The sequence below is a fragment of the Malus domestica genome, chromosome 05 (assembly GCF_042453785.1).
Source record: "Malus domestica chromosome 05, GDT2T_hap1".
NCBI lineage: Eukaryota > Viridiplantae > Streptophyta > Magnoliopsida > Rosales > Rosaceae > Malus > Malus domestica.
Genome location: NC_091665.1, coordinates 20,577,812 through 20,633,415, shown reverse-complemented (window position 1 = coordinate 20,633,415; position 55,604 = coordinate 20,577,812). Strand labels below are relative to the sequence as shown.

At 40.3% G+C, this 55,604-nt stretch overlaps 2 protein-coding genes and 3 long non-coding RNA genes across 6 annotated transcripts in view; 1 reads left to right on the top strand and 4 right to left on the bottom strand.

Moving 5' to 3' along the window:
- Positions 1–26,942: 26,942 nt before the first annotated feature.
- Positions 26,943–27,733, bottom strand: LOC139196001 (uncharacterized). The gene is made up of 3 exons (XR_011581094.1): positions 27,673–27,733; positions 27,534–27,581; positions 26,943–27,418 (listed from the first exon to the last, which is right to left on the bottom strand). It is a non-coding gene; the product is annotated as an uncharacterized lncRNA (long non-coding RNA).
- Positions 27,734–28,553: 820 nt separating this feature from the next.
- LOC103422601 (uncharacterized) lies at positions 28,554–28,908 on the bottom strand. The gene is made up of 3 exons (XR_003773875.1): positions 28,887–28,908; positions 28,718–28,789; positions 28,554–28,629 (listed from the first exon to the last, which is right to left on the bottom strand). It is a non-coding gene; the product is annotated as an uncharacterized lncRNA (long non-coding RNA).
- A 143-nt stretch (positions 28,909–29,051) lies between these two features.
- LOC139195951 (uncharacterized) lies at positions 29,052–29,323 on the bottom strand. Its single transcript, XR_011581033.1, has 2 exons — positions 29,207–29,323; positions 29,052–29,123 (listed from the first exon to the last, which is right to left on the bottom strand). It is a non-coding gene; the product is annotated as an uncharacterized lncRNA (long non-coding RNA).
- A 15,079-nt stretch (positions 29,324–44,402) lies between these two features.
- On the top strand, positions 44,403–44,819 carry LOC139196120 (secreted RxLR effector protein 161-like). The gene has a single exon (XM_070821780.1). The coding sequence runs from the start codon at positions 44,403–44,405 to the stop codon at positions 44,817–44,819; it is 417 nt and encodes a 138-aa protein (XP_070677881.1).
- A 7,898-nt stretch (positions 44,820–52,717) lies between these two features.
- The window catches only part of LOC103447122 (disease resistance protein RPV1-like), a 4,778-nt gene continuing 1,891 nt past the window's right edge, over positions 52,718–55,604 (bottom strand). The window contains exons 2-8 of one of the 2 annotated variants that reach the window (XM_070822349.1): positions 55,184–55,604; positions 55,022–55,067; positions 54,382–54,500; positions 54,090–54,300; positions 53,776–54,007; positions 53,527–53,677; positions 52,718–53,442 (exon numbers count right to left, since the gene is read on the bottom strand). The exon at positions 55,184–55,604 is cut by the window's right edge and continues 684 nt beyond it. In XM_070822349.1, the coding sequence (XP_070678450.1) occupies positions 53,038–53,442; positions 53,527–53,677; positions 53,776–54,007; positions 54,090–54,300; positions 54,382–54,500; positions 55,022–55,067; positions 55,184–55,604 (1,585 nt within the window). In that variant the 3' untranslated portion in view covers positions 52,718–53,037. The remainder of the gene's footprint in view (positions 53,443–53,526; positions 53,678–53,775; positions 54,008–54,089; positions 54,301–54,381; positions 54,501–55,021; positions 55,068–55,183) is intronic. The other variant, XM_008386297.4, reaches the window with a different exon arrangement.

The window sequence follows — 55,604 nt, the reverse complement described above, 5'->3', positions numbered from 1 at the left end:
CATTCCTAGTGTCTAGTTTAAGTTTATTTATTTGTTTTAAGCTGTTTTGAGTATTTTAAGTTTGCTTTGAGTCTTGTAAGTCTTGTTAAGTATTTTTTTTAGTTTAGTTTTATGTTTTTGAGTCAGTTTAGAGGTTTTTAGCAAGCCTTCCTAATCCCCGGTCCAGAACGATCCCTACTTATACTTGTACTACAATTGTCAAAAGAGGGTTAAATTTGTGTGTTAAGATAATTTTCGCATCACCAGGCACCTTCATCGCTTGCACGGGCCATCGAACTAGCTCGGATCTACGAGCATAAACAGGGGTGTCGAACCATGGTACGCTCCGGGTTTTCCCGTGTCCCCACCTATACCCCCAAACCTATTTCTTCCTCTCCCACCAACCCATTCCCCACCACTATTCCTTCCCGACCCTCTCCCATCCTATCCCATTCCACACCTCAACCCACAACACCTAAGCCGATCCTTCGGCTCACCCAAGCTGAAATGCTCACCCAACCTAATATTGTCTGGGTCATCGTTGCCGACAATCACATATCCTACTTCTCCTGGCGGAAGACGACGCCACAGATCGTGTCCCAGAACCAGATGATACTGTTCCCCCACCCCCGACCGTGGTTGAACACCCTGAACATCTGATTGTCCTCAATGCCATATCCGTCGCTAAGCATGCCCGTGGTCGAGCTATGCGTTTGAATGGTTTCATTCACAAAACACCACTCCAGGTGTTTATCGATTCTATGGCGGACCAAAGCTTTCTTAACCCACACGTGGTGGCTCGTTTGGGGTTGCACGTGGATCCCTCTCGCACAGAAGCCGTAATGGTGGCAACGGGCCGCTGCTTTCGTACAAAGGGCGTGGCGCACCAGGTGCCTGTGTGCCTTTAGGGGTATACTTTACTAATGACTTCCATCTCCTCGCCGTTGCGGGCTGTGACATGGTCTTAGGAATCGACTGGTTGGAGACTTTGGGCTTTATTGGGTGGAATTTTCTCCTCCGGATCATGGAATTCTCGATGCATGGGATAAACTATCGTTTGGTGGGCTCTTCCACCTCACCCACAGTCGGTTTTCCTGTGTCCGGGACTGTCGTCCATTCCCCTCAAGACTTTTTCCGAGTGGTTGCACAACTCTCCAGTCTCACCTCATCTTCTCCTCAAATATCATGCCCTATTTCTACCACCAACAACTTTGCCTCCAAACTGTGCCATTGACCATAAGATTCCCCTTCTTCCCGGCACGGGTCCGATTAATGTCCGGCCATATCGTTATGGGCATGCCCAGAAGGCTGAACTCGAGCGCCAAGTTGACGAGATGCTTGCCACGGGCATCATTCGCCTTAGCCTGAGCCCCTTTTCTTCACATGCATTGTTGGTGGCCAAGAGAGACTCCTCATGGCGTTTTTGTTTGGACTACAGCGAAGTCAATTCTGTAACCATCAATGATTGGTTTCTAGTGCTCATTATTGATGAACTATTGGCTGAATTGCAGAGGGCCATGTTTTTTTCGAAGCTGGACCTTCGCTCCGGCTACCACCAAATCCGCATGCATGAAGCGGACATACACAAGACGGCGTTCCACACTCATGAGGGTCATTATGAATTCACGATCATGCCATTTGGCCTGACCAATGCCCCAACAACGTTTCAAGCTCTGATGAATTCCCTCTGGAAACCACTGCTCCGGAAATTCGTCCTGGTGTTTTTTGACGACATTCTGGTTTTCAGTGCTTCATTGGATCAACATGTTACCTATTTGGCTGCGGTCTTTGACATCCTATAGGCGCATCACCTTCATTTGAAGTCTCCTGAATGCCTATTTGGTCAGGACTCCATTGCTTACTTGGGTCATATCATTTCAACCGCAGGCGTCACGGTCGATCCTTCCAAAATTGTTGCCATTGTGGACTAGCCGACACCCACTAGTGTCCTGGCCCTTTGCGGTTTTTTGCGTCTCGCTGGATATTACCGTCGATTTGTTCGACATTTTGGTCTTATTGCCAAACCACTCACCGACTTACTAAAAAAGACAGATTTCTTTGGTCCCAGGACGCAGACACCGCTTGCTCTGCTCTCAAAGGTGCACTGTCTACCACCCCAGTCTTGGCACTGCCCGACTTTTCCAAGTCTTTCACTATTGAGTGTGACGCCTCCAATGTTGGTATTGGCATTGTGTTATCCCAAGACAACCACCCGATCGAGTTCCTCAGTAAGCCCCTCGCTCCCAAACACCAATCTCTCTCGGTGTATGATAAGGAAATGCTTGCGGTCTAAAAGTGGCGTCCATACTTGATTGGCCATCATTTCAAAATCCTCATGGATCATCAGACATTAAAATATTTCTTGGACCAGCACATTAAAGGAAAAATTTTGTCCTAGCTAAGAACAAGTATGAACATTTGAATACACATGCAAGCTATTAACACTTTAAAGTAGGCATGCATCCAAAAACAATTCATAAAACCCATGACTTTCAAAGCCTAGTATATGGTGAACCAAAATAAACTCTTTAACAACATTAAAGAGAAAGAAGAATTTAGTGATTCTTTACCCTTGAAGCTCATCCTTGATTACACAAGGGATTCACCCAAGTGGAGGGCCTTCAAGTCACCTCCAAGCTCTTTGAATCCTCCTTGTGTTTTCCTCCCTTTAGTGCTCCTTTGATGATTTGAGGAAAAAGGATTTGTTCTCCAAAACACCAAAAGCTTGATGTCTCTAAGTCTCTTCACCAAGGTTGTATCTTGTGAAGATGAAATGGATAACTAAGGGAAGAAGAGATTGCTAGATGTCCCTCCCCTTAGTGGCCGGCATCCTTAGAAGAAAATGGAGAAAATGTTTCACCCAATTTCAACAAGAAAAACCCTAATGAGAAAATAGTTATAAAGTTGCTTTTATAACCTTTTCTTTGATGAGTGGCAAACTTGTAAGTAAGCAAACTTTGCCCATCCACCCTAATGGCCGGCCATCCTTTGTTATTGGGCTAATTTCCCCATTTTGTTTTAGTTGTCATACAACTTAAACATAATGGGCCTTGTGGACCAAAACGCTTTTGGGCCCCGAAACCCAAAACCAACATATAAGCCCAATACGAACCTTTCGTATAATTAATTAACTAATTAATTAATCTTGACCATTCTTCAATTAAACCATTTAATTGCTTATCGATTTCTTCAATTACATCCTTACTCGGTGTACGATCCATTAGGTTCCAATTAGCGAGGCAGTGGGTGATGTTACTCTTAACGATCGATTGTGAATTGAAACCACATTTCAATTCTCCCTTTTTGTTGATTAGTGTTTGCTAACCATTAGGGCTTCCACAAACCATGAGTGAAGCCTAGCCGCATATCATGGTTACCCAAGCTAAGTAGAATTGGTTGGAGAACCTATCCAGTTACAACTACAATGCAATACGGTCCTTTTCTAATACAATACTCTTAATCACATTGTTTAAGTGATAGTTTGTTTCATGTCTACTATCCAATGTGATACTTTCCTATATGATTCCCTTGAATATGATTTGGAACAAACTTCCTAAGTCATATTCATTTGCTTTGGCCAAAGACTTTAGAATCATATCTTAGAGTATTCTCCATCCACCATGGAAGGTTAGAGATCCCTTGTTGTGCATTCATATGCCTACATGACTAGATAGCTTGACCCCAACAATGCTTTGGACAATCCGAGGGAATGCCGTTGACATGATCAAAGATCAAGGACCTAACCATTAGACATCTATGATGCCTCAGGTCAAATGACTACTTTGCATATTGCAACTTTAGAGTTCATACATGACATGTATGTTCGAACTCTCTTTTGATCGTAGTTCAGTGTACTCGATTACTCTTTCGAGCACCTATGTGTTTGTCTTAGTGTCCAACACCAAATGACTTGAGACTAGTTCATACTCACGTTTGAGTCAACATAACACATACTAACCTTAGCGGATTGTCAATGCCCAATTGGCAATCCTATGGCTAGGAACGTTTTAGGAATGAACATAAGAGAAAGGTCTCGTTAATCTAACTTACTTAGATTACTTATCTCTTAGATCAAATACATTCCTTGGATTCTCTTATTGCTTAAACACATGATACAATAAATAGTGATTAACAATAAGCTTTGCCTTTCCATTAAACATATAAAAGTTCAATACAATAAGTATTCCAAAAGCTATTACATCAAATGAGTGGCTTTGTGGGCATACTTCCAACAATCTCCCACTTGCACTCAAAGCCATCCTCCCATGTATCTAATACCCATCTTATCCATATGACGATCAAGCTGGATTTGAGACATTGGCTTTGTCAGTGGATCTGCTACGTTATTGGCTGAAGCAACTTTGAGGATGTTGACTTTCCCCTCGGCAGCATATCTTCTTATGATACTAAAGCGCCTGTCAAAATGCTTGTTCTTTTGATGTGCCCTGGGTTCCTTGGCTTGAGCCTATCGCCCCACTATTATCACAGTACAAAGTTACTGGTGATGTAATGGTTGGAACCACTCCAAGTTCAGTGATGAACTTCTTCATCCAGAACGCTTTTTTGCCGGTTCAGTTGCAGCGACATATTCAGCCTCTGTTGTGGAATCAGCAATTACACTTTGTTTCTTGCTCTTCCAACTGACAGCCCCACCATTCAGAGTGAATACATATCCAGAGTTGGAACTTCTATCATCGACGTCAGATTGGAAATCTGCGTCTGTATAGCCTTCCATTCGCAACTCTGATGCTCCTCCATACACGAGGAACATGTCCTTAGTTCTTCTTAAGTACTTAAGGACCATCTTGACAGCTGCCCAGTGTTCTGATCCTGGGTTAGATTGATATCGACTAGTAATGCTCATAGCATATGCAATATCTGGCCTTGTGCATATCATGGCATACATGAGACTTCCTATGGCAGAAGCATAAGGAATATAACTCATTTGCCGTATCTCTTCAGGAGTTTTAGGTTCCATGGCTTAGAAAGGTGAATTCCATGTCTAACAGGAAGAAAACCTTTCTTAGATTGTTCCATCTGGAACCTACTTAGCACCTTATCAATGTACATAGATTGGGATAATCCAATTAATTTTCTGGATCTATCACGATAGAGCTTTATCCCAAGTACATAAGATGCATCTTCTAAATCTTTCATGTGGAAGGTTTTAGACAACCACACTTTTACAGAAGAAAGTATTGCAGTGTCATTCCCGAATAGTAATATGTCATCTACATATAACACTAGGAATACAACTGCTTCCCCAACGACCTTTTGATAAACACAATTGTCGTCTTCGTTTTGAGTAAAACCAAACGTTTTGATTTCAGTGTCGAAACGAATGTTCCAGCTCCTGGAGGCTTGCTTAAGTCCATAAATGGACCTTTGAAGCTTGCATACCTTAGTCTTTTCAGACTTGGACACGAAACCTTCGGGTTGAGTCATATAGAGCTCTTTCTCTAGGTAGCCGTTCAGAAAGGCCGTCTTCACGTCCATTTGTCAGATTTCATAATCATGGTACGCAGCTATAGCAAGCAAAATCCGAATGGACTTAATCATGGCTACAGGAGAGAAAGTTTCTTCATAGTCAATCCCTTCTCTTTGCCTGTAACCCTTGGCTACTAATCTAGCCTTATAAGTCTCCACGTTCCCATCAACGCCTATCTTCCTCTTGAAGACCCATTTGTTTCCAACAGGTATAATACCTTCTAGAGGGTCTACAAGAGTCCAGACCTGATTTTGATACATGGAATCCATCTCGGATTTCATGGCCTCTTGCCATCTCTTTGAATCAATGTCGGACATTGCTTCAGTGTAGTCTCTAGGGTCCTCATTTGTTTCATTGTCACCTAGAAGGTACAATTCATCAAAGTCATTGTCTAAGCCATACCTCTTAGGTGGCTTACTAACCCGTTCAGATCTACGTGGAGCTAGGGGTTCAGGAACAGGGTTGTCAACTTGTCGAGTGCTTGTTTGTGGTTTATCATTAATCTCATTAATTTCTTTCAATTCTATCTTGCTAGTTCCTTTAAGAACGAATTCATCTTCCATGAATATAGCAGTTCTGGCGACAAAGACTTTCTGGTCGTCAGGGTGATAGAATTCGTATCCATAAGTCCGTTTAGGATACCCCACAAAATAGCATTTAACGGATCTCGCTTCAAGCTTTCCAGCATCTTGTTTCTTAACATATGCTGGACAACCCCAAATCTTAAGATGTTTAAGACTTGGCTTCTTCCCATACCATATCTCATATGGTGTTTGTGGAACAGATTTAGAGGGCACTGCATTTAGCAAATAAGCTGCTGTGTGTAGTGCATATCCCCAGAATGATATTGGTAGATCAGCGGAACTCATCATAGAACGAACCATGTTCATCAAGGTTCAGTTTCTCCTCTCAGAAACTCCGTTATGTTGAGGAGTTCCTGGTGGAGTCCACTGTGATACAATTCCACACTCTTTGAGATAATCTAGGAACTCGTTACTCAGATATTCACCGCCTCGATCCGATCTTAGGGTCTTTATCTGTTTCCCAGTTTGCTTCTTAACTTCATTCTTGAATTCTTTGAACCTTTCAAAGGATTCTGACTTGTACTTCATAAGATACACATAGCCAAACCGAGAGTGATCGTCGATGAATGTGATATAGTAGGAGAAGCCTCATCTCGACGTAGTAGACATAGGTCCACATACGTCAGTGTGGATTAACCCTAGAATTTCAGTGGCACGCTCTCCTTTTCCAGTAAATGGAGATTTGGTCATCTTCCCTTTCAAGCAACATTCACAAGTACCCAACCGGTCATTACCTAATGGGCGGATATATCCGTCTTTCGACATCTTGCGAATCTTATCAAGGTTCATATGTCCAAGTTTAAGATGCCACATCTTTTCTTGGTTAACCTCTTCTCTAGCCCTTTTGGGTTTTGAGGTATTCCCGCTTTCAATACAGTGAGTCCCACTATTCGTCTCTAGGTGAAAAAGTCCCTCTATCATATTACCATAAGAGATAATACGACCGTTCAAGTATAAAGTGAAACTCATTTTGTCAAACAATACTGAGTGCCCATCTCGTAAAAGCTTAGAGATAGAAATCAAAGTCTTTATACATGAAGGAAAATATAAACAATTTTTAAGTTCCAAGACTTCCCCAAAGGGTAGGTTAAGCATGTAGGTGCCTATTGCTTTTGCAGAGATTTTAGTGCCGTTCCCAACTCGCACAACCATCTCCCCATTGCGCAGTGACCTGCTCCCTGCTAGTCCCTGCAACGTATTGCAAATATGTTGACTAGCGCCTGAATCAAATATCCAGGAATTGGAGCTCACTGTAAAAGCACTCTCTATGACAGAAATAGTCTCTTCAAAAGTTCGTGTCATAAGGCTCGCAATGTGCACTCTGTATTTCTTCTTCCAACGTTCATCCTTTCCACAATGAAAGCATGTTCCTTTGGATTTCTTTGCCTTCTTCTTATGCAACCTTTTCCTTGTGTTTGTATTCTCACTCCCACTGTCCCTTTTGAAACCTTTTTCAAATTTACAGCACATGTCAATCATCTCTTTCATAGAATGATCGAATCTATTCACTTTATAGTTTACAATAAACTTAGTGAAATCATTCGAGAGAGATGCAAGGAAAAAGTCTTGGGCCATTTTCCCATCGATGGAAGTTCCTAAACTTTTAAGATCTTTAAATATCTTTTCCATCTTTTGTCCATGTTTATGGACCGATGCCCCCTTTGCCATCTTGGCATTCATTAGACTACAAACATTCGAGAATCATACATTACTAGTCTCAATGTCATGCATCTTATGCAAACTTTCAACCATGGCACAAGAAGTGTTCATGTGCTTATGTAGCTTCATAAGCTCCTCACTAAGTGAAGTGAGGATTAAGCATTTGGCTTGTAAGTCATCCTCATAGTGTCTAACATAATTTTGACGCTCCTCCTTTGAAGCTAGTTTTGTAGGAGGTACATGAGGAGGGGATTGCTTAAGCACATACAATATGTCTTTCACCTTTGAGACATTCTCAATATGGCGATACCAAGCAAGGAAACGTTGGCCCTTAAGGCCCCTTTTGTCAAGTATAATGGTGGGTATAATTTTAGGCATGTCGTTCACTACATAACATAACAGAAATCGTATTAGATTGTTTGTTTAAAACTATTTGATTGGGTCTTTGAATCAAATAGTACCACCCACTATTTTTGGCAAATTCCACATCCCTCAATAGAATTCGAGAGTTATATTGAACTCTTAGCGGGTTATGGGAGACTCACCATTACCAAGCCCACCTCAGAATTATATCATGTTGGTTAGCAAAAATAATGATGAGAGAATAACGCATTATTCATTTACAACTCTTGTAATTACCCATCTTGTTTGGCCTCTAGAGAATGATTACCTTAGAATTATATCATGTTGGCACCATTGCACTTAGTTAAGTCATTCCCACCATGCTTAGTTTATGTAGAGGTTCAAGCACAACCTCAGAATTATATCATGTTGGTCATACTCGTTGTCTACACTCACCTCATCATATGTTTATGGGTTCCTCCTGGATGTAAGCACATACTTTGAACTTCCCCATTATAGGGTGAAGCCGGTGCATGAGTCACAAACGATTGGATCCCACCACGGTGGAAGGCCTACGAAGAGATGTTCAAAGCATCTCTCGCTTATCAACTTAATATTCGTTTTGAGGGAGTAGTTTTGGGCTACATCAAAACATTTTAATCACATTAAAAGAACTTGGGCCTATCACAACTATTGGTCCAAGTCAATATGAATTAGTAGCATATAATACTCCCACTGTTTCGTTGAAACAAGCGAGACTATATGGAACTACTAACGAATGCATTGCATCCTCATATGGACTATATAGTCATATTAGGTTTTAGGATGATTATGAACCGTTCGATTTGATCCAACACGAGCCTTGTGTTGGACCTTGGGTTTAAGGTAGATAGTTGTTGATTTTAGTTATGCGTTTAATCTAATTAAACCGTTATTTCCTATTGGGCGTTGGACCCAACTATTCCATTTGCATACAATTAAACAAAAGGAATACATGAAATAATAATAATAAGTGCTTATGCCCTTTTACAACACAAATCAAATGATGGACTTATGTCCATTTACAACAAATTGAATTAATCAAATTACATTCAAATCTACACTACCAAACCCAAACATTCATAATGTAAAGCGGCCAATCACATAGCTCAATTATCGTGGCCTTTGGTTCATAATCACCCTTTTCTTAATCAATCACATTAACTAAGAAATCAACTTTAAACAATTGGTTTTTGGATCCATAGAATTGATTTAAATGGAACTAAATAGAATGAAAATCCAATTCTCATTAAAGAGACAAAACAATTTTGTTCTCATTTTATTTGGGCCAAAAGGAAACTATGACCACAACAATTGGGCCATAATGCAAATACAAAAACTTTTGGGGTCACTTTGAAAAACCACAAAAGTCCACAACTTCATGTAATTTCAACTAGGACCCAAAATTTTATTAATGTAAAAACATCATTAAAGGATCAAAACAATTTGTCCTTTAGAGTTTTTAAGCCTAAACGTAAAAACGTAAACTTTTGGGCCAAAATGCAAAAACACAAAATTATCACAACTTTATGTAATTGCACAAAAGGCCCCAAAAGTACCCCACTTGTTGGGGTGGCCGGCCAAGGAGGTGTGAATGAGTGTGAAAGGGTTTTAGTGCATGCATGTGCAATATGCAAGTTGATTTTGGTGGGTGAGGTAAATGTGAAGTTGATGGTTTGTAAGAAAATGTTTTGTAAAACATTAATGAGTTTAGACAAACATTAAAGCCAATTTTAATGATTCACCAATATCCATCACCCATCAAAATTAAACCAAAACTTTATGAAAAACATAAAACTTTTGAATCAAAACTTCAAACCTTTTTGTTCTTGGCAAGAACTTCAAGAACATTTGAAGAACACCATGAAAACTCATAATAGCTCCATGGATGTTTTCATTCACCAAAACTCAATTTTTCACCACTCAAAAGAGGGCTAATATCCTAGGGTACTTAGGGGTTCCAAAAGTCACCTTAAAACCATTTTAACAAGACAAACATGAACCCAAAAAATCACCCTAAGGATTTGGCCGAATTTCCCAAAATACATGGCACCAAATTTTAGTTCCAATATTCATGCTTGAATGAAATACATCTACAACATTTGAGATGCTAAATTTTCTAGCAAAATTTATATATTCAAAAGCAAGAACAAAGCTTGTAACATTTACAACATTTAAATCACATATTATGAAAATCACAAAACCCAAAAGGATTCACCATAAACTAGGCCTAGGCTCTGATACCACTTGAAGGAAAAATTTTGTCCTAGCTAAGAACAAGTATGAACATTTGAATACACATGCAAGCTATTAACACTTTAAAGTAGGCATGCATCCAAAAACAATTCATAAAACCCATGACTTTCAAAGCCTAGTATATGGTGAACCAAAATAAACTCTTTAACAACATTAAAGAGAAAGAAGAATTTAGTGATTCTTTACCCTTGAAGCTCATCCTTGATTACACAAGGGATTCACCCAAGTGGAAGGCCTTCAAGTAACCTCCAAGCTCCTTGAATCCTCCTTGTGTTTTCCTCCCTTTAGTGCTCCTTTGATGATTTGAGGAAAAAGGATTTGTTCTCCAAAACACCAAAAGCTTGATGTCTCTAAGTCTCTTCACCAAGGTTGTATCTTGTGAAGATGAAATGGATGACTAAGGGAAGAAGAGATTGCTAGATGTCCCTCCCCTTAGTGGCCGGCCTCCTTAGAAGAAAATGGAGAAAATGTTTCACCCAATTTCAACAAGAAAAACCCTAATGAGAAAATAGCTATAAAGTTGCTTTTATAACCTTTTCTTTGGTGAGTGGCAAACTTGTAATTAAGCAAACTTTGCCCATCCACCCTAATGGCCGGCCATCCTTTGTTATTGGGCTAATTTCCCCATTTTGTTTTAGTTGTCATACAACTTAAACATAATGGGCCTTGTGGACCAAAACGCTTTTGGGCCCCGAAACCCAAAACCAACATATAAGCCCAATACGAACCTTTCGTATAATTAATTAACTAATTAATTAATCTTGACCATTCTTCAATTAAACCATTTAATTGCTTATCCATTTCATTTGATTTCTTCACATACATCCTTACTCAGTGTACGATCCATTAGGTTCCAATTAGCGAGGCAGTGGGTGATGTTACTCTTAACGATCGATTGTGAATTGAAACCACATTTCAATTCTCCCTTTTTGTTGATTAGTGTTTGCTAACCATTAGGGCTTCTACAAACCATGAGTGACGCCTAGCCGCATATCATGGTTACCCAAGCTAAGTAGAATTGGTTGGAGAACCTATCCAGTTACAACTACAATGCAATACGGTCCTTTTCTAATACAATACTCTTAATCACATTGTTTAAGTGATAGTTTGTTTCATGTCTACTATCCAATGTGATACTTTCCTATATGATTCCCTTGAATATGATTTGGAACAAACTTCCTAAGTCATATTCATTTGCTTTGGCCAAAGACTTTAGAATCATATCTTAGAGTATTCTCCCTCCACCATGGAAGGTTAGAGATCCCTTGTTGTGCATTCATATGCCTACATGACTAGATAGCTTGACCCCAACAATGCCTTGGACAATCCGAGGGAATGCCGTTGACATGATCAAAGATCAAGGACCTAACCATTAGACATCTATGATGCCTCAGGTCAAAGGACTACTTTGCATATTGCAACTTTAGAGTTCATACATGACATGTATGTTCGAACTCTCTTTTGATCGTAGTTCAGTGTACTCGATTGCTCTTTCGAGCACCTATGTGTTTGTCTTAGTGTCCAACACCAAATGACTTGAGACTAGTTCATACTCACGTTTGAGTCAACATAACACATACTAACCTTAGCGGATTGTCAATGCCCAATTGGCAATCCTATGGCTAGGAACGTTTTAGGAATGAACATAAGAGAAAGGTCTCGTTAATCTAACTTACTTAGATTACTTATCTCTTAAATCAAATACATTCCTTGGATTCTCTTATTGCTTAAACACATGATACAATAAATAGTGATTAACAATAAGCTTTGCCCTTCCATTAAACATATAAAAGTTCAATACAATAAGTATTCCAAAAGCTATTACATCAAATGAGTGGCTTTGTGGGCATACTTCCAACACGCATTACTACTCTAGCACAACAGAAGTGGTTACTGAAGCTTCTCGGGTACAACTATACTTTGGAGTACCGTTCCAGGGCTTCCAATGCCGCTGCCGACGCCTTGTCCCGTCTTCCGGAATTACTCTCCTTAATCGGTCTCTCTCAGCCAATGTTTAATTATGTGACCGAGATATAAGTAGCCTGTGCCACGGACCCTCAAGCCTCGGCCATTCTCACAACATTGCATAAGGACTCAACCAGTCATCGCTTATTTTAGCTCCAAGGCGATCTTCTATATTACAAAGTAGGAATTTTTGTCCCTTCCACGTCTCCATGGCGTTCCCACTATCTTAAGGAGTTCCACGCCTCCTCGTCTTTGGGTCACTCTGGTTTTTTGCGCACTTACAAGCGCCTCACCCACAACTTCAACTGGCCGGGCCTAAAAAAGGATGTCAAGCAATTCGTGGTAGCTTGTGATGTGTGCCAACGCACCCATTATGAGACAATCAAAGCCCCGAGACCATTATAGCCCCTCTCCATTCCCACCCAAGTGTGGACAGATATTGCCATGGACTTTGTCGAAGCTCTACCCGTAGCCCACAGCTGGAATGCTATCTTGGTCGTAGTGGATCATCTATCCAAATATGGCCACTTTATACCTAAAAGCACCCGTATATAGCCCCCCAAATTGCCGATATCTTCATCTAGGAAGTCTTTCGGTTGCACGAGATGCCAGCGTCCATTGTGAGTGACCGGGATCCAATTTTCATAAGTGAGTTTTTGACTGCCTTCTTCAAACATCAACAAACAGTGCTTTGTAAAAATTCAGCCTATCATCCACAATCGGATGGTCAAACAGAGGTTCTCAACCGCACATTGAAACACTATCTCAGAAGCTTTGTCATGGACAAGCCGAGTACTTGGATACGCTGGCTTCCATGGGCCGAATGGTGGTATAATACTACTTTTCAGTCCTCCATCAAGATGTCATATTTCCAGGCAGTTTACGGTTACTCTCCATCCTCTGTGACGTCTTACCTTCCCGGCTCTTCGGCTGTTCACTTGGTTGATCTCACCCTTATTGACCGTGACACTTTACTCAAGCAACTTCCAGAGAATATGCTGATAGCGCAGCAGAGGATGCGTCAACAGGCTGATAAGCATCAGTCGGAGTGTACCTTTCAGATAGGTGATTGGGTCTTCCTCAAACTCCATCCCTACCGGCAGACATCCGTTTCCAAAACTCATTGCCCAATACTAGCTCCTCACTACTACGGTCCCTTCCAAGTGGTCGCCAGAGTTGGACTAGTCGCTTACACCTTGGCGCTTCCCCCTCAGTCACGCATTCATCCCACCTTTCACGTCTTTCTGCTGAAGCCCAAGGTTGGCGCTCACACGATTACCTCCGCAACTCTCCCACAGGTCTCTTCTGATGGCTCTTTTCTGTGGTTTCCGGAACACATCCTACAACGTGGCATGATCAAACGTGCCAACACAACGGTCACTCGCTGGCTTATTAAGTGGGCAGGCCTGCCGGAGCATGACGCCACATGGGAGGACGCTGACTCTATCTTGAGCTGTTTTCCAGATTTTGAAGCCTGATGACAAGCTTGTTCTCTAGGGGGTGCCATGTTAGGACCCTGCACTCATTTAACTCATGCATTGGTTAATTTACCTGCCTCGTAGTGGAATATAAGAATGTGGTGACTCAGCCTTTGGGTTACCTAAGTCTTTTGTTTGTAGTGGATGATGTGGGGATATATTAGTCCGTTGTAACCTCATTTGAGTTATGAAATAGAACTTATCTTTCTCTGCAATTTTCCTTTTCTCTGCAACTTTTCTTTTTCCTGAAACTTGTTCCCCTTGGAGCGACTGGAACTTACCACGAATGGACGGTGGCATTGGTGAAGAGGCCAAAGTATTGGCTGGTGAAGGCGTTGGGAGGCGAGGTGGAGTTGGAGAGGACGAAGCAGAGGCCGAATCTCGGGATCGATGTAATTTTCGAGAGGACGGAGAAGACGAATGAGGTGGTGAGGCGACGGAGGTGAAGTTGGAGGTGGGTTTTATGGGAAGTTTTGTTGGGTAGAAGACGCAACTGACAGCGAACTGGTTGGTGTTATTTGTGAGGCAAATGGCGGCGTAAAGTCAGGCGTCATTGATGAGAGTGAGGTCGGTGGCATTGGTGATGTTGGAGAAGGAGTTGAAGAGGAAGTCAAGAGCAGAGGTGGGGAGAGGAAGAGGTGGTTGAGGAGAAGAACGATGAGGACAACTAAGAAGGATAGATGGGTGGACGGTTCAGGTCTTTGGGAATGCAGTTGGTAATGGGGGGATGAGAAGGTAGTGGAGCAGACTTGGGGAATTGGAAAATGTTTGATGAAGAGATTATTATTATTATTATTATTAAGAGTAACGCTATTCATACTTTGTTTTTGTACCACATTTTCATATCATTTTAGGTGGTATTTGATGTGGATAGTTACATCATTTGAAAATCTGATTAATTCAAATGATGTAGCTGTCAATATCAGATGTCCTCTAAGGTGGTATAGAAATGTGGTATAAAAACATGATATGAATAGAACTACTCTTTTTTTAATTCATTTTAATTGTTAAATTCATTTTATTTAATTAATTTTTTATTTTAGCTAGGGAATGAGTGGGCCCCACTTCTGCCACGTCATTATTTAACAATCAAATTGACACAAACTTTAACGGAAGTCTGACATTGCAACGAATCCATAAGTTGAGGTATGAAATTGCAATGTTCAAAACATGAGGTCTGACATTGTGGTTCGACCCATAATTGAGGTAGTTTTGTGTAATTTACCACCATACTGTTTTTAGTTATTATTTTTATGTTTTTCTTTTTAATATCTTGATCTCAATTGAAAATATAAGAGGAATATAGAAAAGTGGAAGAATGATTGTGGAAAACGTAAAAGGTACAAAAAATGAAAACAAAAAAGCAAAAACTATTTTAAATTATTTTTACTTTTAAGATTTTATTCTCATTCATTCTTTGTTCTCCTCCCTCCAATCATCCTTCTTCAACTCTCCTTTCTCGTATTTGAAGCAAAAAACGTGAAAATTAAAACTTAAAAATGAAATGTTTATCAAGCAAGCAGTAATACACCTCTCATCCTACACATAATCATATAATAAGGGTCCTTGTGTATCGATTAAATAACAGCATTCATCTCTACACTTGTAGTCAGTGATCAATTTTTTTTTATATATATAGTATCAATTGTATTTAAAAAGTTAAATAAACTTTTTAGGTTAAGATTAAGGTCTCTAAACCCTTGACTAGGGGTGGGCGGGCACTTGGAACCGAAAACCGAAACCGAAACACGAATCGAATCAAACCGCACCAAACGGTTTGGTTTTGCGGTTTTGAAACGGTTTCGGTTTCAAAACCGAACCGCGGCACACAAAACGGTTTGGTTTCGGTTTTGAGTTTTCAAAACCACACCGAAACCGAAACCGCACCATATAATAAATAAATGTTATATAACTTATATTTTAAACTTTTCAACTAGGTTATAACTTATAGGTTTGTATTATGGCAAACTTAACCTTTCAATTGGGTTGTAAAGTATTGTGAATGGTGATCAAGTTCAATTTTAGTAGATGTGATGCATAAGGATTTAAAGTTTAAACCCTTTGATGCATTGGATGTTGTCTCAATTTTAGTAGTTGTCATTTGTTGCAGTTTTGGTACAAGTTTGGTACAAGTTAGTTGCACTTTTGGTGCAGATTTTTGTTTCTGTTTTGTGCAGTTTTTTGGTGCTGTTTTGATGCTGTTTTTTTATGCAGTTTTACTGCATTATTTTTTGGTGCAATTTTGTGCAGTTTTGTGTAGTTTTTGGTGCAGTTTTGTGCAGTTTTTATGCAGTTTTGCTGTATTTTTTTGGTGCAGTTTTGTGCAGTTTTGATGCAGTTTTTAGTACTGTTTTGGTGCTGTTTTTATGCAGTTTTGCTGCTTTTTTTTTTTTTTTTTTGCAGTTTTGACTCTTTTTTGCTGCAATTTTACTGCATATTCATTAATTAATATACGAAGAAAATAAGACCGTCTTATGCATAAATATGTGTATATTTTAAATTGTACATTTTTTTTTCTCAAAAACCAAACCGAAACCGTTTAAAACCGCACCGCACCGAACCGAACGGTTTGGTTTCATTTCGGTTTTGGCTTCAAAACCGCACCGCAAAATGTTTCGGTTTCGGTTGTGGTTTCACTCGAAACCGCACCAAACCGCACCGCGCCCACCCCTTGACAACAAGTCTGAACCACCTCGTAAATGTTGAAGAATTTAAAATTACACGTCGGAAATAGGACTTACTAAATTGCAATAACTAACTTAGTACTAACTGTTTCTACTACTGAGTACAAAATCTTTTGCAATAAAACCACACATATTGGGGTATCCAAGTGTTTAAGATGAAGGCAACATAAGCACTCCATGCCATGAGCTCACACCAAATTATCAAAATCATTAGCACCAAATATCTAAGTCATGGGGAATGGATAGAGGTTATTGTCAAAATACTCCTTATAGATTACCTCTGCAAATACTCTAGGATATAAAGCCACTTAATATGGACCAATTGAATGAACGGTAAAATGTGCAAATAAGGATCTAACAACCAAGAATTTCGATACTATGATCCAGTTCATACTAAACAAATAACTTTTCTCTGAATTGGACTATGATTAGTTTTCTCGCTCTCAAAAATGAGTGTTGAAGCAAAAAATAAAAATAAAAAATAAATGAATCTAGGCTTAGCGCAATTAACTAGTAAAGAGACAATAAGCAGAATTACCACAACCAAATTACATATGCATTGCCAAGTGCGAGTGGCAACGTCGGGTTACTTTCTTTACTGATAACATATATATACAAGTTATCTCTAGCTCTTATACGCATGTAAACAATCCCTAGGCCTAGCGCCCCACATCGGATATAAAACTTTAAATAAAATTTCGGAGATGGGGGGACAGGGGGGGTTGTTCTACCGGGGAAGTTAGCTTTTTCTAATCGCTCTGAACGAGATGAAGTAGTTTACTTTTGTAGTTGATAGCTAAATTCTGGATCTTGGTTCTTTTTGACTGCTCTGTGCGTGTTAGAAAGTAAGAACTCGTTTGGCACGCTGTATAAGGGATCAGATAGGACTAATAGTACGGACCCAGCCGTTTGGTATCCTTTCGTACTAAATAGTCGCCGGATTAATTTAAGTAGTTAGACAGGATAGTCGGGTATACACCTTCTTAATAAACCCTTCCAAATGGAGGGGATTATTAGTCTGGTTCCCTTTCTTCTCTCTCGCACTTCGTTATCCACGACACCTCCTCTCGCCGTTGTCCCTCTCGTCATTGTCGTTCTCCCGGTCATCTCCTATAGCCGTCACCTCATCTTGCCGACATTGATATGCAATGAAGTGCAGAGAAGAAGAGATGCTAAGGTGCAGAGAAGAAGGGGGAGGTCTGTGATAGTGAGCATTGCAACTTTAGGGAGGGGGAGGTTTGTGACACTGAGCATCTTCTTCTTCATTTCCCCTTCCTCTGTTCTTCCCCCTTATTCCCACAAATCCCAAAACCCAATTCCTCTGCCGGCCACCAACCACCACTACCATCAGGTTTCATCCAACCATCCAGAACAAGACTCTTCTCTCCCTGCATCTTCTTCTGGCTACCGGATCTCCTTCCCTCTTCTCTACCGCTGCCGTTCACTGCTTCCGCCGCCGATTGCAGCTGCGAGACGCTGCTGGTGATGTGGAAGGAGAGGAGACTGGGACATAGCAGGTGGGGAAGAAGGGGCTCTTTGGTAGGTTTGATGCCAACATGTTGCTCTTTTTGACTGGATATGGAAATGTGAGGGGTCCCCTCACACGGCGGCGGTGCGGGGAGAGAAAGAGAGAGGAGAGAGAGGGGGTGGCTGATGGCTTAGAATATTCAAGGTTAAGAAAGAGATGGTGGCTGGTGGGTGAGAGTATTCATGTTAAGATTATACAGTTCAGTACCAAACACAGTATAAATAATACGGTCATTAGTTTGATACTGCACCAAACGTCAGACTAATTTAGTCAGTATTGTCTAGTGGCTATTTATCCTATCTAACATAAATAGTCAATACAGTTCGAGCTGTCAAACGAGGCCTAAGGCTACTTTTGTAATTCAATAACCAATCCTTAAGAGTAGTTTAACTCGCCTAATCCTTCATCATCCTCATTGAATAAAAAAAAAGTATATAAAAAATAACATATATAGGCTTACATTTGGTCTTCTGACAGTCGAGCCTAATAATGTAGGTTTGTAATTAAGCAAGACAATAAAATGAATAATTGTATGAAAAGGTTGAGACTTGAGTCTAACTCTAAGCCTAATAGGGCACATCCTGCCTTTTACGGAAAGGTTGCAAATAACAAATAATACAGGTAGGTAGCAAATAAGAAATAATTTTAAAATATATTATAATGGTACCTGAGATGCGAAGGCCTTAACGGTTACAAGTCTTGTGCTTGGCTTATCTCTCCTCATTAGTGCCTGCATTTCATAATCAACTTTTACTAATCCGTAATTAGATTGAGATGAATTGAATTGAGGAGAAGTTGAATTGACGAAAAATTAAAATCAGATTCTTATGAAAGTTGTTTACTAAACTGTCTGGAATCAGAGTAGGAATAATGCTGATTCTAAATAGTTGTTTACCAAATATCTCTGAATTGCAATTAAAACTAGTATAATTACTAAACTGCCAATGTTTTGAATAAGTTAATTTATGTGCTAGATAATAACTTTAAGGGTAAATTACATTCTACCCCTTCAGATTTGGGGTCGATTTCAATTCCTTACAACATCTTTAAAACATTTTACTTTCATACCTCAAGTACTATTTTATTTCAATTTCATACATCTGTTACATTTTTCATCCATTAGTCCGTTAAGAGATGATGTGGCAAAAAAATAATTTTTTAATTTAAAAAAAAAACCTGAATCTTCTCAAAAAAAAAAAAAAAAAAAAAAAAAACCTGAAAACTTAGAACCCACCCCCACCCCCACCTCCTCCGTAACCCCTCCCCACCCCTCTTCTCCCTCCTGAGCCTCCCAACCACCTCCCTCTCCCCCACTATCTTCACCTCCCCCCCCATCCAAAAACCCACCTCATCCCACCCCACCCCACCCACACCTTCCCCGATCCCTTTCTCCTCTTCACCCCCACCCCCTTTCTCCCTTCTCTCATCTGCAACCCCACCCACCCTTTTCTCCTCTGTAACTCGCACCCACCTTCTTCCTCTCATCTGCAACTCGCACTTACCTTTCTCCCCCATCCAAACCCTGCTCCCAACGCATCGCCGAGTGGGCTCGTCGACTAGTCGGTTGGTTTTTGTCCCTCAAATTTTGAATTTTTTCGGTGCTTGAAACCAACTAAAAAAACCATTTGATTGAAACTAACTCAAAAAACTATTTGATTGAAACCAAATAAAAAACCCCCTTCGCACTCACTTGTATACAAATCAAACAACCCCAAATCAAAACCCTATTTGATTGAAACCTAACCAAAAAAAAAAAATATTGAAAAATACAATCCAGATCAAGAACAATGGTGAAAATGATCAGTAGGTTTTATGGTTATGAAAATATGAAATAGTACCATGACCATCTATACGTCCCTGAGCTCTTCCCTGGAGCTTAGACTGGTCGCTTTGGTAGAAAGAGCCGACTTTAATTTGCTTGATAACATCTTCAAAATACAGAAAAGAAACAAGCACATCAAAATAAAATAAAAAATACTGAAATGGAAATTATCAGAAGAAGAAGGAAGACGAAAAGATGAAGAGAAGGTGTTCGATGAAAGGGAGTAAGGGATGAAGGTGGCCGGAAAAAAAAAAACCAAAATTCCCAATCTTCATCCTCCCCACTCGGGCCCACCCCCTTCTTCCATCTCCCATCACCCACTCTCTTCCCCCATTAATTTTGCACCTCCTTCTCTAACCCAAAATTCCAAATTCCTCGCGACGGTTCTCGTGGACGCCCTTGTCGACAACAATGCTTAAGAAATTTCATGGATTTCGAAACCCAGGTTCGAGCGAGGATGATCATGACGTCGACGGAGAACCGGCCGATTGGGCCACAAACGGCAAACCCAGGTCGCCAAAAGGAGAAAGGGCTTGGGGGTGAAGAGGAGAAACGGCTCGGGGAAGGAAGATGTTTTTTTTTTTTTTTTTTTTTTTGAGAAGATTCAAGTTTTTTTTAATTAATTAATTTTTTTTACCATGTGGCACATATTTGGTAGTCACGTGGCACAAATGTGGCAGCCACGTCAGCTCTTAACGGATCAATGGATAGAAAAAGTAACAGATGTATTATATTGAAATAAAATAGTACTTGAGGTATGAAATTAAAATGTTTTAAAGATGTTGTAAGAAATTGAAACCGACCCCAAACTTGAGGTGGTAAAGTGTAATTTACCCTAACTTTAATTTCCATTGCAACATATACTTATAAATTAATGAAACTTTCTAACTCTTTATAATATAATCCATAATTTTTCCCCTTTTCCACCTCTTTAAAATCTGGTTTTTTTTTTCTTTTCCTTCAAACAAGACCTATTTCATTGCAATCTCATTCTGCAATTAAGCGTTTCTCCAAACTACTAGAAATACACTATAGGCAGACTTTAATTTCTTTAACTGTTTTTGTTTAGGCCATCATCTCCAAACTGCTACATATGCACCCTAGGCAAACTTGGCATTTAAAAAAAATGTGGGGGTATGAATAGTGGTGAAGCTACATAGGAGCAAGGAGTGGTGGCTGCCCCTCCCTTCGCTGGAAATCAAGCCCAGGAGCGGTGGTTTCACCCCTCTGATCCCGTCGGAAGTGGTTGCTGATGTGGTGGTTTTGTCTATGTTCATTTGGGTTGTTGCTGCTACTGCGTTTGGTTTTGTTTTTTTGTTTTTTTCAAAAAGCCATGCCAAAACGACCTCATTTTGGTCCTGGATAATTTTTTTTTTAATTTTTCTTTAGTGAAATGTCATCATTTCCGGTATACGATTAAAAGAAAAACAATAATTAAAGGGGGACCGGCCCTCGATTGCCTTCAATTTCATCTCTTAACCCCGTTACCTACACTCTTAAAACCAATCAGAGAGCAGTAGCTCGTTGCCTTGCCCCCTAAATCCCTACAAGCAAAACAGATCCCGTTGTGATACAACCATAACTCTGCATCTCACTCAATGTACCGTAACAAAGTATTTCTTATTACAATCAAAAAATCAATCACAACCCTTCTTTTACAATCCTTCCTAATATAGCACTAGGTAGCTTAACCTTTAAGCCACCAACTCGTAACTGCCTAACAGCTTAACAATATTGCTGACTCAACAATACTATTCGAACAATACTGCCACATCATCAATTCAACATGTTGAGTCATCACCAAGCCCCCAATACCCTATCAATACCCCCCTCAAAACAAGGCTTGCATCACAAGACTTCTAAAAAAGAAAAAACACAAAAAGTACACAACCAATTCATAAGCAACAGTACAACACAGCAGAACATGATTATAGATGAACCACCATTGGAAACTTAGATTTTAAGTCTGCATAATTCTCCCAAGTTGCATCTTCTTGCCATTGAACTAGCACCTCGGTTATAGCTGAATTGCCCTTTTTGACTAACTTTCTTTCCAAAATCCGTACTGGCACATCTTACAGTATCCCTTCATCAGTGAGTAAAGGTAATTGACTAGTAGGCTGCACAGTAGGTCCCAAATGTTTCTTAAGGCAAGAAACATGAAAGACTGGAAGCAATTTAGATGTCTCGGGCAACTTGAGCTTGTATGCCATAGTACCAATCTTGGCTAATACTTCAAAAGGCCATAGAATTTAGGCTGTAGCTTATGAAATGGGTGAGCAGCTAAGGACAAATGTTGATAAGGGACTAGTCTTAGGTAAACCAAATCGCCAGCCTGAAAAACTAGCTCAGTTCGGTGCTTATTGGCTTGGATAAACATTCTATTCTGGGCAGCAGCCATATTAGCTTTTAAGAGAGAGAGTATTCTATTTCTCTCGATCAAGCTCTTGTTAACTATCTCCAATTTGGTAGTACCAGCTTCATATACTAGAACCTCAGAGGGTGATTGCCTATACACTGCTTCATAAGGGCTTATTTTGTTGCTGAATGATGGGCAATGTTGTAACTCCATTCTGCCCATGGCAATCGAGTTGCTTATTTCTTAGGTTGGAGACTGCAAAAGCACCTAAGATATGTTTCTACGCAGTGATTAATGACTTAAGTTTGCCCATTCGTTTGTGGATGATAGCCCGAACTAAAACACAGAGAAGACCCTTGTAAATCAAAGAATGCCTTCCAAAACTTGCTCATGAAAACTGGATCCCTGTCACACACAATTGAAGCGAGCATTCCATGGATTTTGAAGATTTGCTCCATAAATAATTGTGCCACGAAAGCAGCAGTATATGGATGAGAAAGTGAAAGGAAATGAGCATACTTCGAAAGCCTATCCACCACCACCCAAATAATAGTTTTTCCTTTGCATGGTGGCAGCCCAATGATGAAGTCCATAGAAATATCAGTCCAGATCCTAGTAGGAATGGGTAATGGTTGCAATAAGCCCGTTGGAGCAAGAGTCTCATACTTTTGTTGTTGACAAACTGGACAATTGGCTACCATTTCCTTGATGTCTTTCTTCATGTCATTCCAATAAAAAGTTCGAGATATTCACTTATAAGTTTTGAGAAACCCAGCATGACCTACAATAGGTCTGCAATGATGCTCTTCGAAAACTTTGCATTTCCAAGAACTTGTAGGGCTTAACACAATTAAGTTTTTGTACCTTAAAAAACCATTTTCCATTGTATACTGCAGAGTACTAAGCACTGTAGAATCAGAAGGATATAAAACGTCTTGAATCTTGTTTTTAATCCAAGTATCTTGTTCACTATCACGTCTTAGATCATCTAACCAACTCAAATACGGGTAGGAGATAGTAGACAAGAACTTACTAGAACTCTGAGAGTGGTCATCAATGGGAATTCTGGACAGTGCATCCACCACTTGGTTATCACAACCTTGTTTATATTGAATTTCATATTCGAACCCCAACAACTTAGAGACCCACTTTTGCTGAAATGAGGTATTTTCTCTATTTTGGAGGAAGAACTTAAGGCTATGATGATCTGTTTTGATGATAAAGTGCCTGCCAACTAAATATGAATGCCACTTCTTGATGGCATGAAGAATCGCCATCATTTCTCTTTCATAAGCTGACAAAGATTGATTCCTCACACTAAGAGCTTTACTCGTAAATGCAATTAGTCTACCTGATTGCTGCAAAACAGCTCCAATCCTAAAATCGGATGCATCGATTTCAATGACAAATGGTTGAGAAAAATTAGGAAGGGCTAAAACCTAAGGAGACAACATAGCTTGTTTAAGTTCATTGAATGCAGTGGTGGTAGCCTTAGACCAATGGAAGTTGTCTTTCTTTATGAGCACTGTCAATGGACCGATTATTCTCCCAAATCCTGGAATAAACTTGTGATAGTAACTAGTGAGGCCAAGGAACCCCCTCAGTGCTTTAATGGAAGTGGGGTCTGGCCAGTTAACAATGACTTTCAGTTTAGAGGGGTCAGCTGCTACACCTTCTTGAGAGACAATATGTCCTAAATATTCCACAGTAGTTTGACCAAATGCACACTTAGACTTCTTAACAAACAATGTATTAGCGTGCAGCACTTGGAAAACAGTTCGGAGATGATCCAGATGTGATTCCCAAGATTGGCTATAAACCAATATATCATAAAAATTAAAAATTAAAAATTAAAAAAAAAACTAGAATGAATTTTATGAGATATGGTTGAAAATTTTCATTAATAAGGCACTAGAATGTTGCAGGAGCATTGGTTAGCCCAAAAGGCATAACCAAAAACTCGTAAAGCCTATCATGGGTCTGAAATGCAGTTTTCTCTATATCATTAGGATGCATCTTGATTTGATGATATCCTGATCTCAAATCCAACTTAGAGAAAAACTGAGCCCTAAAAAGTTCATCAAGCAACTCATCGATCAATGGGATAGGGTATTTGTCCTTGATAGTTATCAAATTTAAAGCTCTGTAATCCATACACATTCTCCAAGTTTCATCCTTTTTCCTGACCAAAATACCCGGTGAAGAGTATGGGTTGTTACTAACTCTAATGAAACCAGCATCCAATAAATCTTACACACACTTCTCAATTTCTGTTATTTGTAGATGACCATCTCTGTAAGGCCTCATGCTGGGTGGTTGACTACCTTCCATTAATGGAATCCTATGATCATGGGATCTATAAGGAGGCAAGCATTAGGGGGTGAGAAAGACACTGTCATAATTTTGCAATAGATTCTACAATTCCACAGATTGCTCAGTAGTTAAGACATTTGGTTGTTGAACACTTTCCTCAGATTGTAACTGAAAAAGAAAAGCTCATACCGAAGATTCTTGTTGCAGTAACTTCTCCATTTGAAAGATTGAGACATCTTGAATAAACTCAGTAGGTGTTTTCGGACTAGAGAGATAATAAGTAGTATTGCCTTTTTGAAACTTCATGTACAGCTTGTCGAAGTCCCAAAGAACTGGCCCGAGGGTTCTCAACCAATGCACCCCCAAAACAATATCACATCCCCCAAGTGGCATAGCATATAAATCAATAACACACTGATAATCTTGTACCTTCAAAGATGCAGCCCCTAAGGATCCCACATCATTCACCTTTCCCCCATTAGTAATTTTCACACTAAATGAATGAGAAGTGTCCAATTGACCCTTAATCTTTTTAACCAAAGATGAGTCAATGAAATTATGCGAACTACCCGATTCGATAAGAATAACCACAAAACAAATCTTAATACTACCAACCACCTTCATTGTTTTAATAGATTTAGGATCTGGAGTCCCAAAAAGTGCACATGATGTGATTTCAAGTTCTAGATTATCATCCTCAGAATTTCCATCATCACTAGAGGTTTGCACATCAATAAGCAAGAGTTGTTTCTTCTCACAAGAATGTCCCCTAACATACTTGTCTTTACAATGGAAGCATAAGCAATGTTTTCTGCAATATTCTACTTCCTCTGGTGTTGTTCTTCGAACATTTTCAATTCTTGGTTTATTATCCCCCATAGTCACATTAGCAACATTCTGTAAAGGAGTACAAAATGAGGAATTACCAGAAGAACAAGAGAAAGGCTTGATCTTTAAATCTGACAATTTGGCATCGAGTTGTTAAGCGTAAGCTGTAGCTTCAAGAACATTCCTTGGCTTCAAAATCTTCACATCATGCCGAATTCAAATTTAAACCCCCAATGAAGCAAGATTTCAGAAGAGGAGGATTGATGTCTGGTGTACGATTGACTAACTTTCTGAATTCCAAAATATAATCGCGTAACGAACCCGTTTGCTGTAATTTCACCAGACTTTCAGCCAAATCCTTGAACTCAGACGGCCCAAATTCTTGACAAAGAGCCCTTGTGAACTCCTCCCATTTGGGAAAATTCACCAAACAATTCGCCCATTAAAACCACTGGAGGGGTTCACCATGAAAATGGAAGGAGGCCATCTTTACTTTCTTGAAGTCTTCGATATTGAAGAAATCAAAGTAGTGCCCCGCTTTAAAGATCCACGCCAATGGCTCATCCCCATCACCGAATCAGGGAAAATCCATCTTAAGAAACGGAGGCCTTGAATTCGATGAGTTGGGAATCGAATCGGAGTGAAAAAAAATGAGGACCCAGATTCGGATTCATCCTTTCTTGAAGAATCGGATTGGAATGGATATCTTTTGACGATTCACCGAGAGAATCACTACCATTCGAAGACAAAGAGTGAAACTGTTGAAGAATCAACTCTTGGGTCGCGCGATATTCCTCTTTGTATTCCTTGAATTCATTCCTGGATTCCTTGAATTCATTATGGAGATCAGCGAACATAGATTCGAGCTTCGATACACGAGTATCCATGGTTCTTCTGGAAGTAAGGCGAGTCATACACGAGGAAGGATCAAGTAGAACCGGAAGCCTTGGCTGATACCAATGATACAACCCTCACTCTGCATCTCACTCAATATACCGTAACAGAGTATTTCTTATTACAATCAACAAATCAATCACAACCCTTCGTTTACAATCCTTCCTAATATAGCACTAGGTAGCTTAACCTTTAAGCCACCAACTCCTAACTGCCTAACAGCTTAACAGATATTGCTGACTAAACAATACTATCCTAACAATACTGCCACGTCATCAAGTCAAGATGCTGAGTCATCACCAAGCCCCCAGTATCCTATCACGTTGGCCACCTTCCATTGCTTCCGGACTTTAAGGCTTGAAGCCTTTAAGCCATCCAAGCCGCAACTCGCAAGCATCCAGCAAACCTCCAGCGCCGTTCTGTAAAGTTTTTAATTTCTAAATGTATATTAGCCTTAACCCTAATTGTTTATTCAATACGAAATTTTTATTTAATTGATATAGAATCATATAGTAATTAATCAATATAGTTATTAATTATTGATTGTTAATTATTGATATGAAATTCCATGATTATTGATGAATGAAATTGTTATTTAGCAAGGTTCTAAAAGACACTAGGCGCTAGTCGGGCGGCGGGCTAGGGCCTAGCCTAGGCCTAGCGCCTAGGTGGCTAGAGCCTAGCGCCAAGGTGGCTAGGCGGGGTCTAGGTGGGCGCATCATCCATGAAGTCTCCAGTGCTACTAAATCCCCAATAAGAAGGATCATTTATAAAAACATCTGCAGTGCCACCTTCAACGCCTCCTTCTCCTTCATACACAATATTTCGTTTGTTTCCTTCGACAGTGATGTCATTTCCACCACAATTAACATGCAAACAAGTTGAAACTGGCATAATACGTTAAAATAAAAGTATAAGTGAGAGAACACGAAAGAATGCTGGATAATAACGTACTAGGGATGCAATGCAACTATCTACTAACACACAACAGTGATGAAAACATTGAAGTTTCGAATTATATAATGTTCTATGTAAAAAAAATTCAGGCAAAGCGGGTTTCAAACTTCACTGCCAGCATTTTTTTTTTTTTGAAACAAACACTTTACAATCAGAAGAATTTACTTTATTGTGTATATAATCTTAAATATATCCTTACATCGTGGACAGTCGAGATTCTTCAAGCATGGAAGACCTCTCCTTCTGCCATAATTGAGTGGAAAAATATGTTAACATGGAATGTACACCTTGCATATATGAACATTTTTGTGATTGCTATAATGCAACAAAAGAAAGCAAGACAGAGAGACAATCTTACAAGTTGTTTTCTCTTGAAGAGCTCCGGAACAAGTTCAGGTTTAGATTGCTAACAATAGGGAAATATGTTAAACAATAATCAGTTTTAATCCTATAAAACCGGCATAAAACATGAATATTTACTAGACAAGTATTCTGACATGTTGTCTTGACAAGCAGGTTTCTGGGGGCCTTGCCATGTGAAGATTGTACGAAAGATCACTGCATGCAAGAAATAAATCGTAAAGGTCACTCTCGGGGCCTAGAAAGATGTTGCTCCACGAGATGCCATTTTGCGGACTAGCATCCCCTCTCCGTCAAAGCTAAAAAGAAAGAGGAAGATTCAACTAAGGAAATGAAAAAATGGAAACAGGGGACTGGTAGTCTGGTACTGTACATGTATTTTATAGCAAAGCATATTGCAGATTTTGGAAAATAATATACATCAAGGAAAAGGTCGTACCCAGTGCACAAGGCTCCCGCTTTACCCAAGGTCTGGAAGAGGTGAATGTCGGCCAGCCTTTCCCCCATTTATGGAGAGGCTGCTCCCAAGTCTCGAACCCAAGACCTACCGCTCATGGGCGAAGGCACTTGCCATCGCACCAAGTGCGAGGTGAGACTGAAAAATCTTCCATATGTGCAATCATCGTAAAATGCTAAACTGGTTAGCTCCCAGAATGCCAGTGTTAGTACCAACTTAGTAATAATACACTCATGAGAAAGATCTTGGGTACAAAGAGAAGCATGGAAGGTAAAGGTAAGTTGCAAATATATCAAAAGAGAAAGAAATACGATGACGCGTTGAAAATAAGTATCAGACATACACGTTACTTCCATCCTTGAGCACTGAGTCTGGTACACTTCCACTCATAGAGTTGCCAGTTAAAAATCTACAGAAAGCAACTTCAAATTTTTGGAGTGTTACATCAATATTCATTATTTGATTATATAACGAAAGAAAAAACAATTAAGCATGCAGCAACCTAAAAATCTTAAGTTTCATTCCCAAAATATAGTTCATAGTTAATGTATCAGAAGGTTATACTTACAGGAATCTCAAACGCTCTAAGTTCAATGTGGCTGGAATTTTCCCTGCTAACTTGTTAAAACTGACATCCCTTTAACAATCAGAATACAAAAATATAATCAAACTGCATTCCCAGTCGACAACAGTGCAATCAGTCCCCAAGTTCACACACTACTTACAACATTTCAAGGTTTTGCATTGTCCAGACGTATGGAGGAATCTCTCCAGAAATGTTACAGTTTCTCAGAACCCTAATATATGTAACTAAATAGCATTAGAAAAACTGGCGTCAAAGGTAAATATAACTAACATCTTCATGGTATTGGATGATACAAATACTCGACGTACAATCTTACTAGGCCTGCTCTGTCCCATTTTTCTCTTCAACGATCCAAAATATACATATTTCACGCATACATGAGACGTTAGAAACAAATAAGTCTGAAGTAATTTGACTCATCTATAATGATTTAAACGGCAGGTCTGAATTTTTTCGAAAGCAAAAGATCTTACAATCTCTCGAGTTGTTTCCAATTCTGTATAAAATCAGGTATTGTTCCATTGAAGTTGTTATCGTTTATTCTACTGCATTGGACAATAAAATTGTATCAGGTGACACGGAAGCAGGTTTTTAGACATTAAAAAACAAACACACAGAAAACACTTACAAGTCTGTCAAATTTCTTAGCCCAGAAAATGTCATCAGTAAGTTTCCAGTCAAACGATTGGAGGACAACGTTGCCAAAGCAATGAACCATCAATTTTCACCTATCGTTCATCCTTCAAAAAGTGTTAACAGTGTATCAAAAAATATATAAAGAACCAAATTTGTCTAAAAGGAAAATTGCATTACATAGTTCCCAAGTTGATTAAACTCCCAAGCTCAGGGGGAACAACTCCGCAGAATTGATTTGCTTCAAGATGCCTGATTGTCAAAAAATAAAAAGAACATTGAGATTGGAAAGAGCAAGCCAGAATCACTTTCATTGACTGTGAGAAAATCCAAATTGGAGGGAAAAAAAGGGTTTCACAAAGGATGCAAATAGAAAAGCTTCTGCAGCTTTTGAAGTAATAGCAGAATGTAATCCAGGGAGACGGGGATGGAGACCCTGCCAATCTTAGTTACAATAAGTCCATGATCAAAAAATAATTACAGAGAAAAACGAAAAATCCAAGCTTACAGTTGTGTAAGAGTAGTAATATTTCCCAACTCCTTTGGAATCTCCCCTGACAAGCGATTCACAAGAAGAGAGCTGCATAGAATTTCTATTTCATTTACAACAAGAAGTACGAAATCAAAATACAACCACAAAAATTGACAAGAGCTCACGTTGAAGTTAACTGCGTTGCACCCTGTTGATACACAAAATCAGTGAGGACTTTGGTACAACAGAAAATGTTAAGTTTGTGACCTTCGCTAGATTGCTCCGGTCTCTAGTGTGAATAAGTATGTAAATGGATAGAGACAGAGAAGCAAACACAAGATGTACGTGGTTCACTCAGATTGGCTACGTCCACGGAGTAGAGGAGTTCTCATTAATTGTGAAGGGTTTACACAAGTACATAGGTTCAAGCTGTCCTTTTGTGAGTACTAGTGAATGATTTAGTACAAATGACATTAGGAAATATTGTGAGAGAATGATCTCTATTTATAGAAGAGAGTTTCTAGTTTCATTCTAACATTGACACATGTCGTGTTGTGATTGGCTTCTGATATTGACACGTGTCGCATTATGATTGGCTTTTGATGTCAACATGTGTCGCGCTGTGATTGGTCTCCTGGTTGGAGGGAAACTCTTCTGGGTCCTTGACGGTATAATGTTGACCGGTGCTCAGTAGTTTCGGGATTGGTCAAGTATGGTACAAACAGTGCTCCCCTAAGTTCCCGAGTGAGGGAAGCTCCTCGGATGGGGACTTGCAAGATCCAACCATTGAGTAATCACGAAACTTCTAAGTACCGAAGTGTGGTATCATTTTCACTTGCCTTATTTGTCTCATATGTAGATGTGGCATCTTCTCTGGAAGTACTTTTCCTTCATCCAGGGGTGGTATCTTTAACCGATGAAGATGCACAAGGTAATGTATCAATTTCACTTGAAGCTTACTTGTAGTTTCGGGCTTGGTCAAGTGCGATACAAACCCTATAGTAGGAGTCCCCTAAGTCGCCGAGCTAGGAGATTTGTTGAAGGAGGTAACAGACAAGGTAAGCAATCAAACTTCCACGCAAGCAACCTGGATCAGAGGTTTGACTTCAGCTTCCAGTTGATTGTTCTTCTTCTCCTTGTGTCGTAAACAGCAACAAGGATAAGGAGAAGCAAATGGAGAAGAGATGATATGAGATACTTTTGCTTTTGAAGAAGTAACTTTCCACAAGCTTATTCTTGAACTGGGCTGGAGGGTTTTCTGGTTTCCTCCAAAGTATAAGGCCGACTCAAGAATTTGAGGGTCAAAACAAGTCCATCAAATCCAGAGTACGTTTGACCCGGATGATATAGGATACTTTTGCTATTGACAAAGTAGTGGATGTATCGGCACGTGTTCTGTTACGCTTGTCTCCACATGCTTCATTGTATCTTTCTCACTTGCCCTATCTGTTCCTCAGGCATATGTGGTATCTTCTCTGGAAGCATAAGATGTTGAAGATGAGTACTCGAGAGCAATGTCAGGTAAGTAATCAGGCAAGGGGTTCCAGGCCGTCAGTTCGTGACTGGAAGCTTGATTCCAAATGCTGACTGATTGCTCTCTTTCTTTTTGTCTTGCAGGTAAGAACAATGCCAAAGGAAAAGACAGGGAAAAATCATGATATGGGATACTCTTGCTTTTAACCCTGATGATATGAGATACTCTTGCTCTGGTGTGGCTTGTTTGCATAGGTATTATCAGGAGGAAAAGAAGCTGAGTATTTCGAGAGACTCTACTAAGACTGCCACCTCGGATGTGAAGAAAAGTTGAGCATTTTTTTTTTATTTGTAGGTCTGCCTGGCTGTGGCGATGGAGGTCGGCATATATAGGAGTCTCCCTAACAACAAGTAGTAGTGTTATTCCTTTACCTTTCTTGGTCATAGCAATGTAGTGGGAGCTGCAAGCTTCACGTGTTTTAACTTTGTCAAAGCACTTTGAAAAAGTGGTCTGTGGTATCTGGAAAGCTGATGTTGCGTGTGAAGATTTCAGACAAGCTTTATCCAAGGAAATCTGGCTCTCGAAGTTCGGAGAGCGGTGCATCTTCGATTTTCGAACAAGCAATCTTGTCGGGGATATGGCTCTCGAGATTCAGATAACGGTGCCCCTTCGATTTTTGAGAAAGCAATCTTGTTGGAAGTCTGACTCTTGAGATTCGGATAGTAGTGTCTCTTCGATTTTTGAAAAAGTAATCCAGTTGGGAGTCTAGCTCTCGAGATTCAGATACCGGTGCCTCTTCGATTTTTGAGCACGTAATCCTGTTGGGAGTCTGGTTCTCGAGATTCAGAGAGCGGTGCCTCTTCGATTTTTGAGCACGAAATCCTATTGGGAGTCTGGCTCTCGAGATTCGTAAAGCGGTGCCTCTTCGATTTTTTAGAAGGCAATCTTGTTGGGAGTCTGACTCTTGATATTCGGAGAGCAGTGTCTCTTCGATTTTTGAGAAAGTAATCCTGTTGGGAGTCTGGCTCTCGAGATTCGGAGGGTGGTGCCTCTTCGATTTTTGAGCACGTAATCTTGTTGGGAGTCTGGCTCTCGAGAATCGGAGAGCGATGCTTTTTCGATTTTTTTGCAAGCAATCTTGTTGGGAGTGTTTTCTTGAATGTGAGTAAAGGTTGGGCATTTTTACCAGTCTGTCTTGCCACAGAGCACAGAGGTTGACACATATTGGGACTTTTTAGTTATTAAGCAGTGGTGCTGTTCCTTTACCCTTGTGGGTAATAGTAGGGTAGCTGGACCTTCAAAATTTATGTGTCTAAACTTTGTCAGAGATCTTTGACAAAGTTATATGTGGTACCCGAGGAGCTGATGTTGAGTGTGGAAAGTGGTGCCTCTTCGGAATCCGGAGAGTAGTGCCTCTTCGATTTTTGAACCAACGGCCCTGTTGCCCTTTCTTTTATAAAGGCACCCAATGTGTGCAAGAAGTACATTCAAAGAGTTATTGTTTGTAGGAATTTTCCTCTTACTTCAGAGATTTATTGCACCTCATTTCTCCTTCATCATTTCTGAGAATGTCTGGCCCATCCGACTGTGGTTTTGACTTGAACTTTGGTGAAGAGGCAGTCTTGCCTTCTCAAGACAACATATGGTGCCTATCCTTCTTATCCCCTACTAGTCCTCTTACCGTTGGGGACTCTGTGATGAAGAATGATATGACCGCTGCGGTGGTGGCCGGGAACCTTCTCACTCCTAAAGATAACATACTACTTTCCAAACGGTCTGATGAGTTGGCTGTTAAGGATTCTCTGGCTCTCAGTGTTCAGTGTGCAGGTTCTGTGTCTAATATGGCCCAACGCCTATTTGCTCAAACCCGCCAAGTTGAATCATTGGCAGCTGAAGTGATAAGTCTCAAACAGGAGATCAGAGGGCTCAAGCATGAGAATAAACAGTTGCACAGGCTCGCACATGACTATGCTACAAACATGAAGAGGAAGCTCGACCCGCTGCAGGAATCTGCTGGTCAGATTTTACTTGATCATCAGAGGTTTATGGGTTTGTTCCAAATGCATTTATTGCCTTCATCTTCTGGGGCTGTACCGCGTAATGAAGCTCCAAATGATCAACCTTCGGTGCCTCATCTTTCTAGGGTTCTGCCTAGCACTGAGGCTCTGAATAATCACCTTCTGGTGCCTCCTCTTTCTGGGGCTCTGGTGACTGCTGAGACTTCTCCTGAGCAACCTTTGTGAAGGCTCCCTATTGTTTGTTTATTTTGATTCATGTATATGTACATATTTGTAACTTATCGGAGATATCAATAAACAAGCTTTGCTTCATTTCAACGTATTGTGTTAAATACACCAAGGTCTTCTTCACTAAGTTCTTTGAATTTTTCCTTTTGTTGAAGCTTGTATGTTGAAGCTTTGTGAGTGAAGCATGTAGGTTGAGGTAGTGCTCCCTTAATTTCTCGAGTGAGGAAAACTTCTCGTTTGGAGACTTGAAAAATCCAAGTTACTGAGTGGTCGTGAGACTTCTAAGTATCAAGGTGCAGTAGCATATGGTAGGAGACCCCCAAGTCTCCGGTCGAGGGAGTTGACGAATGAGGCATTTCCTTTCTAAGTGGTAGCCCAAAACTCCTTCTTCATATATATTTGTTATGAAAGTTTTTAGGCCCAAAGAATAGGAGGCCTATGCAATTTTTTTTCGAATTTTTTTTTTTCGATTTTTTGAATTTTCGAAATTTCGAATTTTTGAATTTTTAAATTTCCAAATATATATATATATATATATATATATATATATATATATATATATTAAAGCTTTGTAGGTGAAGCTTTGGTGTTGAAGCTTTGTAGGTGAAGCTTTGAGGTTGAAGTTTTGTTGGGTACAATGAATTAATTTTGCTTCACACTATCTTGATCAAGATAGTGTGAAGCTTTTGTAGGTGAAGCTTTGTAGGTGAAGCTTTTGTGGATGAAGCTTTTGTGGTGGGTGAAGCTTTTGTTGGTAAAGCTTTTATGGGTGAAGCTTTTGTTGGTGAAGCTTTTATGGGTGAAGCTTTTGTGGTGGGGAAAGCTTTTGTGGGTGAAGCTTTTGTTGGTGAAGCTTTTGTGGGTGAAGCTTTTGTTGGTGAAGCTTTTGTGGGTGAAGCTTTTGTAGGTGAAGCTATTGTGGGTGAAGCTTTTGTAGGTGAAGCTTTGGAGTTGAAGCTTTTGTTGGGTACCATGAATTGATTTTGCTTCACACTATCTTGATCAAGATAGTGTGAAGCTTTTTAGAATTTGTAGTTGTCCTCCATTGATGAAGCTTTTGTTGGGTACCATGAATTGATTTTGCTTCACACTATCTTGATCAAGATAGTGTGAAGCTTTTTAGAATTTGTAGCTGTCCTCCATTGATGAAGCTTTTGTTGGTGAAGCTTTTGTGATGAAGCTTTGTTGGGTACCACGAATTGATTTTGCTTCACACTATCTTGAAGTTTTTGAGAATTTGTAGTTGTCCTCCATTGATGAAGCTTTGTTGAATTTCCCAATTTTTTTTTTTTTTTGGAAAGTAGAAATTTGAAAATGTGGGAGATACAACATATACAAATTTTGCTTCCACACAGTTGAGCAAGAGATTGTGATGCAAGCCACACCTTGTAGTAGTCGAAGGTTTGGATGATCCATATAAATTGAATTTGCTTCGAACAGTCTTGAATTTGCTTTGAAAGTTTGAGAATTGTAGTTGCCCTTTATTGATAAAGCTCTTGTTGGCACCATAAATTGGTTTTGCTTCACACTGTCTTGATCAAGAGTGTGTGAAGCTTTTGAGAATTGTGGTTGCCCTTCATTGATGAAGCTTTTGTTGGCACCATAAATTGCTTTTGCTTCACACTGTCTTGATCAAGAGTGTGTGAAGCTTTTGAGAATTGTGGTTGAACTCTTTTGATGAAGCTCTTGTTGGAACCATAAATTCGTTTTGCTTCACATTGTCTTGATCAAGAGTGTGTGAAGCTTTTGAGAATTATGGTTGCCCTCCATTGATGAAGCTCTTGTTGGCACCATAAATTGGTTTTGCTTCACACTGTCTTGATCAAGAGTGTGTGAAGCTTTTGAGAATTGTGGTTGAACTCCTTTGATGAAGCTCTTGTTGGCACCATAAATTGGTTTTGCTTCACACTGTCTTGATCAAGAGTGTGTGAAGCTTTCTATAAGTTGTAGTGTTTGTATTGTTACAGAGGGGAAATGTTTGAAGCAGATGCAAGAGGGCTGAATAGCTTGATCTTCGTATGCCATGCACTGAAGTTGTTGTTGGCTTGCAATAAGACTTTGTTGGTGATTATAACTTTTGTTGGGCATAAGTGCTCCCCTAGTTGAGTTGTCAAGCTTGAGGATTTTTTATTATTTGTGAATGCTAGGAGTTCACATGTACAAGTTGTACCACTCGTCTTCTAGTAAGTGGAATGAATGGTGAGTTGCTTTCATCACTTGGTTAGTGGTACGAAGGTGAGTTCCTTCATAACCTTTCATCACATTTCGTCACCTAGTTGGTAGCACGAGGATGAGTTCCTTCTTCCCCTGGTTGGTGGCATGAATGGCAAGTTGCCAAATGATATTAGAGTACGGGTTGTACATTTCATCACCTGGTTGGTGGCATGAAGGAGAGTACATGTTGTACATTTCATCACCTGGTTGGTGGCATGAAGATGAGTTCCTTCTTCACCTGGTTGGTGGCATGAGTGGCAAATTGCCAAATGATATTAAAGTACGGGTTGTACATTTCATCACCTGGTTGGTGGCATGAAGGAGAATACGGGTAGTACATTTCATCACTTGGTTGGTGGCATGAAGATGAGTTCCTTCTTCACATTTCATCACCTGGTTGGTAAGACTAAGGGCAAGGTGTCTAGGCACGTTGTAGCAAGTGTCGAATGACACAAAGTATGTTGAACCCTTTCAAAGCACAATTGGCTTATGTATGATTGTGTTGGAATGTATGATTGAACGAATATACTGTGAAGCTGTTTGTTTATTTGTATAGTCTTATTGATATATATTGAGACTTTGTTTCATGTTGGAAGCATTCATGTTGAAGCTTTGAACTTGAGTGTTTCATTGCTAGGAATGAAAGAGGATTATGACCGAGTTGTCTAAATCACCTCTTTATTGAATTCATGCCAAATAGTCTTCGTTACATAGGATGCCGAACGGCTGAAGCTTAACACTTGTACAATGTGAGTTTACTTGTAATAGTACTTCAAGTGATCAGCGTTCCATGGATGGCCAAAGGTCTTGCCATTGGAGCTTCTAAGCTTGTAAGAGCCAAGGCGACTGATGCCAACAACTTCAAACGGTCCATCCCAGTTTGGACTAAGTGTTCCTTCATTCGAGACTCTGTCGCAAAGTAATCTTTTCTTCAATACCCAGTCCCCCACTTTGAAATAACGAGGTTTGACACTTGAGTCATAGTAGTTGGAGATGCACTGCTTGTAGGCGACATTCCTCAAGTGAGCCTGGTTTCTGTGTTCCTCGACTAGATCTAAGTTGAGGGTAAGTTGTTTGTCATTTTCGCTTTGCACATAGTTCTAGACTCGGAACGTTGCTTGCTCAAGCTCAACTTAGACAACTGCCTCTGTACCAAAGGCAAGTGAGAATGGGGTTTCTCCTGTTGATGTCCGATACGAAATGCGGTATGACTAAAGAACTTGGGGTACAAATTCTGGCCAACAACCTTTAGCCTTGTCTAAGCTGGTTTTCAAAGTTCGTTTGATTATTTTGTTGATGGCTTCAACTTGTCCATTAGACTGGGGAGGCAAAACATAAGTTGATGTTGAACTTAGAGCAGAACATCATGAACTTATTGTTGTCCAACTGTCGCCCGTTGTCAGTGACTATCGCATTGGGAATGCCGAATCTGCAAAGGATGTTCTTCCATACGAAGTCTTCTATTTTTGCCTTAGTAATGGTTGCTAAGGGTTCTATTTCGGCCCACTTTGTGAAGTAGTCAACTGCAACGATTGCATAGCGAACCTTGCCCTTCCCTGCAAGCATTGGGCCAATCAAATCAAGTCCCCATTGGGTGAAGGGCCAAGGGCTGATCATAGGAGTGAGCGACTCGGGAGGGGAGTGAGGAATAGTTGCGTAACGTTGACACTTATCACATGAGCGGGATATTCTGATGGCATCTTAGTGGAGTGTTGGCCAGTAACATCCTTGGCGAAAAGCCTTGTGTGCTAGGGATCGAGAACCAGCATGATCTCCGCAAACTCCTTCATGTATTTCCTGAAGGATAGTTTCCGCTTATGCAGGCGTAAGGCATCTTAGGTATGGTAGGTTAAAACCCCGCTTGTAGAGTTGGTCATTAATGATCAAGTAACGGGTAGCCTTGTATCGAATCTGCTTAGCTTGGACTTTGTCATTTGGAAGGGTGCCATGAGCAAGGAATCTATAAATTGGGGTAATCCAACAATCCCCCTGTTGTAAGTTGCACACTTCTGCAACCATGATGCTTGGTGCTGCCAACAATTCGACCTGAATTTTTCTCCCAATCTTGTCTTTCACCGCTGAGGCGAGGCGAGCCAAAGCATCTGCATGATTGTTTGCCGCTCGAGGAATTTGGGTGATCTGGTAGTGGAAGTGCTTGAACAACAATTGTGTTTGTGCCAAATATGCTGTCATGGAGCTATCCTTAGGATCAAAGTTGTTGGTGACCTGGTTAACCACCAATTGGGAGTCACTGAAGATATCAATTCGTTTAACCTCAAGGTGTTCGGCCAAACGTAAGCCTGCTAGGAGGGCTTCATATTCGGCCTCATTGTTCGACGCCTTGAATTTGAAACGAAGAGCATACTCCATCACTCTGTCAGGGGTCGTAAGGACTAGTCTTGCTCCACAACCCTGTTGGTTGGACGAGCCATCAACATATAGACTCCATGATGGGGCTGTTGGTTCTATTTTATGAGCTTCAAAGGGTAATGAAACCACTTTTTTAGGCATAGAAACAATGTCGACAGGATATGTGAAGTCGGCGATGAAGTCTGCCACTGCTTGGCCCTTCTCAACTGGCTTTGGTTGGTAGGAGATGTCAAACTCACCCAATGCTATCGCCCATTTGATCATTCGCCCAGAAGTGTCAGGACTTTGGAGTATCTGTTGAAGAGGATGATTGGTAAGCACGATGACGGAGTATGCTTGGAAGTAAGGGCGAAGTTTTCGAGCAGACATGACCAATGCTAGAGCCAATTTCTCAATGTTGGAGTATCGTGTCTCCGCATCTTGTAAGGCCTTGCTAGCGTAGTAAATAGGTCGTTCAACATTACCATCATTTGGAATGAGAACGGAACTTACTGCTGAAGGCGATACCGATAGATAGATAATGAGAGTGTCACCAACCTCAGGTTTGGAGAGCAGAAGGGCTTTACTTATATAGTCTTTGAGGTTCTTGAATGGCTCAGCACATTCATCAGTCCATGTAATGTACTTCTTACTTCCCTTAAGTACTTTAAAGAAATGAGCACATCTGTTTGTGGCCTTAGAGATGAACCTAGTTAAGGCTGCCACCTTGCTAGTAAGGCTTTGGATGTCTTTTGAAGTTACCGGTTCCTTCATGTCGAGGATTGCTTTGATCTTCTCGGGATTAGCCTCAATGCCTCCTTGGCTTATCATGAAGCCTAAGAATTTGCCAGAACCTACGCCAAAGGCACATTTGTTGGGGTTCAACCTCATCGATACCCCTTCAGAATGGTGAAAGTTTCAGATAGCTTGGTGATGTATTGGTCAGCATGTTTGCTCTTGACTAGCATATCATTAAGGTAAACTTCCATGCTCTTCCCAATCTATTCGGCAAACATTGAATTGACCAGTCTCTGATAAGTTGCTCCTGCATTCTTTAGGCCGAAGGGCATGACTTTATAGCAATATAGTCCCTTGTCAGCAGTGAAGGCTGTGTGTTCTTGGTCCAAAAGGTTCATGAGGATTTGGTTGTATCCTGAGTAAGTATCCATGAAACTCAAAAGTTCATACCCTACCGTAGAGTCTATAAGTCTGTCTATGAGAGGAAGAGGAAAGCTATCTTTCGGGCATCCTTTGTTTAGGTCGGTGTAATCGACACACATTCTCCACAAGACCTTTTGGAGCATGAGACTTTCCTTGGTCAGATTCTTCTTAACAAGGACAACATTTGCTACCCACGTTGGATAATTGACTTCGCGGATAAAGCCTATGCCTTTGAGGTTTTCAACTTCTGCCTTCATTGCCTCGTACTGTTCAGCGTCATAAGATCTTCGCTTCTGTCTCACTGGCTTGGTCTGGGGGTTAATAATTAAGCGATGACAGATGATATCGGGAAAGATGCCTGGCATGTCCTCGTATGACCAGGCTAAGACCGCAGTGTTCTCTTGCAAAAAAGAAATCAATGCCAACCGAATGAGTGGTGACAAGGTGGTGCCAATCTTCACCATGCGATCCGGATAATCTTTTGAGATAGAGACGTTCTCTAACTCTTCAGCGGGTTGTGCTTGCTGGGTGAAAGAGTCATCTCGATGATCGTCAGGTTGACTGTTGCCACCGTGAAGATCCAAGTTGGCTTCGTTTGGGCTGGTGTTTAGGACTTGGTCACGTATAGAAAGGGTTTCCTTGGGCACAGGCAGGTGTTGTTGTTTGACCGAAGTGTTGTAACATGATCGTGCACTAAGTTGATCTTCTCTGATGTAACCATTGCCATAGAGGGTTGGAAATTTCATCAACAACATATGTGTGGATACCATGGCCTTGAGATCATTGATGCCTGTGCGTCTGAAGATGACATTGTATGTTGTTGGGCAATCAACCATCAGGAAGTTAGTGGTAATGGTAGTTGTGTAAGGGCCTGTACCAATGGTGAAAGGTATGTGTATGCTCCCCAAAGGTTGCATGATATCACCGGAGAAGCTTATCAGAGGGGAAATCGAGCGATCGAGCAAGTGTTCAGCTACATTAAGTGCCCTGAAAGCTTCAGCGAACATGATATTGACCGAAGCCTCCGTGTCTACCAGGATTCGTCGTACTTCAAAGTTGGCTATGTGGGTTTCCACAATCAGTGGGTCGTTGTGAGGGTAGATGATACCTCTTTCTTCCTCAGGGTAGAAACATATTGGATCCCAGTTAGGCTTTTGATACTTACCTCCCCTGATGTCCTCCACGTGAAACACTTGGTGTCCAGACCTTAAAGCTCGTTCACTATTTTTCATGGCCCTGTTGGAAGATTTAGATATGGGTGTGCCACCACTTATGGAATATATCACATTCATCGGGCGTTGGTTACGGTTACCCCTTGAAAGGTGAAGGAGGAATTGATCAATTTTTCTTTCACGTGCCAAAGCTTCAATATGATCACGAAGGGTGATACACTTCTCGCCGTCATGGCCGTTATGCTCGTGGTAGCAGCAAAACGTGCCCGTGTTCTTCGTGGGCTTGTAATCCGAATGCCTCGGCTTTGGCTTCGGTATCAAGTGTGCTATACTGGAGTAAATGGCCACGCATGTGGCGTTCAAAGGTGTGTATGCCTCATACCTCGGGGTAGGGGCTGTCCTGACACGTGCTTGACCCACTGTGTTGACTGACTGGGGTCGGGGATTATCATGGCGATACCCTAGTTATCGCGGTAGTGTCTCTTACTCCTTTTACTAAAATGAGACTGGTGAGGATGGAAATCTTTCTTTTTGCCCTAAGATTAATATGTTTGTTGACATGGCAAAGTATTAAGTAAGGCAGGGGGAGGCACCGTTGCCGTTTGGAAGGTCGAGGTCTTCTCATTTGGTTGGATCTGGCTTCCACTCCCTACTTGCTGATAAGGGGTGGTTGTGGGCGGTTTCCCTTGATATTTCTTTACCTCGGTGGGGACATGGTTGTAAGCCTATGCCATCACCTCAGAGTAAGTCTTCCAGGTGTTGGCATTGATCATGTACTTGAAGAAACAATCACGTAGGCCTGCCGTGAATGCCTTGAGGGCGGTCTTATCATCTGCCTCAGCGCAGCGACAATACTCATGGCTGAAATGACCAGCATACTCTCGTAGTGACTCGTCCGGCTTCTGGCGAATAGTGTACAAGTCATCTGCAGAATGCAAGCCATCAGTCTATAGGATATGTTGAGAGACAAACAGTTTCCTCAGTTCCTCAAATGAGTCTATTGTCTTAGGTGGAAGACGGCAATACCCGTTTAGAGCTCCGCCAGAGAGGGTGGAGGGGAAGAGAAGACAACGCTCTTCGTCGGTGTGCATCCAATATGCCATGGTGGACTCAAAAAGGTTAAGGTGTTCAATTGGGTCCTCCCTTCCAGTATAGAGTTGTAAACCAAGCTTTTGTTTGGTCTTCGCTTGAAGGGGGTGTCGAGGATCCTCCTTGTGAGAGGGCCAAACCTGGGTTGGTTCCAGTTAGGTATCTCGGCCTGACGTTCGACCTTCAACTTGTTTACTTCCTCAATGAGCTGTAGGACAAGGGGGTCTTGAGTGGAGTCATGTACCACTAGGATTTTTTTTCCGTAAGTCTTCATCGCCTCTTGGAAGTAGGAAAGTTTGAGCAAAGGCGTGTGATTTTTCCTTGGACTCGCCGTACTGAATTCTAGGGCGAGTCTGTCGGAATACCTCAGAGTCCCCTGTACCTTCATGTTCCTCTAGGACATGTCTTCCTTCCCTAGATTGGCAGCTGGCCTGGGTCGTGGGAAGGGATCGAGTCTTTTAGAAACCCTTGGGTCATTGATCTTTGAGCATATGTGGAGGGGATTCTCTCGACGTTGCTTTAGGAAATCTCGGCAGTCACGATAAACGGTTTTCGATCCTTCCAACCCTTCTACAATGAGGTGTCTTCCTCCACTTCTCATACTTTGGGTTGAAGCAGCTGGGTTGAGAGAAGTCTCATGTTGATCAATGTTTTGATGATTAGCTCGCTCCTCATCAAGGATACCCATGTCGAAGGAAGGTGACCCTCCGTGTTGGGGGGCACCCAGATGATGGTTGATGTCCACAGGGGCAACAAGCTCGCGTGTTTGAGTACGCATAGTTTCGTGGAGCGTCTCAAAGAGCTTCTCATACTGCTCATGGAGGACCTCATTCTTCATTGCTATCTTGTTGTTCTGAGCTTCTAGCTCATCGACTTTAGCTTGAAGAGCAACCCTCTTTCCTTTCTTCTTTCGTTGCTTCGCACTAGGTGCAAGAGGGGTGTCATTTTGTGTGTTGTGACTTCATTCGCTCCCCATGTTGGAGAGGGATACTTGGTTAAAAAAGAGTGTATGAATGGTGGAAACCAGCTTGACAAAGCTGAAGAGAGTGGGAATAAGTGTCATTCCCACAGACGGCGCCAAATGTTGATGCACAAAATCAGTGAGGACTTTGGTACAACAGAAAATGTTAAGTTTGTGACCTTCACTAGATTGCTCCGGTCACTAGTGTGGATAAGTATGTAAATGGATAGAGACAGAGAAGCAAACACAAGATGTACGTGGTTCACCCAGATTGGCTACGTCCACGGAGTAGATGAGTTCTTATTAATTGTGAAGGGTTTACACAAGTACATAGGTTCAAGCTCTCATTTTGTGAGTACTAGTGAATGATTTAGTACAAATGACATTAGGAAATATTGTGAGAGAATGATCTCTATTTATAGAAGAGAGTTTCTAGTTTCATTCTAACATTGACACGTGTCGTGTTGTGATTGGCTTCTGATGTTGACACATGTCGCGCTATGATTGGCTTCTGATGTCGACACATGTCGCGCTATGATTGGCCTCCTGGTTGGAGGGAAACTCTTCTGGGTCCTTGACGGTATAATGTTAACTGGTGCTCAGTAGTTTCAGGATTGGTCAAGTATGGTACAAACACACCCCATTGTTTTGGTATAGTACCATTTAGACAATTAAAAGTAAAATCACTACACAAAGAGGAAGAAAAAGAAAGTGAAGTGATACTCATACTCAGAGCATGCCAGATGCTTTTACCGATCTAGCAAAGGTGACAAGATTACATATACACGCTGCAAAACACACCTGCAAGAATTGATGTACCCCGTGTACGTCACCATCCCGCCTGGGAAGGCTGGACCGTCCCCGAAGGTGGGGAGGCCGCACCTTCCACGCGGCATGGTACATTGGTGGCTAGCCAATCATCTGCTCCGACCCTGAAGCGTGGCAGACCCCTTGGTTCAAAGGATTCACAACCCCGAAAGAGGAAATCGGCACCAACTAGTGATCCTAGTTTGAATCCGAACATCACTCACTCATCTGTTCCAACACATGAGGTTATTCTAGTTACAGTGATATCTTAGACGAGACAAATCGGCCTCCTGAGAATTGTGAGATTTCAGTCTACTACGCAGTATTGGATGAGGTTTGAAATAGGAATGAGATGATCGTCGACGATGCATTTACGTACTCAGTAGCTACTGACATCATGCTTAGCGATGACATTGAACCACGTTCCGTTGATGAATGTCGACGTAGAACAAATTGGTCAAACTGGAAACAAGCAATCTAGGTCGAACTCGATTCACTTGCGAAACATAAAGTGTTTGGGCACGTAGTTCTTACTCCTCCACATGTAAAGCTCGTTGGCTACAAGTGGGTTTTCATGAGGAAGCGTAATGAGAATAATGAAATAGTACGATACAAAGCAGGCCTCGTAGCGCAAGGCTTCTCTCAGCGCCCTGGGAATTATGAGGAGACGTATCCCCCCGTAATGGACGTCATAACGTTCCGCTACCTTATCAGTTTGGTAGTTTCTGAAAAACTGAATATGTAGCTTATGGACGTGGTAACCGCTTATCTTTATAAGGATCTAGATACGGAAATATACATGAAAGTTCCAGAAGGACTTCCATTGACTGGTTCAAATAGTTCTAGACCACGGAACACTCTATATATTAGATTGAGGATGTCACTCTACGGATTGAAACAATCTGGGCGGATGTGGTATAACCGCTTGAGTGAATATTTGACAAGTCAGGGTTATATGAACAACGAATTATGCCCATGTGTGTTCATAAAGAAGTCACATTCCAAATTTGCAATCGTTGCAGTTTATGTCGATGACATTAACCTCATTGAAACTCCCACAAAGCTTGAGGAAATTGCCGCGCACTTGAAATCGAAATTTGAGATGAAAGATCTTGGGAAAACTTGATATTGTCTTGGCCTAGAGATCAAGCATTATTCTGATGGAATCCTAGTACATCAATCGAACTATACGCAGAAGGTAGTGCGACGTTTTAATGAGGATAAAGCGAAGCCTTCAAGTACACCTATGGTCATTCGGACTCTAGATGCTAAACGAGATCCCTTCCATCCAAAGGAAGATGAGGAAGAGATTTTGGAACCCGAAGTTCCATACCTAAGTGCAATTGGGGCTTTATTGTACTTGACTCAATGCATTAGACCCGCCATCTCATTCGCTGTTAATCTTTTTGTTAGATACAACAATGCGCCCACACCTAGGCACTGGAATTGTGTTAAAGATATTTTTTGCTACCTCAAGGGTACGACAGATTTGGGCTTGTTCTATACCCACGAATCTTCAAGTGTTGTCAACCTTAGCGATTCTCGGATTGATTCTTGCCTTGTTGGTTACGCAGATGCTGGATATCTGTCTGACCCATATAAGGCACGTTCCCAAACGGGTTATGTCTTTACCGTTGGAAACACCACTATATCTTGGAGGTGACACGCTCCGATCCCGATGTCCTCAGGGAAATTGGGATGGTCACATGCTAGCCGACACCCAAGAGGTGACGAAAGCCATTTAGAAATGCATGAGAACAAGAATTAAATAAGACTTATGAATTTAAATATAATGAATATGCAAATAAGGAATGTGTTCAGAGCATACAACTAATTTAGAACACTAATAAGAAAACAATGTAAAATTGAATGAATAAATGAATGGGTCCTATACCGAGAGGACTCGAAGATGCCGATACGGAAGTGCCTTGACGCCAGGATTGTATGCCTCGATTCTAAGTCCTGAAGGGGGCGCAAAACAAACATGAGTGGACCAAGTTGATATATAATAATACTGAAACAGTTATCAACATACTAACCCCCAGGTTTTATGAAAACTTAATAGTATAATATAATAATAGGTTTTCCAAAACACTAGCATGCCATAAAACCTTTCCATAAAACATGTCTCGTACATAGTGTGCTGCTAGTGGTATCAGTATCAGTAATCTTCATTTGCCAAACAGGCATATTTATCACTTGCCAAACAGGCATAACAGTATCACTTGCCAAACAGGCATATCAATATCACTTGCCAAACATGCATATCTATCACTTGCCAAACAGGCATATCAGTATCATTTGCCAAACAGCCATGTATATCATTTGTCAAATAGGCATATCAGTATCACTTGCCAAACAGGCAAAACAGTATCATTTGCCAAACAGGCATGTATATCATTTGCCAAACAGGCATATCAGTATCATTTGCCAAAAAGGCCTGATAGGAGCATATTTATGCGACTGAGTTAGCTTGTTCTCATGCATTTATATTGTTATTCCTTAGTTGTTTTAGTGTTTAAAGTCATTTTCGTGCAATTTCAAGTTCTAAGGACAAAGTATGCAAAAAGGTGCATTTTGTAGCCTTTTGGAGCAGTTTTGGGCTTAGAATGAATAACACATGCTTGGACCTAAGTAGATGGACGAAATTGAAGACTAAAGAGGCTAGGAATGTGTTAAAGAGAACGAATAATTAATTTAAAAAGGACAAAGAGCTCAGCAACCAAAGAAGAAACATGAGTCAAGATTACCTTATTTTGATTTAACCTTTCCTAATCCTAAATGTCCCTAAGTGCCAGCAACATTGAAGGTCCCCTATGTATTTTAGGACACAAACCAAAGGTTCCTTGCACCATTTAACTCATTGCCGTGAAGGAGGTTGTTTCTTTCCTATTTTCTTTTTTCTAATTCACATTCCCCTTTTCTTTAAGCAACCAGCCGCACCCTACATCATTTCTTGCCTATTTTCTGACCCAAAATTGCATTACCCTTTTGTTTTAATCCTTGCCATGCTAAGGGAGAGGATCCTTACCTATTTTGTGCCTCAAAACACATTCCTAAATCTATCCTACAATTTCTGCCGAATTTCACACTCCCTTTCACCTTCATGCAATCATTTCATACACCATTTCATTCACTCATGGTTGCACCATCCTTGTTCCCTCCATCATTCCACTTTAAACCTCCATTCCATGCACTCATGGCTGCACCATTCCTTGTTCCCTCCATCATTTCAGATTTCATGTATCATTACATTGAATCATTGCACTCATTCATGCACCATTGCACTCCCTTTGGATTCTCATGCCATGCATCATGACTCTTGCTTCACCCTTGACTCGTTTCTTCACCATTCCACCTCCCTTTCCTTTCTCTACCATGTGCATAATCATTCATGTTCCCTAGCTGCAACACCACTCCATTTTACCCCCCATGCTTTGCATCATCACTTCACTTTCACCTTTGAATCATTTCAACACCACTCCTTGCACTCATTGCTGCAACACCACTCCATTTTACCCCCCATGCTTTGCATCATTACTTCATTTTCACCCTTGAATCATTGCACACACCACCAATTCACCTTCCTTGCCTTGCACTTCCTCTATAAAAGGAAGTGTGTGTGGCAGCCATAGAGCTTAGTTTTTGCTAAAGAATTCATCCCCATTTCGATACAACCTTCATCCAAACACTTCCATTCATCCTCACATCCATTCCTCCATACAAACAAACCTTCAAACACTCACCAACACCTTGTGCCATAGCAAAGGAAGGGAAGGAAAGTGCTTGGATGTGCTTGATGTCCAACTTGGATCGTTGGAGCGTTTAGGTGTTTTCTTTCTTTTGTTTTCAATGTCTAAATTTGTTTATCTTTGCTTTGTAAGTATGAGAAACTAAACCCCCCGTAGCTAGGGGGAATTCGAAACCATGTTCATGCTTGCAATATGATTTGATTACTTTCAGTTGTGATTCATAAGTTGTGAATTCAATTTACTTATCCATTTGAATTAAAACTGATTTGTGTATGTTGGTTGAGAGTGCACGCTTAATTTCCATGCATAAATATGATGCTAGGATATAAGGGAGTTTCACATAATCGTTATGAACTTATATTCACAAGTAGTAAAGGTTGTTCGTCACAACCGTGTTGAGTAAATTCTTGGCATAAGTTTCATGCAATTCATAGTTATAAGTGTTTCGTCAATGCTTATGATTTTTATAGAACTTAATGATTCTTACTTGTATCTCTATTATGCAATTCATGTAGGGAACTTGTGGGGAATGCTTTGGGTTGTTGTATGCAATCATCCAATTCAATGAAATTAGGAAAATATGAGGATTAATTTAAGCGTACCTAATTAATCTGGGGTGTTGAGGTTCATGGTTTATTGAAAAGTAACTGGAAATCGTTTTATATGCAAGTGTGTCATGTGTGGAGAAAGACCTTTTAGCTAGCCCATCATCCATTCAAATCACCAAATTCGTCCAAAATCTGTTTTAAGTCTTTAGTTACTTGTTTTTACTTAAATTCATCCAAAACCAAATCCCCCTTTACTTTAGAGTGTCTAATTAGTTAGAATATGTCCTAGTTCTGTTTTTAAGTGTTTTGAGTTAAGTTAAAACCAATTTTCGTCCAAAGTCATTCTTAGTGTCTAGTTTGAATCTAATTAGTTGTTTTGAGTTCTTTGAGTCTAGTTTAGTGTTTTTAACTTTGTTTATATGTTTTTAAGTCAGTTTAGAGGTTATTAGCAAGCCCTCCTAATCCCCGGTCCAGAACGATCCCTACTTACATTCTTTACTACAATTGATACAAGAGAGTTTAATTTGTGTGTTAAGTTAATTTTCGCATCAAGGCCCAACCTACGCTCGGCTCGAAGCCAATATAATCATCATTGCCAAACAGGCACATAGTGACCACTAGATACGCACAAAACCATTGAACATATATATATATATATATATATATATATATATATATATATATATATATATATCAAAATCAACTTTATAGTATAAAGTCATCCATCATCTATACTATAAAGAGGTGCTCAAAAACATGTTTTAAATATTATATCATCATCCATCAGATATCCTATAAAGAACATGGGTTATAGGAAAAATAGTAATAATTCAAAGTAACCTCAGTAAGCATGTTAATCAATTTCTCATAAAACATTCACAAACGTATTCAATAAATCATGTTTTTCATGTATGCATTTCTATTATTAAAACATGCATTTTAGAAGAGGTCCACTCATCGTACACCGTTGGTGCAAAGCCGTACCAGAAAGGAATAACGGAATCGCCGCTATTAATTGCACCTAAGCACATAAATAGTACAATTAACAAAACTATACTCAAACAATTTAATGTGGGAAAACAGACGTCAAAAACAGATTCAGGGTGTCAAATTACCCTAAGTAGGGTCTCGGTTATATTTCTGAAAAGTCAACAAAAGTCAACAGGGGAAGAATATTCCATTTGGTCAAAGGGTTATTGGGTTGGGTTAGATAAACAGGTTAGGCTTATAGGGTTTTAAGGGGGTCGCGGGTTGGGCCTAAAAGACTAAGGGTGTGTTTGTTTGGCATCACTAGCCTTCACTAAGCTGGACTAGACTATTTAGCAGTGCAATCCCATGTTTGTTGCAGTCCAAGATTACGTTTAATGAGCTTAGAGGGGACTCACAGGGACTAACACCTTCTCTAAATGTTCTTGGCGAGGCTCCCCGTATATGGGCGGACTACTAAGACCATCTTAGAAAAGAAGTTGATCGCGTCTTGACAACCTCGCCAATTGGTGCGCCCTCGTCCTCTTCCTCGTCTGGGTTTGGATCGCTGCGACCTGAATTCAGAGCAGAAGGGGTTACAATTTGGTCCAATTAGGACTTAGGGTTTATCCTTATTGGAATTGAATTGGGGGAATTCGTCCGTTTCCAAAAGAAAAATCTAGACTTTGCATTGTGATTGGCTTCAAGCGATGAGTTCTCACATGCGTTCGAATGTGATGAGAAGAGGCAAAGCTCCTCCGCCTTCAATCGGAATCAGGGCGTTATCGTCGTGAATACAGGAGACTCAGCTGCGATTTCGATTTTGATTTCAATTGAATTTCTTGATTGTGTTGCGTTTTGTGATTTGGAAGCTTTATTGATTGAAATGGAAGGAGAAAGTTGTGGAATTTGGACGAAAAAAGAAAGAGGGAAGAGAGATTCTTAGTCCAGAGTTGTGTAATTTGGACGGAAAAAAGGCTGAGGGAAAAGAGAGGTTTCTTAGTCCAGAGAAAGTGTTCTAGAACAAGAAAAAAACAATAAAAAAAAACAGAATTAATTATTATTATTTTCATTATCCTACTTTTTAGTTCGACACTGCATCAATTGCTTCACAAAGATAGTCCAACTTAGTCTAGTCTAAGCTAGTCCAGCTTAGTCCTTGAAGCTAGTTCAGTCCGAGATAGTCTGATGCAACAAACGAACCCTAAAGGGTTTGGGTTTAAGGCCTTCACAAGTAAGGCCCAAGGCCATTAATTTAACAAACCAAAAATAAAAACAAAAGAAAATAAGGGTTGGGTTGGGCTGCCCAAGGTTTTGGGCTTGGCAGGAATGGCCCGAAGGGCCTGGGTTTGGTGGGTCGTCGAACCTCACAAATAAGAAGGCCGGATTTTCGGTAGGAAAGTTCCTTAACTTTAAACGTTCATAACATTGTCAATAGTCAACGAAATAAGTGATTCAAAAATAAAAATTGTAGTTCTCAAAGAGACAAAGAGAATGGTACCTCGTATGACATCTAACTCGCGGTGATTTGGCCAAAAAACGCCTCGAAACCCGCAGAGGTTGCAGGAAACTAGGTAAGATTCAAATGAGTATAACTTCTTCAATACTTAACGAAATTGGGTGAAATAAAAAGGAAAGTTGTAGTACTCAGTGAGATGAAGAGATTTATACCTTGCAAACCGGCTAACTTGCCGTGGTGTGGACAAAAATTGGCTCGAAAGCATTCGGACTCGCCGGTAAAACTGGGAAAATAAACCTCCGAGTTGTTTCTCACTACCAACCTTCACCAAAGCACCTAAAATGAGTCCTAACTAGAGTTTGATCAATCTAAGAGAAAGATTAGAGAGAGTCCCGAAGCTTACCAAGGTCGAGGGTTCACAGTTGTGGTTCCCCGAGCTTACGGGTTCGAAGATTAGTATGTGTTCCTTCCTCCTTTGAGATGGCGTCTAGGTGTAACCATGTGAGTATGTATGTGTGAGTATGTGTGTGTGTGTGTGTTGTTTTCAAAGAGGAGGGGGACATCGTAGAGAAGGGAGAGAGTTGCAGAGAGTTTTGGGGGAGAGAAAGAAGAGAGAAAAGTGAGGGAAAGAGATGAGTCCACGAGGAAGAGGGGAACCGGGGACACAAAGCAGGGGGTGGGCCCCTTGGGCTCACCAATTAAGAACCAAAAACCATTTAAAAAGAAAAAGATCCCAAACAATTTTTAAAAATGGGGGTGGGGTTTTACAAGAGGTCTACCAAGCAAACGCTAGTTACGACTTCTTCAAACAATGCTGAGATTCTCGCCATGCATGAAGCATCGTGTGAGTGCTTTTCGTTGAGAGCAGTCATGGAACATATTCGAAGCACTAGTGGTCTTACTTTCGTCATTGACATTCCTACGATGATCTTTAACGACAATGCAGCATGTATCGAGCAGTTAAATAAGAGATGCATCAAGGGAGACACCATCAAGCACATAGCGTCGAAATTCTTCTACTCCCATCAGTAGCAACATCATCAGATCATTAAAGTCAAGCAAATCTGTTCCTAGGACAACCTGGCCGATCTCTTCACCAAGTCATTGCCCAAGTCTACTTTTCAGAAGCTCGTCCAAAAAATCAGTATGCGTAAATTATCTGAGTTGAATCACTTGTAGTTCTTTTATTTAGAAATTATGTCTAACTCAGGGAGAGTATCTAGAAGCATACTCACTTGATCTTAATGTACTCTTTTTCCTACGATTAGGAGCATTTTTCCCATTGGTTTTTTGCTACCTAATGAGGTTTTAATGACGCACCCATCCTGGGATGATCATACTCCATTGAGTTCACCAATTTCGTCATGTTTGACGTTTTTTTTAGACATTATGCATCATCTTTCTCACTTTTCTCCTTAGTCTATAGGGTTTTCTCCCATCTCGGGTTTTATTATAGCGAGGTTTTGTGAGTTTTACTACCAATGCATACTTTCTTAAATTTGAGACTCGCGTTCACCCGTTGTGCTGCCGACTTCATCAACTATTCTACTTTATCTGCTGAAGATCTGATGCGCTGGTTTGTTGAGTATTTACACACTCAATGGGGAGTGTTGCAGTCATATTTAGAATAGGAATGTGATTGTGTAAATCCTAATAAATCTAGAAGTATCTCTAGTATTCTTTTTAGGAGTTGATTACTTATTAAGAGTTGTAATCCTAATAGGGTAAGGTTTTTACATATCCTTTTACTATAAATAATGGCACAATGAGGTGATACAACAGACACCTCACAATTAAATCTCTCATCTCTCCCTCTTGCTACCGCTGGCCCTCTCTCTCTATATCCCTTAGTATAGTTCAGTTTAATAGGCCTACAACACCTAATAGTATATTAAAGTAGTTAAAGAACTTGGTTTATAATTATGATGCGGCCGTGGTTACTAATTATGGGGAATGTTATGCTTAGATTGGTTACCGTAAAGGGAATGCATTCGTAGAAAGCACTTTTTGTTAATAAGCATTGTGTATGTTACTAGTGTTTTTGTTATAAACTTAAAGAATGTAGTTAACTTTTTCAACAAAAAAAAAAGACTAGTAAATTTTTTATTAAAAATTCATGTGCTAGTGGAAAATTACTTGAAAGTGCATTTAAAAAGGTCATCTAACATGCGTTTGTCTATAAAACGGTTTTATGACTTGAAAACATTTATGTTCTGCTAAACGTAGTTAGAGAGCGTTTGGCAAGAGATCTTTAGACTAATATGCATAAAAAGAAACATTTACGAATACCTACTACGGAATAGAACTAGCAATGGTTAAACAAATAATAAATCGTGTGTCATAAACCACAATTTAGTGCACCTTAATTGTCTGCCTAATTAAAATCCGTAGCCAGAATCTAAATGTTCACATCTTCCTAGACTTTTTGTATGAATCTTCCATGTATACAAAAGCAAGAGTTACCCTCTTTTAACAAGAACTAGGACTAATTTTGTAGAGATCTGAAGACGTAGTGGTATCAGAAAAACCAATCCGTGTTGCATCTTGAGCCGGAAAAACCAACTTTGAATTTTCAACCTTTCGTCCCTGCTGTAATTCCTTAGAACTTAAACCATGTCAAGTGGAAAATTGACAGCTTGATCCTGACAATCATATACGTTGAGATTGGACTGAAATTGTATCACTTAAAATTACTGTATTTTTTCTTTCTCCACTTGCTTTGTCACATAAAGCTTCTACTTCGCGAATGTAGCAAACCATTTAGAGTTAGCTCAACTGATTAAGAGCCTTTATTCTTACATCCTGTAAACGAAAGTACGAAGCTAAAGCATTGATATTGGAGAGTGAACGTACTACTTATCATTACACGAGAATTTGCATAGTTGAGCGCAGAACAAGGTTTACGTTAAGGGTTGTGATTTTCACACATCCTTAACTACTTTTCCCACACCCTTCCTATTTTTTAATAGTTAATTGGTATCCTACTATTTAATCTTTCATATATACCCTTCCTACTTTTTTATGGTAATTAATGAAAGATTAAATAGGGAGGAGTATATATGGAAGATTAAATAGTAGGATACCAATTAAGTACTAAAAAAATAGGAAAGGTGTGGGAAAAGTAGTTAAGGGTGTGTGAAGATCACAACCCTTACGTTAATTACTAAGTAGATGTACTACTACGTTACCCAAAAAAAAAAAAAAAAAAAAAAAAGTAGGTGTACTACTACTAGGACCAATTTTATAGAGATCTGAGGACGTAGTAGCAGAATTAACACATGTTGCATCTGATGAACCAACAAGGTTCTGAGTTCCACTTGTGCTCCCCTGTGCAGTTGGATCAAACGGGTTTCTCAAGGCTGATAACTTCAGTTCATGAACAAGTGTCCGTCCTTCAAGCATGCTCACTACTGCAGACATGGTCGGCCTGAGAGCTGATGCTGGATTGATGCATAAGAGAGCTACCTTGACCATTGTAATCGCCTCTTCCACTTCAAAATGGGACCCCAAGCTTGGATCCACTAGCTCTATTAAGTTCCCCTTTTGTTGTAAAACAAGAGCCTGAAATAAGCAGATAAAAAAGATTAGCTGAGATTAGCTAGTCAACGTTGACATGTACTCAAGCACTTAGAATGAAGATCTTACCCAATCCACAAGGCATACTAAGTTCTCATTTGGTATATATTTCATGTTGCTCTTTCCAGCAACAATTTCCAATGCAACTACACCAAAACTGTAAACATCTGCTTTATTTGTTAAATAACCCCATAGTGCATATTCTGGAGCCATGTATCCTCTGCACAACAAATTGAGTTTCAAGGAGTTAGGCATGACATTAGTTCCAGGGGACATTTCAATAAACAAGCATGTAGAATATAGTAGCAGCACGCTTACATGGTTCCAGCAATTCTGGTGCTAATGTGAGTGTTCTCCTCGTCGTTAAGCTTGGCCAAACCGAAGTCAGAGATCTTTGCGTTGATGTCTTGGTCTAGCAATATATTTGTAGCTTTAATGTCTCTATGTACAATCTTCAGCGTCGACTCCTCATGCAGAAAAGCCAGACCTCTTGCTATACCTATGCATATTTTCTGCCTTGTAGACCAGTCCAGCTTTAATGGACCTGGACCTGAAACAAACATGAATTTCCAGGTCCCTTTAATTCACCATTCCTGTGTAATTTTGTTACTAAACTTGATAATTAAGCTTACCAAACAAAGTACGTGCAAGGCTATTATTTTCCATGTATTCATATACCAACAGTAATTGGTTTGATTCAATACACCATCCATACAATCTGACAAGATTTGGATGATGCAAAGCAGATATCATGCCTATTTCATTCAAAAATTCCTGGTTTCCTTGCTTTGATTTTGATGATAGTTTCTTAACCGCAATTATAGTACCATCCAACAATATACCCTGCATTTTACGTAAAAGCCAAATAGTTAATTCAGGACACACAAAAATAGGGGAAAAGACGTAGGTTGGATTAAACGGTACCTTGTAGACGGACCCAAAACCGCCTTCCCCGATTTTGTTTTCAGGATCAAAGTTGTTAGTGGCAGCTTTAATTTGCCTGAAGGTGAAAAAACCAGTTCGCAGATTCAGTCCTCTTCGAGCTGTCCAAAGAACAAAGTCAGAAAATTGGTAATGTCTTATGCATTTACGATATTTCTTTTGAACTTAGAGCCTGAGAGTGTATTTCCTAGCAACATGGAATTTGACCAAGTGATGCAACGGATAATACAGGAAAAAGGACACAAACTTTAGAACACAATAAACCCTAAATTCTTGTTGATTCGCACAAATGAGAATAGCAAGAACAAAGAAAATTGTTAATTCCTATGGAATACCCAAGTTGATAGACCAGAAGAGAATAAACTCTTTACTTTTACTTTAACATTCAAAAACTGCCCAGCCATCTAGGCTTACAAGAAAATATAAGGTGAAAAGGCTGAACCCCAATAGTCCCAACACATTGAGCCTAGCCAGGAATTTATTATGACCCTAGGTAATAAAGCCAAACCCAAAATTACTTCCAATTCGATGCATCAATACTTATTTAGATATAAATGCATAGATGAATGCCTCCTATCCAAGGTACTACATCAAACTTTCACAGTAGCTTAATTAGTAGTACCTTCTTCACTCAAACGTAAGACTATGCCCTCAATTGCTTCTGATCCCTGATAAATAAGATTAAACAAATAGTTAATTTCGTAATCAAGTCTCTTATCATGTTAAATAGTATTATAGTGTCCTATCCAAGCTTTGGTATTTTCATTTTCAAGCAACTTCTTACCGTATTCTTTGCAAGCACATGCAAGATGTCTTTAGGAAGCCACAACCGACTATGACCACCTGGCTCATCGTAAGACTCTCGTCGAACAATCTCCCATGCCATTTCTTGTATCAAATCATGCACATGCACGTAAGAGTCTGAAATACTTATGAGAGATTTCTCAATAAGAACATCTACCACCATGCGAGCGCCACCAGCAAAGCTAGAGTTTTCTAGTCTTTCAATTATTCGCTCCTTTCCACAAAAATCATGGGAACATGCAATGTCAAGGAAGATTCTCTTCTCAAACTCATCAAGTGTATCATAACTTATTTTCAATGCTTCAAAAGTTGTCCTAAAAGGAGCTTGCTTCAGTTTATCTAGTGCACTCTTCCATTCATCTCGACCTCTTTTGTACAATAAAGACCCTAAAGTTTTAAGA

What these genes read in the sequence shown, in the direction of transcription:
- LOC139196120 (XM_070821780.1), top strand. Translation starts at nt 44,403, where the DNA reads ATGGTCATTCGGACTCTAGATGCTAAACGAGATCCCTTCCATCCAAAG.